We start from the raw sequence: 71,799 nt of genomic DNA, 5'->3' as shown, positions 1-71,799 counted from the left end.
ATAGAGAGATAACAAATTTTGATCTCTTCCTGTTTCCATAGACACAATTAATAATTTTTTTTCTTTTTACACTTATACCTCTGGGCAAAATGAATTGATTATCTTACATATTCTTATGTACATTTCTTATATTATAGTTGGAATATTCCAATTTTGTGGCCAGGGAGTCTGACATTCTAGAAAAAGAGGAAATCAGAAATAATAGAGGAAGGAAGGAGTCTCATCATAGAGGTAAGAATGATTATGGCATCATGAAGGAAGAAGAGACTCTGGCATCCAAGAGGAAGAAGAGAGTCTTTCATCACAGAGGAAGTAGAGATTGTGGCATCACAGAGGTAAGAGGGAATCTGGCATCATAAAGAAAGGAGTGAGTCTGGATTGAGGAAGGAAGCAAGAAAGGAAGGAATCCGTAATAATAGAGGAAAGAGGGAGTCTAGCATCATAGAAAAAGGAGGAAATCTGGAAAAATGGAGGAAGGAGGGAGTCTCATCACAGAGGTAGGATGGAGTCTGGCATCATGAGGGAAGGAGAGAGTCTGGCATGATTGAGGAAAGGAAGGAAGGAGTCTATCATAATACAGGTAAGAGGGAGTCTGACATCAAAGAGGACAAGAGGGAGCATGGCATAGAGGTAAGAGGGAGTCTGGAATCATAGTGGAAAGGAGACTTAGAAAGGTAAGAGGGATTGTGGCATCATGAAGGAAGGAGAGAATCTAGCATGCAAGAGGAAGAAGAGAGTCTGGTATCACTGAGGAAGGAAGGAGGCTATCATCATAGAGATAATAGGTTGTCTGGCATCATAGAGGAAGGAGGGAGTCTGGAATTGTAGAGGAAGGAGGGAGGCTGGAATTACAGAAGTAAGAGGGATTGTGGCATCATGAAGGAAGGAAATGAGTCTGGGATCAGAAAGGAAGAAGATAGTCTGGCATCATCTAAAGAAGGGAGAAGTTGGTCATAGTACAGGTAAGAGAGAGTCTGGCATCATAGAGGCAGGAGGGAGTCTTGTGTCAAAGAGGAAGGAGGGAGTGGCATCAAACAGGAAGGGAGAAGTGTGGGATCATAGAGGTGAGAGGGAGTCTCATCATAGAGATAAGAGGCATTGTGGCATCATGAAGAAGAGAGTCTGGCATCACTGAGGAAGGAGGGAAGGATTATTTATCATAATACACACAGGAGGGAGTCTGGCATCAGAGAGGATGTAGGGAGCCAGCCATCACACAGACAAGGGGTTTCTGGAATCATGAAGGAAAGAGAGATTCTGGCATCATAGAGGAAGGAGGGAATCTCATCACAGAGGTAAGAGGGAGTGAGGCATCACAGAGGATGTGGCATCACCATCCCTGGAGGTTTTTAAGATGAGACTGGATGTGTTACTTAGTGCCGTGGTCTAGTAACCACGGCAGTGTTGGATCAAGGATTGGACTTGATGATCTCGGAGGTCTTTTCCAACCGGTTTGATTCTATGATTCTATGAAAGAGTCTGGCATCATAGAAAAATTAGGAAATCTGGAAAAATAGAGCAAGGAAGGAGTCTCATTTAAGAGGGATTGTGGCATCCTGAAGGAAGGAGAGTCTGGCACCCAAGAGGAAGGAGTGAGAGTCTGGCATCACTGGGGAAGGAGGAAAGGAAGGAAGGAAGGAGTCTGACATGACAGAGAATGAAGGGAGTCTGGCATCGTACAGATAAGAGGTATTCTGGAATCGTGAAGGAAATGGGATCCTGGCATTATGAAGTAAGGTAAGAGTGTGTCATCATAGATGTACAAGGGAGTCTGGTGTCATAGGGGAAAGAGAGTCTGGCATTGTAGAAAAAGAAGGAAATGGGGGGAAAATAGAGGGAGGAAGGAGTCTCATCATAGAGGTAAGAGAGATTGTGGCATCAAGAAGGAAGGAGAGGATCTGGTATCCAAGAGGAATAGAAGAGTCTGGCATCATTAAGGAAGGAAGGAAGGAGTCTATCATCATAGAGGTAATGGGATGTCTGGATCATAGAGGATCAGGAGAGTCCGGTATCATAGAAATAGTAGGAAGTCTGAAATCGTAGAGTAATGAGAAGGAGTCTGGCATCATAGAGGGAGGAGGGAGTCTGATATCTTAGAGGATGGAGGTCATTTAGCATCACACAGGAATGATGGAGTTTGACTTCAATGAGGGTGGAGGTAATTTGGCATCACAGAGGTAACAGGGTGTCTGGCAGCATGAAGGAGGGAATCTGGCATCACTGTGGAAGGAGTCCTGGGGGGAATCTCATCATAAAGGTAAGTGGGAGACTGGTGTGATAGAGGTAAGGGAAAGTCTGGCATCACAGAGGAAGGAGGGAGTCTGGTATCATAGAAGAAGGGTAGAGTTTGACATCATAAATGTCAGAGGGAGTCTCGAAGGAGCACGTTTTCATTCATGCTGCTCTTTCTACCTGGAGTCATGATCCTCATTTAAATTCGCAGTGCTCACCTCATCTGTTTTGCCTATTGCCAGAAAATTCCTCTGACAGTCTTTATATTCATCGTTTCCATCTCCACACCTTCTTTTAACTGAAAGATTGTCATGTACTTTCTTGTTATGTACTTCAAACTACTTGCACTCTTCCCCCCCCCCAAAGCACCACATATACGTCAATTCTGCATGTTTTAATAATTAAAGGTTTTAGTAACACAGTTTTCTAACAGTTCTAATTCAAAAAGCTTGTAGATCTGCCAGTAAAAGAAGATCTTTCACTCTCTAATTTCATGGAAGAATCTTAAGATACTTAGACTAATGGAAAATCCTACAGGAAACAGGAGGACACAGCGGTGTGGGATGAAACTGAATCTTATCTAGAGATCAGACTGGGCAAAACATTAGCAATAATACCATGGCAGGGAAGGAAGGTAACCTTTTACTCTTCAGTACTGGACGATTTGGTGAAGCTAAAAATAGAGCCCTTATTTACCTTAAGGCCTGAAGAACAATTACCTCGATCTCATTTCCTTATCTGTAAGATCTTAGTTCTTTTGGTTCATCTGTGATTTTTTTTTTTCCCTACCCTCACTGTAAAATGCAGATACTGGCATAGGATGAGGAGGTTAACCTCAGTATTGCTAGAAACTCTAGTGGAAAGCAAAACAGAACAATGTGTTATTCATCATTTCTTTTAAGACATTAGGTATGAAACATTGAAGTAAAGCTCAAGATGTGTTTTGGGCTCTGTTTTGCTGGACTGTGTAATTTAGTTGGCTGGATACTGGCTAAGAACTGTTTTAAAAACTTCTTACTGGCATGATATCCTTCCCTTTTTTAACTGTAACATGTAATTTGAGAGAGCACTCTGTCTTGGAGACCTGGCTTTCAGCTGTGTCCACCCTCCAGTTGTATGCCAGGCTTCTGTGGCTTCTTTGCATGGATGCTAAAAACCTCTTCTTGTTGGAATTTGAGGGACATGGAATAGAGTAAACCCTGAATATGATAAATAGGATAAAATCTTTGCATGATCTAACCTTAGTGCATCATTATGGTAGTTTAAACAGTTGTTTCACCCTGACTACATGTTCAGGGTATTCACATGAATTATCGTGACTGAACAGTGGTGATTTAAGAATCCTGTTGTTGCCTTTCTGTCTTAAACAGAAATTATTGCGGATGGAGAGTAGATCTCCTTTCCTCTGAATCATGCACAGTCATTAGGTCACAATAACAGGCATCACACAGATCCCAAGTTGGATTCTGCCAGTTTGCTTTTCTGTAACCCAGAGGCTTTTTTTATACTCTTGGAAGGAAGTGGGTTTGTTGAAGCATAATAGAAGCGAAATAAGGAAAATTGAGATAAACAAGACATGTTTTTAAACAGCATGGAAGAATGTGTTGGGCATGGCTTTGAAAGAGCAAGTAATGTTGCTAAAATAAGTGTTCTTGTAAACTGAGTTTTTTCCTTTTAAAAATGTGGCATGCAGTATTTTAAATTATGATTGTGATATGAGCTTTGACTGGCCAGTGGTTACATAAATATGCTGACTCTGGGTGAGGCAAAGTGGATAACAGTGAACTTAGTCCCATACTACTTTTCTTTCATGCTTAGCTGGGTCTTGGTGCCTGTCAGCTTTCAGTGTAGTACTGGAGAGTTAACAATTGTCACAGGATCATAGGAATATGTTGTCTGAGGTGCTCAACTACTCCCCTGGAATGACGTGCCTCAGGGACTAACTGCCCTAAATAAAACTTCTGGGTGATGCATATGGGAACCTCCGGACCCTAAACTGACCCTGTTGATTGTTCCTGTTGTCCAAGGGACAAAGCAGTGAAGAGCTGGCAGAGAGCAGTGCCTCAGTGCCACAGGTGTGGGGTGTTCCTCAGCAGTGATGGAACTGTACCCCTGACCCTGTCCTGGGAGCAGCATACCCTGCTCCTGGGAGAGGCCTGAGAGACTGTGGTTTCCCCTGCTTTGGGAAGGTGACCTCATTCCTTGCTTGTAGCCTTCTAATTAGGTTGCTGCTGTACTGGCTAATTTCTGATTGTGAACGGTCTCGAAAAAGACTGTAAAATAGAATGATATCATCTCTTCCTGCTGTTTTGGAGATAGCATTGTGTGCCACCTCCCTATGGCAATAAAAAATGTAAATGCTAAATTTCTTATCGAGACGAGGCAGCAACTCTGTTGGATTTGTACTTCCTGTCTTTGATTCACTTCCCAGCGTAGGATGCTTTATTTCATCTGATGCCTACCTCTCCTCCTTTCCTACAGTGTTAATGTATCATTTTATGCTCACCTGGGAGATGTTATCAGTTGTATGCAAAGCAATTTCTGTGTTGCTAAGCTATTTTGAAGCTTGTCATAATGCTCCATAAACTACAGAAATAGTAAGCTTTTCTTATACAAGTGCCTTGACTTGATGATTTTCTCTCTGTTCCTGGTGCTACGTAATGACAAAAACGTGATGCCTGGAGATGGTAGCAGGTAGACTGAGGGTGAAGCTTCGGGGCCTGTGCCATGTGTTAGTCCCTTTCAAGCTGTCAGTGCTAAGGGGCCCTGTTACAGGTGCCATGGACTTTTGAAGTCCTTCAGTGGGTTGTTTTTCCTTCAGGTCTCTTGGGAAGAGTAACCTGCAACTGCTGCTCTTCAGGCAAAGCAATGGGTAAACAAAGATGCTGCAGCAAAGGGTTGCCTTTTCGGTAAAACCTAATGGGGGACTTTATGTAACAGAACAAAAATAAACAGAAACATCACTTCTAAATTGAGCTGTTATTTCTCCTGCAGAGTAATTATTAATCAATAAACCTTGTGTCTGACAGCATCAGAGCATGCCAAGTGCTCTGAGCTACCTTGCAGTCTGCTAGTAAACCAACCCTGGAGAGAAAATGTTACTAACCTCAAGCCGTGATTACCTCTGGCATGTGTCTGAACGCAGCACGGTCTCTCACGTCTTTTGCTTCACCCACACTCCACTCACAGGGTTTGATAGCACCACTTGGAGTTGTGGGTATTGTGCATCATTCAGGCCGTGGTAGCTGGGTTGCAAAATGAGTTTCCAGTGTTAGGTTGAAAGTCTGCACAGTTGCTTATTTCTCCAGTAACACGTTTCAGATGTATTCTAATGCTGCAAGGCAAAGATGGATGGTTACTAGTAGGATGAGATGCAGATTTTACCTTTAAGCTATTTCAGAGGTGACATCTCTAAAGATAAATAGCAGTGTTCTCTGGGGCATCTGCTACTGGGTACTGATGAAGGCAAGGTGTGAGACAGGACGTAGCTTTGATGTAAATAATAATTGCTCTGTTCTGTGGAGCTCTTAGCTCTGCTGTTAATGCACGAACAGAGGACAGTGCAAATCAAAATGCAAAAAAGTGCTGAAAACCAAGAGTGTTTTCAAGAGGGAGCAGTATCTTTAAGAAAGTTTAGGGGTTTTCTTGCAAACGCATTTCTTGAGATGCACTTGGCCTTCAAGAGGAGCTAGTTTTTAGGCTATTTACTGAACCCATCGCATTTCAACATTTTTCTTTTAAAACATGTTTTTAAAGCAGCAAACCAAAAGCATTCTTCCTTGAACTCTTTAGGATAAAAGTACTGTCTAAGGTATTTAAGGGCTGTCTATAAACAATATCCACCCTGGGGTACAGCAAAGTCTCAGAGCCTAAGTACTTGACCATGGAATAAATGGAAATATTTTGTTCTAAGGTTTTGCCTTTGTTGCATAAAAAGAGGAAAAAGCCAAACCAAAACATGAACTCCCTTTGAAGTACTCAGCTATAAAGGCAACATGCCAGTGTGGTTGCATGAAGAGACTTCAGAAAATAAAAACACCAGCACTTTGTTGTTGACATCTCTGAAAACTGTGAATATAGAAAAGTGTTGTTGTACCTGTTTGTCCTTCCACATTTGTGGTTGCTACTGTGTTGCTGCACCTTGGAACAAGTGTAAGGAGCTAATAACTTCCATTTCACAACAGATCTCAGTAATGATTAGCGGAGGAAATTCTGGTGCAGATGCATCACGACTGAGGCTGCTTTATGCCGTTCAAATAACACACAAGAGTTTTAGAGAACCAGCTTGAATAGCAGACTTGGGAAATCACCGAGTGCATTTGCTCTAAGTGGTCTCCTCTCGGCACAGGCTGGAGCTGTTGGTAGGAACATGCTGCGTTCCAGCAACTCATCACCAGCAAAACAATCCCTTTGAGTGTGCTGTGAACTGGTGCAAGTCAAAATACTGCTGACGCACTTTGCCCTTTTCTTCCTGTGCACTCAGAAAAAAATGTAGCGTAGTTGGAGCTCTAGGCCCCTGTGCTTGTTGTAATCAGGAATTTTACAGGCGCTTTCAAGGGAAGCGAGGTTGGATATAGAGGGTCTCTCTGTTAGCAGAAAATAATCCAACCAATATCAGAGGCAGCTTCTTCGAGTCAAAATGACATCTCATGCAAATCAATTTGTCACCAGTCCCAGTTCTCTGCAATAGGAGACAGAATTGTTGTGAGACCTGAAGATGATTTTGGCACTTGTTGCTGGTTTGTAAACAAGCTCATCCTCAAGTCTGTTTGGAATTAATTGCAAAAATGGGTGTCTGTTCGCACAGTGAATTCTTTCCACACAAGGTCCAGGGTGAATGCAAAATAAACATATTTGCATGCAATTCCTCCCATATCTTCTACTGCAAAAATTCTGGTTTCTCAAGTATCCTTGAGAGCAGATGGGGGAAGCAGAAATGTTTTTTGTAGCTCTGGGGACTCCGGTGACTTAGGACATAAGAGTTTCTTGCTAGAGGATGGGCTGAGGTTCTGTTCTTGGGCAGTTCTGCATTAGGTGCTGTGCCTCTGTCACCGTGTTGGCATAAGCCAGGAGAAAGAATCCTCTGTTTTTCTAGGTACCCCAACCATTCTGCCTGAACAACAGGGCTGGCACTGACAGCAGCTCTTTTGTTTGTTGTGGGGCTTTGTAAACGTCTTGAAGCTGGCCAAGAGTCTGAATTTTTCTGTGTGGTGTTTACATAGTTATGCTGTGAACCTTTGTAGTCTAGACATGGCCTGAGTTCTGTTGTGATTTCAGGGAAGTTGCTGTTTTTCTCTATGAAGACTTAGTAGTAGAAATGTCATTAAATACTGTAGTAGGTATCATTTCTATGTGAACTGCTTTGATGTTTCTAGAAGCCCCTCCAGTTGTCCTTTGCAGTAAAATTTAATTGTGCTCAGGATGTTCCTAGACTACACTGGTTTATGTGTTGAGGCAAGCTGAAATTGGATAAACTTTTTAATTCTGGGGTAAGTTACAGCCTGAGTATGGTAGAGGTGGGAAAAGAGTGTTGTCTTGTGCTCCAGAGAACACGGTGAAGAAAAACAAGCAACAGAAATTATGGAAGCACCAGTGAAACAAGTAAACATTAAGTTTTCTCAGTGCCCATCATTTCCAATAGCTCCAGCCTCTGAGGATTCAGGCACTTTTCAAGGGTGAAGCACTTGCATATATAAGCAATAGATTTTTCTGTAGCTTGCTGTCCTATCTGCACAGTTCCTGACTTCTGTACAGATGTTTTAGTGGGTGCTTATTTTTACCATTTATTAATTTATTGTCAGTCATAAGAAAATTAAAGCCAAGAAGTTGACTAAAATGTGTCCTGTCACATAAAGGCACTTACCACACAGGTCTGCTTCATTCCTGCTATAATCCTGTGAACCCCCATTAACTTGTGTTAAAATTTCTGTTTTGATCCAGGAGTAAATTTGGTGCATTCTTGATGACTCTTTGAGCCATTTCAGAGCATCAAATTACTCTGCAGCAGTAAAACCAACAGAACCTTCTGGCTCTAGAGAGAATGAAGACATTCTGGGTCATAAAAAATCCTTGCCCTACAGAAGTTTTGAAATACTTCATGTCTTAGCAATTCCCCAGCAAATGAATGTTTGGAACACAACATTCTTTAAAATTATGCATTAAAACGACGACAGTACTGTTCCCCAAACCACTTTATTTCTTATACTTAAAGGCATGCTTGAAAACATTAATTATTAAAGACTGAATATTTTTTTCTACTTGCAGCATAAACCAGTTCAAATATATTTAAAAAGGATTATTTTTTTTTACTAAGGTGTTCTGTTTGACTGAAGCACAACAACCCTGCAGCTGGCTTATGCAGATGTGCTGTGAAATCAAGTTCTTCTTCACTTTGACAGAATTTTGTCACTTGGGGAAGTGATCATATTCTAGAGCCAGGAGAGCCTGCATGTGGTTTTCTCTTTAAAACAGTTCAGAGGGAGAAAGAAAGGGAAGGTCCTATTACCCTTTGCACTGGTGTTCAAGGGTTATGCAAATATATCCCTGCCCCACTCTCCCAGGGTGACTGGGAGGTACAAGGTGGCTGCCTTCACGCTCTTCACTTTTTATTCTGTATATATATATATATATCTTGTTTTTCTTTCCCTACAGATTTATAGCAGTAGATATATAAGCCTTACTGAAGAGATGCTCTGCATTTGAGTTTGTGGGAAGGTATAGAGCTTCAGAGGAAGAGAAAGCATTAAACCTCCTTTACCCTTGAAGCTTAACTGCAGTTGTGGACCACTGAGAAAGCCAATGTGGCATGTTTCATCAGTGAACTATTTAATTATGACGCCATCTCTTGACTTGCTTTGAGTTCTGTTTTTGTTATATGTGTTTTATTTAAAACAATTCTTCCCCACTTGAGTTGCGTAGGCTAAAACGTTCTATTTCTGAAATTTTACAGGAGTGTTGATACACTGTGAGTGACAGAACTTCATGTAGATGGCATCTTGTCTAAAAAGGGAACAACCTTCTATGGTCTTTACAAAGTGTGTGTGTGTTTATTAACTGATTAGGTTTACCCCAGTTCTGTTCTTCTCTTGCAGGCATTATGCTGCTTGAAGTATTCCTGGTTCTGGGGACAGTCATTATCTACTTCTTATTTTCCAAGAAGAAAGAAGAGACATTGCCCTTCAAAGATGGATGGTGGGGCAAGGGACAAAAGCCTGACACTGAAGAAGATACAACTATTCGGCCATTTAAGGTGGAAACTACAGAAGAAGAGCTGAGTGTAAGCAAATCTCTGGGCTGGGGAGGGAGAAATAAGAAATGGCCAAATAAATGCAGAACTTGCTTGGAAGTAATTTTTAAATTGAACCAATAGTTACACTTGTGAGAATGAGGCAATGATGTCCATGTCTTGGGGGAAGGGACTTCTAGTACTTCAGAAAATTGGTATGGATAGGCAGATTTTATACACTGCTGTACAGTTCTGTTCTCAGCTGGCTGTAGCAAGATTGCTGGTAAATAAACCTACTCTGCAGAGCCTAATAAACATAAAAATCATATTACAGATTACTCAACTCTGTTTTTCTGTTTGTGCACTTTGCTCAGTTTGTGTAGATGAGAATAAGAACAATGTCTTTTTCTTTCTTTCTTTCTTTCCAAAGCAATTACGAATACCTCATTTTCTTGACTGCTTTATGTTTGCAGCTGTGTTGGATGCTGATTCTTCTGTAATTAATAGTCTACTTTGGTCAACACTAAATTACTGTGGTAATTACAGTAAACATACATTGCAGAATTTGTTGGATAGAAAGATTTTGATTGTGTGTGTTTAAGCCAGGGATTGAACAGTTTCACAGATCTGTGTGGAGTCATGGTTTAAACAATACTCACGGGATTGCTCATATTATTCATTTATAATAGCTTCCTAATTTCTCAGAAAGTCCTGGTTTTTTTAACACTTTGCTTGCCCTTCATAGTAGTATCAATGGACATTGATCTCCATTATGTTTTCCCCTTACGCTGCAGACATTAAGCTAGATAATTTCTAACTTAGAAATACTTTTGAAACATGCCATTCTGTATTGTGACAGCTCTTGCAACATAATCCATGGGTAGAAAACTCTGGTTTTAAATATGAACTAGGAGTTACAGTTATGCTAGTGCACGTTACTAAAACATTTTAAAAGGTGTTGAGCATAGAAAAAAAGCATGTATGTAAAGACACGTTAAAAACTCCATTTAGAAATCCATGCTTTCTGTACATGGATTTCAAAACAGAGAGTTCACGTTCTGACATCTTGCCTGGGCTGAGACTGCCTGTTCAGTGAGGCATGAGCCAGTGCTTACATTTAACTCATCTTGCTCAGAGTGGGAGCTGTCTCTGTTGCTCTATTGGAAAATGCTGTTCAGGTTTAAACCCCACGGAGGTTTGAGCAGCATTAGATTTCCAGACCTGCCTTCCACCCTCAGCTGCTCTGTTCACAGTAGGAAGGGGCTCTGGGCTGTCCTTCCCTGCGGAGTGATTTTGGACTGATTTTTGTCAGCATCCTGTGTAACCTTGAAGTGCAGGGGGAAGGTCACTTTCATAGTTATTCCAGACTGGGAAAGTTTAATTTCAGTCTAGTTTCACCAGCTTTGTGTCCATGCAAAATCCTTCAGAGTGTTTCCCAATGAAAACATCCCACCCCTTGATTTGGGAAGGAAAACAAAAGGTTTGGGCCAGATCCTTGCCTTGATTGTGACGTTGGGCTCACAGGTAACCTAGGGAACAAAGTACCCTGGAAAGGCAACAAGACTTAAACTGGGAAGCCGCAGTAGTGTCAGCAGAGCATATTGCCCTCTGTGGTTATCAGCCTGGCAAACAGGTTATCCAGCCCTGCAGAACAAAGACAGTGTTAAGAACAGCTGTAAATGGAAGAGGAAGGAGGCCATCTGGAGGAGGAAAAGAATTGGAACAGCTGATGGAGCATCAGCAAAAGGCACAGGTGTCTAATTAGAGATGTTATTTTCATTGTTCTCATTTCTCTTGGGAATTACTAGAAACCGTGCACAGGAGAGCCCAAGACAGCAGACACAAGTGTTTTAATGTCTCTTTCTTTTTCCCTGTAGGACTTATTTAGGAGACTTGACCAGGCTCGGTTCACTGAGCCACTGGAGAACAGTTGCTTCCATTATGGGATTAACTCAGTGTATCTCAGGAAGGTTGTCTCCTACTGGAAAAACCAGTTCAATTGGAAGAAACAAGTTGAAGTCCTCAACAAGTACCCACATTTCAAAACAAAGATTCAAGGTGTGTAGCTTTTCCCCTTAAAAAGTAAACAGTAATACTTAATCTTATCTGCAAGGGATCTTGGTGGTGAGAATGCTCTGGTTGTGTTGGATGGGCCTTCCCTCCCTGGCTACCCTAGCATGGATCATTGGCATCACTGCTGAAGCAGCAAGAAATTCCTTCATTGTAACTGAAGCCTTTAGGACAAGGAATGACAAATGGAATTCCCTATGCATGAGTGGGTTGTCAGCTGGTGTTAACAGGAGCCAAGCACGGGCATTTGGAAACAGAACTGGATCTTAAGACGTACACATGTTCCCTGACTTGCATGCAGTCATGCAAAAATACCCACAGATGTCTCCTCATGCTCCGCGTAGTTCCCCAGCTGCCGCTGTCACAGTGATGCCTTCAGCCTGGCAGCCTCCTCAGCTGGGTGTGCTGGCCACTCAGGTTTGTCCCTGCTTGGCAGGACAGATGTGCTCTGCTGCACCATTTCAAGGATTCGTGGACTAGGAATGCAGAATGCCTTTCCCTTGGGGTTGATGTGCTGCCAGGTGTGACAGAATGGTTTGTCTTTTTATTCAGAGCACACACACGTGTTGGAAGAGGTTGTTCAGGTAAGGTCTGCTGGTGCTGGAGCTTGGTCAAACTGGGCATTTTAAGATGTTTGATTTAGGGTTGTGCTTGGGTCATTTGGGAGTGCAGCTGTAGATCTAGAGCACAGCAGGCAATTGTCTCACTTGATGGCAAAATTCAAGCTTAAGAGTATGTTGTACACTTTTGCATCCATAATTTTGTATGTTATTTCAAGTGGTGCAGTTTGCCATAATATTTAAAATGGATTTGGGACAATAAGTGGTTATTACATAGTGGTTAGATCATAAAGCTTTTATTTAAATGTATACAACATGGTTACTGCTGAAAAAGATATAACCAAAAAAGTTTTCCCTTAAAAAAGGAAAAAAAAATATCTGAGACAAGAAAGGGAGAAGCAGCTAAGGACGTTGCACTATGTATAGCAATGGGAAGAGCAATTTCAGTGTTAGGAAAGATTACAGAGAGGAGACATGAAAAGACAAGGTCAAACTTGCTGTATATCAGATTCCTACCTTCTGTCATCACTTGAAAGTTTTTCAGAGAATACAGAGATTCACAGAATTGTCAAGGATGGGGAAATCTCAGTCAGTGAAAGAAGGTGGGATCACTTGTGAACTGGAGTTGATGTGAGTAAAACGTGCTTAAATACATCAAGCAAATTACTGTTTCTTGGAAAGCAAAGCCCTGAATGGGGCTTTGGGAAGAGCAATTCACCTGAAGCACATAGTGCAATGCTGTGTGAAGCCTACTGCTTACATAGAGAAAGGATCACAGAGGAAACTGGACTGCAATTCTTACCTTTTTACTTAACCAGGAAGAGACTGCTACTAGAACACAGTCTCCTGTTATGGTTTACACACTTAGAGATACTGAAAGCTTTGGACAAAAGATAGAAAAGAACTACAAAAATTAACTCTCTTTTAGGAAGGCATTTTGTCAAGTCCTTGATTTGGCATGACTGGTTTATCTGGCTTGATTACAGGAGGCCTCCATAGACAGAGAATTCCTTTTGCTGTAACATTTAGGATCAGTGGCTGGAGACAGAAGCCAGACATGTTCAAGTGTAAAGTAAGGCATGCACAAAACGAGGAAAGTGATTAACACCCCCAAACAAACAGCTGCTAGTTGAGATGAATTCCCTATCTCTTGGTGCCTTCAAGTTGCAATTTATGCCTTCAGGAAGAAAAATCTGGGGTTGACTGGAGCCTATCCCATGCCATATAGGGACATTTGGGTAAAATTTAAGGGCACTTGGATGAAATGATGTAATTGTCTCTTCTGCCTTTAAGCTGTGTGAGTCACTGTGTTACCGTTAGTAGATTGGCAAATTAAGACATAGCAGTGAAGCAATTTATTTTAAAACAGAAATACACCAACCTCATTTGGCTGCTGTGATGCTTAATTACCCATCATAAAGTACTTTAAGGTCCTTGGATAAATGTATCCAGAGAAGTGCAGTGTGTTTGCATCCTCACTAAAAAAAAGACTTCAGAAAAGCTTTATTCTTAATCTGTTCTGTGAATAGTTTCAGCGTTGTGGTAAATTTGAGCATGCTAATTAATTATTTTATTTTTGCAGGCATTGATATCCATTTTATTCATGTAAAGCCTCCTCGTTTGTCTGAAGGCCAGTCTGCAAAGCCATTATTAATGGTTCATGGTTGGCCTGGCTCATTTTATGAGTTTTACAAAATTATCCCTCTCCTGACGGATCCTGCAAGCCATGGCCTCAGTGATGAACACGTTTTTGAAGTCATTTGCCCATCTATCCCTGGTTATGGTTTCTCAGAAGCACCCTACAAAAAAGGTATGATGCATGAGAAGAAACTGAGCTACCACAAACCCGGTCTCACAGTGAGATGGCCCCTGCTAGCAGCACAGTAACTCCTCTTACACACTTTTTGTTTTCTCACTGTAGAAACAGAGATCCTGTGTGTCATGTGGGAAGAGGGAGATAAGAGGGTGACTTTAGGTGACATCACTGAGTTGTTTCTGGAGCAACATATAGATAAGTTTAAAAGAACTATAAAAAGCTATGAAGTGACAACTCAGGAATTGTAATTGAGTCCATGAATTGTCTGTGAGTGAGCCAGCAGAGTAAATTTAATTTATTACTGTTCCTTTTGGGTGTTTTGAATTCAGCATTATATTCAACGGCGTTATACAGGTAGGTGAGAAGCATCAGTTGAAACAAATCAGTTCATATTATCTACAAGGCAGATTGCAGCCTGCTCATTCAGCTTGTGCTTTCAGTTATGCAAACACAAGCTGCATCAAACTGAAGCAAGGTAGTATTTAAAGTCATACTGAGTTTCGTATTTAACTATGTGTGCAGGTGAATGATGTGGGGAAGGTTGGTTTTGCTTTTCTCTACTTCCCCGTTTACAATTCATGTCGTCAGTGTCTAATGAAGTGGAGAACTGCATTACTAGTGGAAACTTAGAGTTTCCAGCTGTCATTAAGAGGAGAGTGTGCCCACAGTAGGCAAAATAGAAACACACTCCCTGGGCAATGCTCTGTGCCTCTGATGGGGCTCAGCTGCAGTATGACCACAGTTTAGTTTAAAGGGAGTCTGGCAACCCCTTGGTGGGGCGAGTGCATGGGCAAGTGGTGGGATTAGAAGAACACTAGTCTGCAACAAAGGCTGCACTTGGTCCTTTCTGCTTGCTCTCTAGACCTTGCCTAGATGGTGTGCAAAGGCTTCCATATAGTCTGTTGGACAGGTGAGGAGAAACGGACTTGTAGCTTTTTAGGAACTTGAATGTTGTCTTTATGTGGAGAATAAATGCTGCAGGGTGAGCAGTGTAGGTGGAATTAATACAACAATGTTCTTTTCTTTTAATGCAGACTTTAATTCTGTAAGTGCTGCTTCTGTTTTTTATGAATTGATGCTCAGACTGGGATTCAATGAGTTCTATGCCCAAGGTGGTGACTGGGGCTGGCTCATCTGCACCAACCTGGCCCAAATAGCTCCCAAGTGAGTACCCCTTTGGTGGAGCACTGCAAAGCTGTTTTATTCTGTGAGTGGTTATTTCTTGTGCACTTGAAAGTTCCTCTCCAAGTCCTCACATGAGCACTGCGTAATTTCTTTCATTGCTGTTCAGTGTTCAGCAGTGATCCAAAATTACATACCTTAATTTATATTATATACCTGTTCTTTCAAACTGTTGTGCAGTAGTTTTGTAATGGCCCCGCTGATGTCTGGAGTGGGATAAGTGCTTGTAAGTTAAAAAAAAGGAGGATTTCTGGCTTAATGCCCAGGAGTGTGTGCTGATTACTGACTGCTGTCCCTTTGACTTGTCATTTTTGTGTGAAAAGCCACACTGGAAAGTACAGCTGAGGTCATGGTGTAATTAGCAGGTTGGAATTTAAGGGCATGCATTTTTGTTAATAATATTTTCAATGTCAGTGGTCACAGCACCAAGCCTGCCAGAGTTCAAGAAACATTTGGACAACACTGCCAGGCACATGGTGTGATTTTTTTTTTTTTTTTGGTGTCGTCCTGTGCAAGGCCAGGAGTTGGACTTCAGTGATCTTTGTTGGTCCCTTCCAACTTGGGATATTCTATGATTCTCTGATTCTAAATGTAACAACTTTAAACCCCTTTTGATTTTTGTTAATTTGTGGGGCTTTTTCTGTTTTTACTTTTAGCCATATGAAAGGTCTCCATTTAAATCTAGCCTCGGTTTCGAAGATGGGATTCACTCACCTGCTCTCCGTTCTGCTGGGCCGCTACTTTCCAGGGCTCTTTGGTTTCCAGGAGGAAGATATTAGACGGATGTTTCCCTTCTTGGAAAAGGGGCTCTACAGGATCTTGTCGGAGTCTGGCTATGCTCACATACAGGCTACAAAGCCGGATACTGTTGGTAAAACAAACAAGCAAAACCCCAACCTTTTAATAAAGCTCAGAATACTTAGTCTGTTCATTTTAGCTGTACTTATGTAGAAACAAAATGTCCCATTTAAAATACGCAGAAAATATTTTTTTTTCTTTGAAGTGGGAAGGTTGGAGGTTTTAAAAGGTGGGCTCCTTTTCTCTATCCAAGTCAGAAAGGGTTACATATGTGTATATAGCATTACACTCACTTCTGCATGCAGAAGCATCAAAACTGAGCATGCTCTAAGTGCCACTGACCTCATTTCTAGTTTTCATAAATAAAATAGATTGTTTAATACTTTTCCACTTCTGCTGCCACTGGGGACTGTAATTCCATTTCAAACGCAGCTAGGCTGAGAGCAAAAGAGAGTTTCTTCTCAGAGAATGGATCACATTCAAATGATGTAAACCATGAGAAGCTTTTAGCTGTCTCAACACACAGTGTAACTTATTTACTAGAGAGATAAGTAATACTTGAGAAGTGAAATCACATTTCATTTTCACTCATTGTTCTGAATCACTTGCAGACTTTCAAGGAAAAAAAAAAAAGTGTGGCTATGAATGTTCTTCCTAGATGAGCTAGTCACTCAGATTGCTTAACTACTTTAAGTATCTGGATATTAAGTGTTTCTATTTTAAAAACATCTTTTATGACTGAATTGGACAACTGAGTCAAGAATACTGACTACATTTTAGTTTAGTGCAGGACCAATTCACTCATGGATTTTATTAAAAACATAGCTAAGGAAAATATTTCTTAATGGTCTTCCATAAGCTTACCCACAGAGGCAGGTATGTTCTTAAAATGTGTAGGCAAAATGATAATTTTATGGATTTAAAATAATTTTGCTCCCACTGAGTTTTGATTTCTAAAACTTGCTAGTCTTTTGTACTTTAGGAAAGAGGGGGAAGCTGACAGCCATGCTCCCTCTGCTGTGCTTTTTTGGCTGATTCTTGTCCCTACCAGTAGTGTGTGGTCTGTCAGAGCAGACTGTGCAGACTGGGAACCAGCAGCCACTTCATGCTTTGGGGCTGGAGCATTCCTGCAATTCTGAGGACAAAGGAGAGAGGAGTTGTCTGCAGTGGCAGGTTCCTGTAAGGAGGAAAACACTCTAAAAAAGGAGATGTAAGGTTCCTGGAAGGAGCTCTTTGGGAAACCTGCATGTAGAGTGGTTTCATTTTCAACTGAGGGAAATAGGCAGCACCTGTATTCCAAGTGCTGTTAAGATCAATGTCAGTTTTTCCTATATGTAAACAGATGTGCTCTTCTTTACTCACAGGCTGTTGCTTTTTAGTTCAGCAGATCTGGAACACGTGCTAAATAGAACTTTTTCAAACGCTTGCTATTTCAGTTATCAGTATTGGTTGTTTGATAACTGAAATTTCACTGTCATGTTTAAATAGCAATTACTGATGACATTGTGCCAGCTGCAGTGTTAGGCATCTTTCAGGAAGGTTTGGTTGCATGCATGGAACTTCAAATACATTGCTGTTCCTTGGGAACAGCTTTTTCTCAGGTTTTACTGAGCAACTGGGACAGTTTATGGTCCCTGTATTTCACAGCACTAGACTGTGTGAGCAGAGTTCCAGGTGCAGGTGTGTTTTTCCTGTCCAAGCAAAACAAACTATAGAAACTATATTAATGCTTGTTCTACATGAAGGCAGCTGGTTATTGCTAATTCAGAAGATGGACTTTTAGTCAAGTCTTGCTCTTCCTTAATGACTTTCTAATAATCCTTAAAATGTTTTTGCTGTTAGGTAATGCTGCAAATCCTCCTGGTCATGTGTAGGCATGTGGGGTTTGGCCCTACAATACTGTTTAATATATGACAACTTCCAGATTAATGGAAGCAAACCCTACTTGGCACATAGAGCTTAATCTTATTAGCTTACAGGAAAAAATAAAAAGCCAGCAGAAATCCAGTACTGTTACATCAGTTCAGGATTAAGTGGTTCCAACTCATTGCACTGTTTTATTTATTTATTTAAGAACACAGCTGCTGGAAGACCTTTGTAAAGTTACATCTGCTGTATTGTAACAGGCTGCTTCTATAATAGTCTGAGTTCAGTAGCTGGATATCACAATTTCAGTTAATTTTTCCTCCTCCTTTTCAGGCTGTGGTTTGAATGACTCTCCTGTAGGACTGGCTGCATATATCCTGGAGAAGTTTTCTTCCTGGACTGATATGGAATTCCAGAATTTAGAGGATGGAGGGCTAGAGAGGTAAGCCTTTTCTCTTATGCCATTTTGGATGAGGTGACTCAGCCCCGAGTCATAGCTAAAGAGGTTTGTCTGATTGCCTCACAGGGAGCCTGTGATGACCACAGATGGTGCAGGGCTGTACTACAGCATGCAGAGAAGCAAATAGGCCATGGAGGCTGATGTATTCCCTTCCCACTTTGATCTCCTAGAAAAGAAATACACCCTGCAACTTCGGGATATTAAAAACTGACTTAGGGGGAAGAATCTCATTAGGATAAAAAATCCAAAAGTTTAACTTCCATTAAGATGCTGGGAAACAAAACTCTTGATTTATTTTAATACTAATAATTAACTCTCTATGAATTTGCTTTGGATTCATTGGTTTTGCTTCATGTACCTACCATTTGCTAATACAGGACCATTCTTAGTGTGCAGCAGAAATCCAAGATGAAATCCCATTTGAGAACTACCTGGCAGGAATGAAGTGGCATGTTATGAAAAGGCCCATTTGAATGGAATGTTTGCACTTCATACAGCTAATAATTATATATGAAACATGCACTGTTTACAGCCCATGTTGGTGTGTGATGGCTCTGTTGAAGGCTCACGGTAGCATTTCACATTACCATTAATAAATGGCACAAGCTGTTCCATGTGCTGTTCTGCTCCCACCCTCCCAGTCTATGGACAGGATAGGCAGCTATGCTGGAGCATAAGGTGCTCATTGGAGTCTGCCTTCCGTGTAGGAGTTAAAATGTCACTTCCCAGTTTGTGTCTGAAAGCCTTTAAGATCCTTAATTGGTCACTGACAGAGGGGGAATAGTACACTTCACCTCTCCACTCTCAACCAAGTTAATTGTTTTTTTACCTGTAATGTTTTTTTTCTTGCAACCAAACCAAAGTCAAGCTCCTACTAAAGTAATGCAAATTGATATTCAGTTCTAACTAAGCAACCTCTGGGCTTACCTATTCAGGAAGTTTAACCTGGATGATCTGCTCACCAATATCATGATCTACTGGGTGTCAGGCTGTATAGTCTCCTCAATGCGTTTCTACAAAGAAAACTTGAAGAAGGGGATAGGCACACAGAAACATGAAAAGTAAGTGGGGTTTTTTTTTCTCTTTAAATATTTTGCCCTGATCTTAATTTTATGGTTGCAGACAGACTGTTGCCTTGTAGATGCTGCAGGTTTCTGAATGTATCACAATGTTCCTCTGCAGGACAGGCCTGGTAGTTGATGAACTGTGTTGTGCTTGGAAAATGCAGTAATTAGGTAGGAATCCTGAACCATCAGTAAGAACACCTGACTGGAAGTGCTGCTTGAGGACCTCCCATTCATGGTGTATCCATGTACTTCCAGATTTTATTTCAGCTACTAAATTAGCCTGTGACTGAGTCATGCAGTCAGTTTTGTTTAGTTTGTAGTTTTAGTACTTTTCTGGACACACTTTGCCTATTTCTGCAAAAGTCTTAAGTCCTGCCTTTGGAAGCAACTTCAGCATACTGACAAAAGGGGTAAGTCAGAAGTCAGTAAGACTGATGTGCCTGCTCCACAGACACTAAAGACAGCAGCTTGGTTGCATATACTTGTGTCAGCTTGAGTATTAGTGAAGGCTTAAACCTGCCCTGAGGTACTTGCACCGACAGCTTACTGCTATGGGATTCATTTAGCTGTGAAATGATGCTCTCAGGAAGCTGACTCAGTTCTTGGAGCTGTAGTGGCTACACTGTGAGCGGTATCTTGCTCTGGTTCTGCCTCCATGAGATGATGTATATGAGCTTCTATGTGCCTAGAGGACAGTCTCTCAAAGTCTTGTGTAAAATTAGGCACTCTGATCTCAGGCTTCTAGGGGTTATGTGCCCAACACTTTTTGTATCTACATTTTAAAGTCTGTCACTTCTGACAGTGCAGCTTATGTGTATGAGATATTTAAACCTAGAAAATGTGGCTCTTCTTATAACAAGCACACATCGTTTCCCTTTCTGAGAGACTCTTTCCCTCAAATCCATTTGCTTTCTTACACTTCCTAATGCACTGAATGTTTTGTAGAGTGCATTTGTGCCACTTAAAAGCAAGAGCTACTTTACAGGGTAAAGTCCACATTCAGAAGCATTTCTTCTGACCTAGTCTAGATTTACTCTCTATTTTCTTCTCCTCCCTTCCACTTTGCAGCACTTTGAAGTAATTCTTCCCCTGCCTACCCTCCAGGTTGTCCTGCCAGGCTCAACATGTTTGAGTTGTAATCTTCACTGTAAATCTCTTGAGCACGAGTGCAGCATGAAGAAATTTGCTGCCCACCACCTCCTAGAGCTCTCTTCTCCATTTCTGTGCTTTTAACTCTCATGCCCTCGAAAAATTGCCTTAATGTAAATGTATGCCAAAAAAACCAATATTTTTTTTCTTCAGGAATTACAGTCTTGTCTCCAATTTTAGGATCTGGAAGTCAAATTATAATTGTCTAACAACAGTGTGCCCAGCTGTTCAAAAACACCATTTTCTTGGGACTTTTCACTTCTTGCAGATTTAAGTGTTTGAAAGATTAAAACTATTTTCTCTCCTCTCTCAGGCTCACAGTACAAGTACCTACTGGCATTGCCTCCTTCCCTAATGAAATCATGCACACACCCCAGGCTTGGGCCCAGAAGAAATACACCAATATAGTTTCCTTCCACTTCATGCCTCGAGGGGGCCATTTCGCAGCTTTGGAGGAACCTGAACTTCTCGCTAAGGATATTCTGCAATTTGTTGGGAAAGTAGAGAAAGAGCAACTTTGGAAAAAGAAAAGGGAATAACTTCCCGTACAAACAGCAGGGTAATTACTTTTAGCTTAGCACATGTACAGGGCTTACTAAGTCTACTGTAATCCATGTAATTAGATCTTATTACTGACCAGACATGAGAGAGGACAGCAAGAAAAATGGAGTATATCTCCATGAGATACTGCCATAGGGACCTACTGATTTTGGTTGGTTTTGGTTTTGTGGGGGTTTTTTTGTTTGTTTTTGGTTTTGTTTAGCTAGGCTAAGAAAGCAGCAGGAAGATTACTTGGCTGTCTTCTAAAATGTGTTCTGTAGTATTCCTGACTCTTGCTTTGAGATTAAAATATAGACCTTACAACATAACTAACAACAGTTTAATTGTTATGAAAGGCTTTTTTTTTTTTTTCATGGCAGCAGTAAAACTTGAGTTGCTGTAAGCATGAAGTTCCTCACATAAAGAATGGGGAGCAGCCTAGCAAGACCTAACTTGCATGAGTGCATCAGGCAATCAGCATCAATGATCTACAGTACCTTTAAACGAGGCCCTTGCCTACTGCTGGCTGCCTTTCTCTTCCAGCCTGGGCTGTTAAGCAGCTTCCTGGCTGTGAAGAAGCTCAGCTCCTCTGTGCCAGGCTCCTGGGATAGCACCATGCAGGGAGCAGCTGGAACACACAGGTGGCTGTAGGTCGGACCAAAAGGAGGGGCGGGGTAGGAGTAATTATAGCCCAAGCTACCTCTGCACTGAGTTTGTACTCATAACTTAAATCATAGCCCAGGGTAAGCTCGACACACTGTGGTTTTGCACGGCATTGTAAATACTCTTACTGAAGAATAAAAATTTGGTTAATTTGAAATTAAAAGAAATTTGCATTAAAAATTTGAATAATTCCTGTGTGTTTTTCTTTTAAATTTTTAATAACTGAGATTTTTTGGTACCAGCTAAGAGTAGCATCAGTTCAGAACCAATCAATTCTGTACTGAGTCTGCCACAAAGATCAGAGGGAAGGTAAACTGCTCAAAGTTGAACTTGAAGAGCTGTATTGTTTTGCCAGCAACTGTCCTTAGTGTGCACAGTTGAGCTTCAAAGAGTCTTAAACCATATCCAGATGACTGATTTCAGTTTGGTTTTGTTCTGCAGTCACTTCTGATGTATTTCTCTACTTCTGCAAGCACAGGGAAATACAATTTACTGATAACACTTGCATGGATTAGCATTATTTCACAATATGAATCGAAATGGAAGCTGTTAAATAAGAGCTGCTCCAGCAGAGCCCTGCTCCATCCCACAGGGCTTTCGACTCAAGCATGCCATGTAGTTTGTTTCACAGAAGGCCAGTGGACACTCCTGCTGGGCATGTTCAAATCCTAGTGCTGAAAGCCACCATCAGCTGTGACAGAAAATCGTTAGGGCAGACGGGTTATGTACCAGCCTGGATCAGTTTTCTGAGCAGAGAAGAGACCTCTTTTGCTCCCCTTCCTCTGCCTGCTGCACCTGGGTGCCCACAGAGCAAGGTAGAGGAGCTCTCAGGTCTCCCTCTCAGATTTGACTCTCAAGTTGTACTTGAATTCTTTAAGACTTCACCTGCTTCCAGATTAGTAGTGAGCACTAATTCTATGTTTACTTGTAAATGCTTTCATTAGTCAAAATATGTGTTCTCACTTGCAAAATATTGCGTGATTCAGTCCAGTCTGTTTTGAACAGTCAGGAAAAAAACACAGAATCGTTCACTTTGAAGTAGACTCTTCTCAGAGAAGAGCCATCCCCAGACTTGTTTCAGGTGCTGTATATTCAGAGAAGGTTGCTTATTCGGGAGGAATCAGCTCACCTCTGACTACAACATCTGTTTACAGGCACCACTATGCACCCTCCTGCACAAGTCCTGATCTTTGACCATTTGGTTTTGCCTTTCCTCTGTCCCCTGTGCGGCCTTATATTTCAGAGCTGGAGACCATCCCCTCTCATCTTTAATGCACATGCAGACATCTGCTGTGGTGCGAGGGAGCTCTGCCATATACTGATATAACTGAACACTTCCCCAGGGGCTGCTCAGTCACAGTGCAGATAAAGGAAGTGGGAAGGAAGTTTGCTATGTGATACCTGCCAAACTGATTTTCAGATGTGAGTCGAAGGCTCGAAGCGTTTTCTCTCTCCCTTCTGGAGCAGATCTGCTTGAAGGGGCCCAGCCTCAATGAGAGGAGGCACATCAAGATTCTCTTTTGTGATCTTACATTACAGCAGCTCATCCAGGCTCAGTCAGTCATCAATGAGAGCTGGACAAAAAAACAACTGCCTGTAGAACCTTTCTATTTTTAAATATGCCTCTCAGTGCTCAGCACTCTGTTCATGATAATGAACAGAAGCAGTACATGAGCATGTCCTTGCCCTGCTCTGCACACCAGGTAAGGGCATTTCAGCCAACTACAAACATGAGCTGTCCACACTGGGTACAGGAGATAGGCACCAGGGCACTTAAATCCAGCACAAAAATGGGTTTGATTAGCTACTGTCTGAGAGAGAAAAAATCTGGACCTAAAAGGTGTAGACTTTAGAAGCTTAAAAATTATAATTAAACACCTGATATACAGCAGTTTATTCTGAATTCTTACATCACACTTCTGAAACCTTAAGCCCACAGCTATCAGCAGCTGTAGCTCTTCACTTGCTTACCTAACTTAGATACAAAGATACAGTGAAATACTATGACAGTGTGAAAAAGTGTAAAATTCAGCTGTGTGGCAGCTGTAAAACCTGCCATCAATTCCTCTCCCTTTTTCAAAATAATCCTCTGGTTTTTAGCACAACAGCCAATCCCCACCACCTGTAGTGCAAGGTTTAATACTAATGAAGTGTCTGTGGGCTAGTGAGAGCATCTGCATCTTGTCCTGTAGCGAGCAACTCTCCCAAGAGCCTGAGATTTGGATTTGACAACCACCTTGAGTGAATCCAGATTCACTTCTGATACGCTCTGGTATTGGCTAACAGGCAGTTATTTGGTACAGATAATCAGAAATAGTTTTAACATTTCTGTTAGCAAATAACTGCATATCAGGTTATTGCAATAGCAATAAGCAGTACAAAAGGACTCCCTGCTCTGTTACAATTGTTCTTATTTATGTGAGCCAGCTGAGTACCTGCCATTCAGACAGGGAGTTTTCTCCAACAAGGCCAAATGCGCTGCTCTTGGGCTGGCTCTGAGCAGTTTCTTGGGAATAAGGCTCTGAAAGAGTTGCTACAGCCTCCAAAAGAACCCAGAGACACTTTGACACTCAAAACATTTTGTTTTGCTCCAGAGCCATTTCTTAGTGAAGCTTCCATTTCTGGACCAAAGTTGCCCCAAAGTCCCTGCCCAAAGAAATTGCTGTCCTAAAAGCCATGCCACGTTAAGTTGCTCCAAAACATGCATTTATCCCACACTGAAACCAGAAGTAGCTGACTCATACTCTGATTTTTAATTACCCAGTTACAGTCCATGAAGAGTCTAGATAAGGGGTTTGGAACCACGGAGATGTCACTTAAAATAAACAAACTTGCACTCTGTCTCCCCAGCTGAAGTGCTTTGGAAAGTATCTGCTTCTGGTATGGAAAAACACAAGTAAGGTCATAATGTTCTCACACAGCTCCAGCTAAACTAACTTCCACTACACCCAAATTGGACTTCTGATTTTTAAACATATTTTAATCATAATGTTCTGAAAAATCCAAGCCACTGTATGCAGCCTTTGGACATCTTACACAACTACACAAGATAAGACTTCATGTACATTAAACAAAAAAGTCAGGCATTACTGAAATTATAAATGAAAGAAATACAAATAGAAATCACACTTTCATATGAGAAAGGAAGTTAAACCATCATTTAGTGAAAAATAGAATCTGTTAAGCCTATCATCAGCATTAGCTCTAGATCCATGAGAGGCACTATTCATCACCACTGAGTCAGCTGCAATTGCTTGGGGGCAGGACTGGGGTTCAAGAGAGTCAATCGAATATAAATTCTGGTTTACAGCAGGTGCAATACATAATATGCATTAAATGAAGACACACATTTGTCAGAAAGAGGAATGGAAAAATCCTTCTGGATACTGTGGAAAGAGACAAGGAATAAATCCATATTGATTTCAGGGTAGCTTATTTTAAAACACTGAGAAATGATGCCACTTGTTTTACTTGCTGTAATAGCACTTCAAGGAACATAATTCACACTAAAACCGTCTTGCTAAGGATTAGTTTTCTTTCATGGAAGAAATATCCTGTGCAGCGCCAGACAGCCCTGATGGTGTTATGCCAATGCTGGTAGAAGAATTAGCCCCATTACAATTGTCAGTTGTCTTCTGGAGAACAGTATTTATAAACAGATCTGTGCTGAGTGACAGCTCTTTCCCCTTGCTAGATGTAGTCCAACCATCAGTCTTTGAAATACCTTCCTGAGACTGGATTTAAAGATGCTGAGGATGCTCATGCTCTCCCTGTGTTTAATAACTGAATGTCTGCAGTTTTGAGGATATGATGAACAATAAAAGAGATTTAAATGATGAGTTTCCATCTTCTTAAATGAAAGATAATCCTCCTTTGCAGCAGTAGTTCAAACCACTGCAGATGATCAATGCGGAGGGAGCACAGTAGAGGGAGGAGGTGAACAGAAACACAAAAAGACAAAATGTCCCTCAAGCTCCTAGTACTGAGTCAAAGATACCAACATGACAAACATTAACTGTGTGTGAACAGTGACTCATGACTGTTTGAGCAGCAGAGAGAGGTGCAAGGAGGGAGGCTGACTGCTCCACCTTGCCTGTGCTGCCCCTCCCAGCAGCTGCAAGGGGCCCAGCATCCTGCCTGGCCCCCAAGGCCTCCTGCCCCCAGCCCAGCTGCCCGTCCATCGCAGCACCAGCAGCTGCCACCTGCTCTGGGCCCAGGAAGGGCCCGGCCCTGAGGGCAGGTGAAAAGAGAAGACATACCTTTAGCTCTGAAATTCCTGCTGGATCCTTACTTGCCCCCCTCTGGTATCCACTCCACAGCCAAGGCAAAAACACCTTTTGCCCATCCTGCTGATACTGGCTTCCTGATAATACCCCATCCTTCCTTCTTAACCTGATCCACCTACTGTTCCTTCACTCCTAGTTGTCCACTGCAGAAGGGAACATGAATGTGTCCCACCTGAGGCATTCAGATAAGTGATGGGCGTAAACAACTTCCCTCTGCACAGGGGAAAGGCCTAGCCCAACTAACATTGTTCCCACTGTGTCTGTATGGCATTCCTTGCTCAGGACGATTTCCTGAGCTTGGGTTATAGCTCTGCTCCAGCTGTGCCAAAGTAGTCCCACTCACTTTTGGACTATGGCCATTGCTGCCTTGTAGGATCTCTTCTCTGCTCAGTAACCTTTCAACTTCCCCAAAGGCAGGAAAGTCTGAGAATAGCTTTATTTTCAGCAGTTCTTAAAATTCTTTTGCAGCCAAGCCTGCATTGTTGGGGTGGGTTTGAATGCAAACAGATTTGTACCTCTTGAGTTCTAGGAATTCTTGTACGGACCCAAGGGAACTGAGGTCCACCCCTGCATTTTTGTCTCAATGGAAATTTTCTTGTTTCACTCCAAGTCTTTTGTGGCTGATAAAGCCTTTTGCAGTGATCAGAAGATATTCATAATGTTTTAGAGAAACCAGAGACAAAGAAGGTTTAAGTGAATATCTCACACAAACTAAGCAGAAGAACCCACTGCAGAACACAGATGATGTCATTCTTCCAACTTCACCACTATGTCTTTTCTTTTTTGAGGCTAAATAACAGAAATTATTACTTAAATGATTCCTCTTAAAGGTGCTCAATTGATTTAGTTCTCAATTTTTGCCCTTTTTTTTCCCATCAAATTCTGATTTCTCATCTCAGAAGGGAATGAATTTTTCTTATTTTATGAACATTTTTGAAGTTACAGATGTCAAATATAAAAGAATAAGAAACCCCTACTTCATTTTCTAATGAATCCTGTCATAAAAACATTCAATGCCTGCAACCAAATTATGGTACTTAGCAATTCTTTAAATCACTTCTTTTTCAATTTCTGTCAATGGAGATAGCTGCTGGTTTTATTTCTCTATGTCTATGGATGGAGGGAAAAAATACCAATAATTTGCCTTAGGAAAAAAACCCCTATTTAGAATTAAAAATAAGTTTTGACGTGGAACATTTTCACTTGAAAGAAGCAACTTGGTGCTTTACATTTCAGGAGAGCAGGCTATAAAAAAGCTAATCAGTCTGAAAAGCCAAGTATAAACCACCACCAAATGCATGAAACATCTTCATACAGAAGGAAGGCGAGCTGTGTACAAAAATACATCTCTCTTACGTTCCCTCAGCTCTCAGTCTTCTTCCTGTACTGCAACTTTTTTAAAAAATTGTCAATAAACATCTGAGAAGAACAATAGATAGATACCTTTCAAAACCAGTCACTAACTTCCATCACAAACTTTTGCCCTTTTGTGTCACTACATAAAAACGGGAGGTTCACAACCACACAGCAGTAATGATATGAGACAGCAACAAATTCTGGCTCCTATTTTATTCAGGAGTACCTTATGACATACCATACATTGGACTTTCAGAACTCTATCTTCAACATCACTTTTGAGAAGAGTGCCTTCATTAATTATTAACCAGCACTTAGTGAACCACTGAGTCTAGGAGCAGATACAAAAATTTCCCCCTCTCCTTAGCTATTTACAGTTCCGTTTCCACTTGAATATCACACATAAATCTAGGACAGAACATTCAAGGATATCAGATCTTGAAACCACTGTTCTGTGACTTCTCAGAAAAAGCTATTTTATTTCAAGATCTAAACTTAATCATCAGTCTGGAAGATAAAAAGTGTTTTAATGCCCTAAAACAACACTATCATGTCTGTGTTACATGTATCACATATAATTTCCCCAAGAAGTGATAGATAAGATAGGATGAAGCTCAGGACTGCTGTAGAGCAGAAACTTTGCATCAGTAGACATTTCCAAACCACAACTTTAATGGAAAGAGAACCCCATCCCAAATTGAAGCTGGAAATATATTTAGCTCATTAAGTTTGTGAAATTCTTACTTAACACACAGAACATTACCTTCCACTAGCCATAAAAGTTGCAAGTCATGAGGTGGGACTTTCAATCCATTCAAAAGTGAGAAGATCAGATTCATGTTACACTGGAACACACCTAGGAAGGCAGGAAATAAGTTGCTACAGAAGGGAAGAAATCCCCCTCCAGGAAAGCAATGTATCTTTTCAAACAGGAGTCCAGAGTCAACCTGGAGGCTGCAGGAGTCTGCAGGCTCCTGGTTGGAAGAGATTAGTAATGGAGGCACACTGAGTAGGGAGAAGCAGGTTGTTATACTACACCAGTTAACTTGTGGGGCCACATTCATTGTTTCATCAAAAGAATTAAAAGCTAACTGTGGTACATATTCTAAAAAGACAGCTGATCTTGACATATCTTCTCCCCAAGCTACAAATGGTTAGACTCTTCTGACAAAGAAAGGTGAGGATAACTTAGGAGCTCTGTGTTTGAGCACAGAAAACTTGTGAAGTTGCCCCTGCTGCAGTTGAGATGCTACATTCTAACCAACAGGATGTGTGATATAAAGCAAGAACCAGGAGTTAACCCAAGAGCAAAAAGTAAAGGGAAGAATGTTCCATTATAATGACCCAATTTTCAGTCTCTCCATTTTGGTAATTTCCTTTCTGTTTTTATCCATCAGACAGCTGGCCTCAGAAAGAAAAAAAACCAAATTCTATACCTCTGAAATATCTGAAACAGGCACTTGCAGCTGTTGCAGACAGGTGACAAGCAGAATCATTCAAGAAGTTTGTCTAGATAAGACAGAGAAGGAATTTGCAAGACCACTTTGAGAAAATAAGGCACATGACCTTGGCCATCATTTGGAGTTGAAATTGTGTATTTCCTTATATTGTTGCAGTTTAGAGACAATAAAGTGTCTTTTTTTTGTACTCAATCGACTTGGTTTTATGTTAGTGACTGAAAAAGATCCCTCCTCCCCACATCTTCCCATGCCTCTCACCTCACTTTGGCTAAGACCCAGGAGAAAACTCTGTGGTCCACAGCTTCTAAGACAAGCCCACCTTCTTGAAGACGAGAACAGTAAAAGACTTCCAAACACTCATAAACAAATTACTTGTAGAACAGACACAAGAAAGCTTTCAGTTGTGCTGCCAGCATCTGTGGGTAAGCAGAGCTGGGAACTGGATTTCTGTGAAGAGACAGAAAGAACACGGTCTAGTGCTACACTAGAGCATTTGGAAACTTAGCCAGCACAAAGATCTGTTTTTGGCTCAGGATATGGGAAAAGCCCAAAGGAAAACAAAGCATGAACATGTGCACCTAATGCAAATGAGAAATTGCAATAATTTGGGTGTTGAGGATGTGTTGTAACAGGGCTGGAGGTGAGCCAGGCTGGCCTCGCATACAGAATAAGCTCTAACTGGCACAGAGCTCCGTATATCTAAACAAGCCAAGGTTTTTGAGTCTCAGAATACCATGTAGCATTTCCTTCACTATAGAAGAAATTCATCTTTACTGAAGTCTTTGCAGAAGCGTACTGAATTGTACAATATCAAATGAGCTCCATTTTTCAAACTGTAAGAGGTTGCCCCCTCAGCTGTGTCACAGAGAATCCCATCACAGACCACGCTGTAGGGCTGATTCATGCTTGAGTGTCAGACTTGTCCGGGATTCCTGCTCCCCAGGAGCACTGCTGGTGGTGGCTGCTAAAATGCAGGAAGGACTTAGCAAGGAGCGAGGTGGGGGAGGCGTTGTTCCAACTGAGCAATGCAAGGCAAGCAGCAGGCGCTGGATCTCAACAAATATGGCTTCTGGGAGCTACAATCAGTAACTCCAGCTGGGCCATTTGCTTAGGCTTCCTGCCAAAAGGTTTATAAAAAGAACAGTAAAGAATGTGCCATGGCTTTAAATATGAATTTCAAATACAGTGCAGCCAATATCCACATTTGTTGAGGCTTCCATCCCTCAGCTTTTCTCTAAGGCTCAGTAAGGAATGCAGGGAGTTTCTTGGGCTGATCTAATTTTATCCTCTCAGAGATATCCACCAGCATGGAGGAATGAATTAGAGCCAGTGCAGTTTCCTAATTACTTCCAGCTCTCAGAGAGAGACCCAAAAGGTACTAGGGAAGCAAGCACAACACAGCAAAGAGGATAAACCAGCCTGTAATTTGTGTTGCTATACACTGAGATGTTGATAATTTACTAATAGGTGGCCCCAGCCTTTTCTCCAACTGGTGCATGTCCTAATATCATAGACATTTCTATGAGCTTAACTGCAACAAAGTACAGTGGCAAGCAAGAATGGCTGCTACATGATAAGTGAAATAGGCAGGTGGTTTCCCCATCAGACATGAGAACTGGTTCCTCAAATGCCAACAATGACTATTTAGCAAGATGTAACCTGGTAGGTTTTCCGTATTCTATATCTGAAGTGCCTTAGCATGACTGGAGGTGGGGTTTATTCAAGTTCACGGGAGAGATGGCCCTGCCTGTACTGAACTCGTGCCAGCCACAAGGAGCTTCATTATCACAAAAAGGAAATCAAATCATTCAAGCAGCTTCTGTCCTCAATATGACACATAGAACCTCACAGAGAATATCAAGTCATTTGTTCTAAAAAGTAAGTTATATCACAGGGCATAAAAACCTCACAGTGTCAGCAAAGTAAACAGGTCAAGTGTGGTAGCTGAATCATTTATTTGTTTCCTCAATTAGTACACACACAAGCATCCACTGCTGCTGCAGACAGCTGTATGAGATGGGGTACTGCAGCTAGAAATGAGATGGAACAATCACAGACTTCTGATCTAATTAACACAATGCGCTGCCTCTTCCTTCTGACCTCGCATCTGTATGAGAAAGTCTGAGCCGAGTAAAGAATGTGGAGTCTGTTGGTTTTCTTTTTTCTTGGTTTGAATATCAACCTTGAATTGCAATGTGTACCCAAGGTACACACCATCTCTATTAGCATCATGATTGCTAAAAATCAAAAGGCACACTCATATGCCCAATCCCCCAACTAAAATGCATCACTGAAGTGAGAGTATAAAGTAGTCTGTCACAAATCCATGACCCCCACTAAACAAGGCTCCTCACTTGTCTTTTAATAACCAGGAATTATGTGTACCTTCAAGCAAAAGATGGGCTTGTCATCAGGGGGATTGGAGCTCTGCAGGGTCCTTCTTCCAGTGGGGCAGATCTCATGCTCAGCATTTGTCCAGAGTGCTGGTCACAGGAAGCTGGAGCCAGTTCTGCAAGACACTGAACATCTGCACACTCTTATTTATGGCACAAAGTCTCCTTCAGTCTCATGAAGGAAAGATGTTGCTGCTTCACAAACACGCTAGAAAAGGTCAAGTTCAGGAACTAACAGTTTAACAACGAGCAGGCAAACAGAGGGCTTGGCAGGGTCAAAACCTTCTCTTACAGAAAGGTCACCAAGATTCATCCCCTAGAGAAATTTAAAAGGATTCATATTTCTCATGGGATGAACTGTCATTCTAAGGCTCATGGCAGAGCTGTTATGAACAGTTCACGACCATGCTGTGAGGCAGATAGCAAAGACTGTTTCAACACACAGAGAAAAGAATAAATAAATCAAGACAGCCTGAATTTTTTCTGAACTCAGTGTTTTATTGCTCAGTGAGTATTAGTTACACTTTGACACATTGCACTTTAGAATAAATTGGCACCTATGACATAATTTAAAAACCTAGTATCTTACATATAATTGCCACTATAGAGAAAACCCAGAGATCTGTCATTTCGACCCAAGATTAAAAGAAAGATAAAATGTTTACATCCTTTGCTGTTGGCAGGTGAACTTGCATTGTGGAAGGCCCTTAAAAATAGTGAAGAGAAACTAACAACCTAAATGCCCTCCAAAAAAAATATATAAAAACAGTATCAGATAAATCACTCCCTTCTTTACACCAGTCTTTTTGCTTTAGTACTTTTAGTACCCAAGTGCACAGTAATTCCCTCATCTCTTTCAAGGAAAAAAGTAACATGCTCAAGTCTATGCTGACTACTTTGGGTGACGAGAGACTCCCACACACCATTCTCAGAGCCCATGCAAACAGCATTTTCATCAAAAGTGACATTGTCTCAGGATTTAACACATCCCAAGAGGTTTATAAATAATAAATGTTGGGGATTTTTTTTTTAAAAAAGGAAGAACTACTTTGAATAAATAAATGACAGCCGTAATAGCTGCATTTGCTTTGGTGACCACTTATCTATATGCAGCATAAGTTATTTTCATAAGGCAAGTGATGAGATAGCATAAGTGAAGTCCCTGAGGATTGGCATCTCCCTGTTCAACACATTTGTTTCACAACACGTGTAGACAGTCTGGAAAACAATCAGTCCCAAGGCATCTGCTTTTTAATCTCTGAGCACAGCTGCAGACCACACAATGAATTATTTCTGTACCTCTTCTGCAGGCAGGAATACGTAAATAAAACAGAATACTTAGTAGGTGGTGGCAGGGAATCAGTTCTCCTAAAGCTGGACCAAGTGCTCCACCTTGTGTTAGTCCTCGGCACTCAAAGCGAACCTCTCGACGCCTGCTCGATAATTGAAGGTTCAGCGGAAGAGTTTATGTCTCCTTCTGCCTGGGAACAAGTGTTGTCCATGGTGCCATATGACTGCTGCTCCTTGTGGGCAAGCACCGTCCTTTCTGTAGGGTGAGGACGCAAAACTTGGGGGACGTACATCTGAAATCACAAGCGTTAAGGATTTTAGTCGTCTCTCAAAGTATAATGCTGGGATAATTCACCCAGGGTTATTTTTCCCCTTGACACTCTTCTTTTCATCCTTTTCCCATTCTTCACTTTAACACCTGAGGCCTTTTGCACCCTGATGGAGGCTTCCTGGTGCAACACTCACCCGCATTTGACGACTGTGGCACTAAGGCCTTTCCTTCTACTTGAGTCCTACATCCTTTTCAGTGACATGGCAAGTAAGACCTGTTTCATGTCACAACTTTCAAAATCAAAGCAGCGGCACCTGACTGCATTTGGCAGCTGTCCAGATGTGAGGCTCTGTCTGGTGCAAGGCACAGAACATAGCATACAGAGCTGCTGGAAGGAGCGTGTCTCAACTACTCCTAAAAAGTCAGCTGAAGGTACTTCTGGAACACCACCTGGGAACAGTCAAGGAGCCCAGCTGCAGAACTCTCAGGTCCCACATGCATATGGGAAAACACACAGTCCATTCAGCCTTATATGTCCTACACAAGCTCTTTGGTAAGCAGGGTGAGCAATTAAGAAATATAAGAGAATATTAGTAACTCTTAACTTCTTACAGAAGATGTTGAGACAGTTGATACATCTGGGTCACTTCCTTTATCACTTTGTGTGTCTTCTATCTGTAACCAGCAACAGGTGGAGAAAGGAAGAGAGACAACATCAAATTAGTGAGAGAAAGCAATACAAAGGATAAGTACCTAAAAACCTGCACAGACAGACCAGTGCTGATACTCTCTCCTCCAATCCTCTTAACTGAGAATCACAGAATGGTTTGAGTTGGAAGGGACCCTAAAGACCATCTATTTCCAACCTCTCAACCATGGGCAGGGACACCTTCCACTAGACCAGGTTGCTCAAAGCGCACTCCAACCTGAGCGGGAACAATTCCAGGGATGGGGCATCCACAGCTTCTCTGGGCAACCTGTTCCAGTGTCTCAACACCCTCACAAGAAGAGGATTTCTTCCTAATATCTAATCTAAACCTACTCTCTTTCAGTTTGAACCCAATCCCCCTTGTCCTGTCATTACATGGTCTTGTGAACAGTCTCTCTCCATCTTTCTTGTAGCCTCCCTTCAGGTACTGGAAGGCTGCAATTAAGTAACCCCTAAGCCTTCTTTTTTTCCAGGTTGAACAAACCCAATTCTCTCAGCCTTCCCTCATAGGAGAGGTGCTCCATCCCTCTAATCAGCTTGGTGGCCTCCTCTGGACTCACTCTGACAGGTCCATGTCCTTTCTGTGCTGGGGACCCCAGAGCTGGAGGTGAGGTCTCACCAGAGTGGAATAGAGGGGCAGAATCACCTCCCTTGACCTGCTCGTCACACCACACTTCTTTGGATGCAGCCCAAGATACTTCCATGCTTCTCTTTGCTCTCAAATTCAGTTCCTGCAGACACTGACAGACTTTCCACTGTGCTAAGCAGCCCACCCCTACTACAAGCCCTCTTTAGCCATCTTACCAGATAGACCTTTGTGAACACAGACATTGCCAGAGAGAAGGCATGGACAACCCAGCAGGAACAGCTGGTGCTACATCAAGCACAGAGGTAGGTGCTGAAAGGCATCAGGTATCCATCACTTACCTTATAATTCAGTGGACTCAGGTACTTGAAACAGCCAAAACAAGTGTAACCCAAGCAAATAACAATTGTGATGTTGACAACGAGGAAGGTAAACATGGTCGTAGGTGCTTTAAAGCCTAGAAAAAATATCCAAAGAATACAATATAAAAATATACAGCAGAAAAAAAACAACAAAACCAAAACAAACCTGTATTTATCCTCCCCATTTTCAGAAGACTCATGGATTTTTTTTTTGTCCTTATAGGACTGGGCAGCCCACTTCCAGCCACAAACAGGAGAACCTCACTAGGCATGAAGCTCCTTGACTGGTAAAACTGCCAAGCAAGATGTTCTCCCAGCTTTCTTAGAGGCCAAGAAAGGCTGCTGCAATACCTGAATGATAAACAAGACACAGAGCGATTTTTCTCCTCTCAGTGATCCATTCTGGACCCACTTCTAAAATATTTTCATAAATGATCCGTGAAATGTCATATTAATCACATTTATTAATAATGATGACAGCACCAAACTGGATGGCTTGCAAATAGCTCAAAGGGCAGGGGGAAAGAATCAAAATGATCTTGGTAGATTAGACCACCCCACCTGCTTTCAAGGATCAAAACAAATAACAAACAGCAACATAAAACTATATGTAGAAAACTGCAAATAACTACAATTTGGAAGGAAAAATGAAATGTAGGTATGAGGGATAACAATCCTGTAGTGCTGCAGAATACAACTAATGGTTACAAGCTGGAAAGCAGTCAATAGTGTGATGTTATCACAGAACATGGGAAGAGAAGAAAATGTAAAAAACAACAACAAAAAAAAACCAACCTCCCCCCATGAATCTCTGGTACCTGTAAAAAATAATTTGATGCCACTGAGCCTTCAACTTGAGCAGCCTTGTCTACAATAAAATATGAACAGAACTAGGAAGAATCCAAGGAAAATGAACAAGAGAAGAAACTAAGTAAATACCAACTAAACTGAAAGGTAAGTTTCAGTTCAGAGAGACTGCAAAAAACTATAGGAAAGGGCATGGTTGCAGCCTCTAGTATGGAAAAAGCTATAATGATTACAGTGACTTCTTATTTTCCAGATTCATATGGAAATATTCTGAAAAAATTAATCTCATTTTGCAGCAAAGATTACTTGAATAAGATATTAGGGTAAAATAAACACCACCACAAAACCTAGCTTTTTCCAAGCTTCTTCAGTCAAAAGACGCAACACCAAGCCTCAAACATTTTTGTGGTAATCCCAGCATATGCAGTGACACAGAACAGACAAGTTTTATATTTCAGCAGATTATATAAGCTCTGCACAGGTCTGTTCACGAGGGTAAAAACACCGTGCACATGTGAAAAACATAACAAAAAAAACCCTACAAACATGTCACTCTTCAAGTCAAAGACAGAAGTGAAAAAACCTCCCTACAAGTATTCTGGAATGTCCTTCAGAGGAGGTTGTTTTTATAAGCATAGGTAACACCAGTATTTACCAGCTGGTGAGGTGTGTCTACATCCAAGCCAAAGTATGGTGTGAGCCACAAGGCAAATAGCAGAGATCAGGGAGGAAAAAGTCTCCAAGACCAGTTTTTCCTGCCCTGGGTCCTCAGGGCTCTTCCCTGCCAACAGCTCTAGAGAACATGGGACTCAAGTGACTATCCCAGGAGACGGGGGTTGAACTGCAGATAGTACTGTTGCCTCTTCTGTTGTGAGAGGCCCAGTGGTGCTGCAGGTGTTGGATGGATGGAGGGATGGAGGGATGGATGGATGGATGAAATGAGAGCCAAGGAAGAAAACAGTAACTGAGAAGCAAATAAATGACACCAGAAGAGCCTATCACCTTCTGCATGCAGTCAAGTGGTATTTGATCCTGACTGAGAACTGGGAGAAGGGTCTTTCCAGCTTTATGTTGACATCAGGAGTGAGAAAACAGTATTATCACTGGACTCTGCAGCCAGACTGAAACACCCATATCAGGCAAACTATAAAAGTCAATGACTAAGCAATCAAGCTTTACACCATAAACTGATCTATTTTGCAGATAAGGAAGCAGAGCACTCTTACCCTTCCTTCCTTCTCTTTGGCACAAGAAGCAGCAATGAAATCAATGGCAATGAAATAAAAATATCAAGTTCCTACCTCTCAGACTGCCCTGTACACTGACAAACCACTGAACAACATCCTGTAAACAGGATTTTCTACACTGCCCAAGCCAAAAGTGATAATCCAGACTGTATTTTCCATTATTAAGGTGTGTGACAAATGATGGTTTTACCACAGATGCAGAACTAGAAAAAACATTATTATAAAGATTTACCACACCAGGATTTCCTTCATTATAATTAGAGGTGCATCAGTTGCTGTGTGTTTGGAGTTGATTTTTCTAAAGCATGCTCTAGAAATTCTCCTGTCAGAGGACACAGATTTGTTGGTCTTCCTGGTTTCAAAGGCAGCTTTCAAAACAAGGGAAAAAACAAGCTCTCAAACATACCAGTAATGCAGGAACATCTGCTCAAACCCAAGGACAGCCCAAAGCAATAGTTCTGAATGACTTTCACATCCACAGGGAGCTTTCCCTATAGCTTTAGCTATCCCTAAAGTTAGATGACAGCCTGCCAACAATACCTTTCTGACTACTGGCATGCTAGAAAAACACAATGCATGGTCATTTGTCATCAGGGCACAATATGATTAGATATCAGGAGCTTCCTTCCCAAGAAGGGAAACTCAGTTCCTTCCAGCACCACTGACATCCCCGTTCCATGCCAAATGCTTCCTCCTGTATCATGGATAAAAAGCCATAAGCTGTCTCCTACCTTCTCTGACATTAAAGCTGTTAATACACCACAGCCGATAAAATCAATGCCAAGTATTTGCAAAATACAGAACGTCCCTCCCTATTTTTAAAATAAACTTCACAAAAACCACAAAGTTTAAACTACAATATGGGGAAAAGAGTCAACATCTCACTGCAGTCTTCCATGTAAAGTTTGATGGATGATGCAGAATACTGTATGACTAGCAATAGGAAGAAAAAATGTTAAAATGTTGGCTAAGTGACACAGCTGTACAACCGAGGCAGTAGCCAATTTGCACAGGGCAAATTAAACTTATGCACAGGTATAAGTAGTACAAATGCAGGTAGTGAAGCCAGAGGCCATCCTACTACAAAGAGCTAATTCTGAACAGATTTTTTGGTTTATGTAATGATTTTTACTGTCTGTCACTCCGAAGCCCAGTTGGCCAATTCAAACTCTACAGATTTAAGGAATCTCCTGCAAACTGAAGAAACATGGAGCTCCATGCTAACAGTTTAAGTTAACACATCAGCCATCTCCACTAAAGGATCTTATGTAAACTTGTGTAAGCTGCAAACCTTGTATAGTTCAGTGCCCCAGGTAACACCATGAATTCCCCTTTATGGAAGCAAAAAGGAAAGCCCAGAAAGCTTCTGAAACTGCACATCTAATTTAGGGAGGCTGGCAAGTGAGCTGGGAGCAGCTTCTAGGTGGAAAAAGGTAATACTTACCTAGCCGCAAAAATGAATAAAAATAGAGCCAGAAAAGGCAGAGAATTGGAGCTGCAAGGGCCTGATTCACAGCTGCAAAGTGCATCTTCTTCTCCAGCTTGGCAGGGAGATATGCGTAGTAAAGGTTATGGCGGTCAACCATGTGCTTCAGGAGTATGTATATTAAACCTGGAAGGGAAAATGGGAGAGCCAAGGAAAGGCTGTTGGGAACTGTACAAAAAGCAGCAATTCTGTGAGGAGATCTACATTAAAGAAGTGACTGAAAATCTAGATACCAGTGGTGGATACAGCCCAAATATGAATGGGGTACAGCTGCATGACAGCACATGCTCCTCAGGTTGTTGCATCTCCATCCCTCCCCTCCCCACACACTTCTCTGTGGCACCTCTTGTGCTCCCAGGGAGAACCCAGAGCTCCTTTCTAGTGCTGGCACATGAGGCCAAGCCAGTAGGGAAGACTTGCTAACTCCTCTACCCCTGTAGTGGTAAGGAAGAAAGGTCTGTCAGTGGTTTAACTAGCCACTCAGCCTTCAGCACTTTCAAGTCAGTTATTCCTTATCCCAAAAAACAGCCAGCAACTGCTGTGGCAGCTATGAATTGCAACAGCTCTGCTATGCAGTAGCACATTCAGATATTTACAACTGCACACAAAATGAAATGTAAGTAAATATCAATTACATTTGTTACATAAAAATTGGCCACATTCTCCCCATAATAAGGTTGTTGATTAAACCAGTTCTGAACAATATCTAATTTAGATAATTATCTTGTATCTAGCTCTGTGAAGATTTGAATTAGAAAACAAAAATACCAACTATATAAAATTATTTAGTACTACTTATGTCTGGTAAACAGATTTCAAGTGGAAGTATCTGTAGCTGTTGAAACGATTCTTTATACGTAATTCTTATGACAGTCTATAATCTCTGTGAATGAAAGACGAATGAAAATAAGACATAGCTCATGTCACAGCCACTGAAGATGGACAACTGTACACGAGTTCTAGACAGATGGTTAAGTTTCTTGCATACCCATACAGCATTTAATGGCTGATACAGGAAGACAGAGGTAATCAAAGCCAGATATATAGGCAGCTTGAGGCAGAAATGTTGTTTAACTCATGGGACAGAGATAAACCAACTGAATAACTAGAAAAAGGCCTGTGACTCAGATCTGGAGACCTTCTCAAGGTCCTACAGTACTGTAGCATCATCTACACCACAGGGCAGCTGTGTCCCACCCATGTGCCCTGAAGCCTGAGTTAACTGGTTTTCTAAACCAGGAAATCTACCAGAGTGTCCAGCATTTCCTTTTTGGTCAAAGGGCAGCTATGGGGTTCACCTAGACCATGTCCCAGCAAAGCAGCCAGCAAGTTGTTAGGTCACATCCCTGTGGTCAGCACCACAGATCATAGAGCTGTCCATAGCACAGTGAGGACCACAGCCCCTTTCCTCATTCTCGTTCAGAATGTGGAATTTTAGATAAATGGTTTGCAACACAGAAGAGCTGCAGTAGTGTAAAGTACAGTAGCTTTCTAGTCTGTTGGTGCTGGACCAAAACACTTATTTTTGTGTGTTGGTCCAGCTGTGATGTACATATATCAGACAAACTTTAGGACAAAAGCCTAAAGGATTTGGGGATCAGAATGCCTTGAGTCAAGTTTGGCTGTTTAGAGTGGACTTCCAGGCTGGGTATCCTCTGCAGCTTGCTTCTCCCAGACCTCAAGAACCCAGAGCTAAAAGTAATCCCCTCATCCCCAAACCTACCTAAACCCCTAAACACCACCAGAGCCAATACATTCAAATTTGAGAAATAAAATAAGCATCTAACAGACATTAAATACACTCAACTTCTAAAGAGCTATGTAATTCACCATCTTCTGCAATCTTTTTCCACAAGAAAGAAAGGAAACTTGGATCCAAGTCCTAAGCATTATCAGTATTTGAACTGGAATAAGAATGTAGAGCTGGGCCTTGTAAAACTCCCACATGCACCATCTCGCTCCCACAGTGCCCACAGCTCATCAGAAAACTTACCAAATGGGACAATGATGGGACACGTGATGCTGTAGGCCATGATGACAGTGAACACACACAGCATCCAGGCATACATTGCTCCAAATTCATATTCAAAAGCTTGTTGCTAGGAACAAAAACAAAACACCCAAAACTCTCGAGTCATCCATCAATGTGTCAGGAGTTAAGAATAGATTCACTAACACAACAATTCACCTTCTCTTATTCTCTCTCTGCAAGAGATCAGTTATTTCCCTAAGAGGCATAAATTACATAAGATGAAGTATTATGCATTTTAAGTACCTGCACAAACAGAAAAGATGCTGCTTCTTCAAATGCCTTAAAGTAATTCCTCAGGTAATCTGCTTGCATCTACAAGAAGCAACTCCTTAAAACCACAAGGCAGGAAATAATAGTGCCAAACTCAGAACTTTCATCTCACGGCAGATTTCACTGAAACTGTACTGTTCCTTGTGTTGGCTTTTGCAGTAGGGAAAGCTCAAGATATCAAAGCTTTAGTGTGGTAGTATTCCCACTTTTTCCTCTTGGGATGAGGAAATCAGTGTAAGCCATTTCAACCAGAGTAAGGGATAATATGGAACAGAAGTGAATCTGTTCTAAAATTTCTAAAAGAATCTTTTAGAAATGGAACCCACCAATCCATTAAAAAAAAAAAAAGAAAAAACCAAGGAAATAAGAAAAGGAAGAAGAACAGGGGCAGTTGTATACAGATTTAAGTTCCCATTGTAACACCTGGAATTTCAAGCTGCAAGATGACACATCACCTGGAAGTGAAAGTCCACCACTTAAAATGGAATACAGGCAATAAGTATTTAGTTTGCTAGGTGTATGTTCAGATAAAGGTTGTACACACCCGTGGGCTGAAGAAGAAACTAACTATAGACAGATTTGAAATAAAAAACTCCCTGAAGTTTAGACTATAAGATAAAATCAGAATCATCCTATAAAATCCAAATCATAAACTCTGACTTAGGGCTATGAAGAGAATAATATCTCAAGTTCAGAGCTTGGGGTTTGATTTTTGACCATCTCTGACTTGAACAAAAACCTCCCCATTATCTGTGCTGCAAATGAAGGGAATATGAACCTGCCATGGATAAGCGAAACAAAGGCCAAAAAAAAAACAACCACCAACTGTCAGGAGATGAGAATTAAGGATGAGAAGGATGGGAGCTCCCACTGTTTCTGATAGGGATCAAGCATTTAATTTTCTCTGGCTAAGGAGGGGCTCTCATACCTGTTTAATATTTTTCCTTTCAGCTGTGGACTTGGCCATTATCATGCGTATGGTGTAAAGGATGAGGCCGGGCAGGCGCAGCAGCTCCATCCCATTGCCAACGAAAGCAGAGGCAATGACATAGTTCACAAAGAAGGCTCCCTGGTCAGGCAGAAAGACACATCTGCGAGGAAAGACATCAGGCACTGACTGGAAAGCAGACAAATATAACATGTGCAATGGAGCCCTGAGCACTAGACACTATAGAAAGTGGCTAGAAGACTTCTGATAATCTTGAGATTATCAGGAAGATTGGGAAAGATTACTGCACAGCTACAAATACAGTGAGTGTAGTATGTAAGGGCCTGGCTGAGTTGCAGTTCAGGTGAGGAATAAACTGTTCACAAAAAGACATAGCAGTCTGATGGGTGGCTGATAACAGACAAGAGCATCATTTGATGTCTGCAACAGCAACCTAATACAAAATGAGATAAGACTGCAATAGAATAATTGTCTCTCCTAACTCAGTCTCTCCTAATTGTCTTCCTGTTACTGATTTTGCAACAGCACTTGGAAACCTATGGCCTATTAATCTCATTTTATTCTTTCCCTCCAGCCACAGTCACAAGAGCTTAAAATAACCAGTATCTCCAAATTCTCAATGCTGGTGTAAAAACATACATGTTTGTTAAAATCAAGAGTCACTGGACTTCAGAAAGAGAACTGCTGCAGCTATTCAGTCTCATTGTAATCCTTGGGAAGATCCCCTGTCCATGATATGCAACAATTCTCAGTACAATTTCTGGTCCCCTCTCACTTGCATCATACCATCCCATCCTTTCTTGTCATCTACTAAATTTGTAAAGTTTTGGGAAAATAACTGTCCCTTTATTGAAAGCTTGCATACATTAGGTAGCAGGAAAAAAGTGTGGATTTTTGCATAGCAAAACCACTTGCATTCTCTTCCCCTTATTCAGAAGCTCAGCATCATCCCACAGAGTAGCAACCTTGAGCAAATCTGAACAAACACTAACCAAGGCTAGTCAACAGCAAAAAAATTGAAAGTTCTAAGTATTTCTTTAGTGAAGAATTGCTAATACTTACTCCAGCCTAACTGCAGAATCAGATGATTCTCTGTCAAACAGCCAGCGGAAAAAAAAATCAAGGCTGAAAGAAAAATGATTATTGTAATTCAGTCTCCAACAGATTAACACTGTGTAAAATTGCTTCTCTTTTTAAGTAGTTAAAATCAAGATAGTGCATAGAAAGAATTTAATCAAATCACTACTTTAGCTTTATCACAGTTACTGATTCCTAGAGATAAGAAAAAAGATACAGAATCAAACAGAACAGAAATATCTACTTCATACTAAAGTTTTAATAATTCTTTTTTAGCAATTATTATACAGATAGGACAAAAACATGTCACCCAGTTAGGCAGGGAAACAGTCAAATACTGTAGAGGTGGAAAGAAAAGGACAACTCTAACTCAAAGACACAGTCAGGAAACTGGGTTCTCAGCTGTGATGATGAGTATGGGCAACTTTGAATTTTTCATTGAGCTTACAAGTCTTAAATTTCTTTGTATAAAGTCAGGCTTTGGGAACTTTAGGTGCTCTGATGCAAAATGAACATTGAAATCTAATGCATAATGACAATATAACCACATGCAACTGGAGGGGAGTGGGGGTACATCAACTATACCTCAACTAGAAAACACAAGTAAGATGCCTCATAATAAAAATATTCAACCATTACTTTGTTAAACTACGACTCTTTACCTGGTCAGACCAAGGGAGGGCAGGATCAATACCATGAAGATCAAAAATATGTAGACTTTATGCATCATTATTCTGTTCTCTGCAGATCTACCAACATAAAAAGTCACTGAGTTAGAAACTCACATGAAACACTTCCACATATGAAGGATCTTGCCCAGAGAATGTCAGCACCTGTCAGACTTCCAGCTCCCCTTACCATATCACATTGCTACAACATGCTCACAAAAGAAACATCTTTTGAGATATTCACCAATTTGGACCAAGCAGACTTTTAGTATCTTCTTGAACATTATACTGGACTCTGGATTAGCATCACTACAGGTCCGTACCACAAGCACAGGGATGTGTGACAGCCACAGCTGGTCTCTTGTCCACAGAAACTCAATCCTGCAGCAGCTTGTAAACAAACAGCTCTTCAAGTGTCATGCCAAGAGGGATTAGGCAGTTCGTAGAAGGGCACCAGTGCCAAGAAACCAGACACTTACACAACCTACTTAACTGTCCCTGCCAAGCGGCAAGTCTTCAGGAACAACATGACACTGCTCATGCTATACCCCTACCACAGTAGCAGGAACATCGATCTGGTGACATTGTTGCCAGAAAAGTGGAGCCATCACTATAAACAATTCAGACTGTTGAAGATGGAATCTGATAGGGCTTTAAAGCCACAGAGGTTTTGTTATAGGATCATGTAACCCTTGGGCACAGCGAGACGTGTCAGTGTAATTATACCAATGCTGGAAATCAAATCTGTGATCACAGATGACAAATTTTAATAAAGTCACTAGTGACTTTGGAAAACTATTTTAACTGATTGAGAAGGGCTCAAAGTTCATGTGTGTAGTGTAACTACCCCCCCAAAAAAACCCCCAATTTGATGAAGAGCATACAACTGTGATGAATAAACAGTAGAATCTGGACACTATGTCTCAGAAAGCAATGGTACAAAAAGTTCAAAAGTGAAAAATAATTGACCTTAGAATATAAAAACAAACCAAAGAAATGGCTACAAGTTTTGTGGATAAAGATTGAGTGAAGTTTGAGTGAAGCAGGGATTCAATGTGCAGTACCATGCTTTATCTGACTGCAGGTAAACTGGGCATCAAATCTGGTATTCCAAACCAAGCTGTGCTGAGTATTCCAAGTTAGCAGCACATCAGTGGGCTTAATGTCTCCAGAGTGCTCTGGTTGTATTTGAAAATCTTATATCAACACATCTGCTGGGCACTGGTCTCATAGATCTTCTCAGATCACCACTGACAATACCCAATAGCAATTGAGTTGTGCACCAAGAGTTACATCCAGACCATTTTTGTCATGCCACACAACAAAAAGATGGATGCCCCTTTTATAAGCAGCAGTTAAGAGTTGGAGCACTTTCTGTCAAGTGGGATTCCAGGGTTCTGTGATGTACTCAGTCTGCAGGGTATCCAAACCCACATGGCCTATCTACCCAGAGAGCAAGCTAGTTATGGGATCAGAGGCACTTCCCATGCTGCTGTTGAAGCTACACATCCTGAGCCTGATCACACATTTTTTTCTGATAAAACAGAAAGAGAAGCGGGGTGGGGAGCAAGGGGAAGCATAAGCAAGTCATGTGGTTAGATTACACTTGCTGTATGGGTTAAAAATCACTTAAACCCCAAAGTGTGGTTGTAACACTAGAAAGACAAGAACATGACATTCCCTGCTAAGAGAGGTCTGTGGATTTAAGAGCTCCATGAAAGATAAACAGTCTTCATTTCTTTTAGTTATTCAGCTGGTAAGGCAAAAACAGAAGAAAAGCTTGCTTACTTTGTCCAGTGGGACTCCAGCAAAGTTGAGTAATAGACGATTGTTGGTAGCAAAGCTGAGAAGGACCAGAGCAAGAGCGTTGGGAAAAACTGGCTGACGATGGGATTCTAGTAGGGGAAAAAAGAAAGAGTAAGTACTAAAAGCATTTTAATGCAGTTGTGGTGGAACAGAGGCTGCAATATTTTGCTTTTTGTAAATTATAGCAGGATGAACTAGGGAAATTATACTCAGGTGGTCTTAAACTGAGCCGTGAGTGATTAGCACTGCTGTGCAAGACAAAAAAACAAAGTAGGATTGGGAATTAAATTCCATGAGAGTGCAGTCTCACAGGCAGTCTTTATGTCATTTAGCCCAGCTTGGGGAAGTATTTAAAAAGAACAGTTTGCAGGAGACTTCAGCTGCAGTCAAACTAGGATCCGAGATATATATACGCTATGTCAATTTGAACCCAAAATAAAAACAACATTTTACCTCAGAGTTTAAAATCTGAATTCCTCGTCCCATCTTATTATAAAAAGCAAAATTCAAGTTGGACTCAAAATTCCATTTTTTGCAAAGCTTTTTGATTACAAAATTCAGAATTATGTAAACATGGAATGCAAATTTTTACCGCAAACAAATAAATATTTTAATAACATAGAGTTTCAGGTGAAATTACTTCAGGCTACTATCCAGGAATAAAAGAGGGCTAAAGATCCAGTTCTGGTTGTATGTTTTTCAATAAGCAGCTACTTAAAACAATCCTGGGAATTTCAACTGAATTTGACTTAAAGGTGTATAGTAAGAAAATGAAACTATGTCTACCACAGTTTCCCAATATTTTGGTTTGATACACGGCTATATCCAAATGTATGGTGGTACTCACATTAAGGTAGTGAATAGGTTTAGTGACATTGAACTTGTCCATGGTTGAGATGATTATGGAAGGAGTAGTGAGAAAAAACAGCACAATAAAAAGAAGCAAATTAATGCACACCCATCTAAACCACCATTTCAGTCCATGCACTGAAAGATTTTTCCTGGAGAAAAAAGTAAAAATAAAGAGGACATTAGAACAAGCAGTTAGCATTTGCTGCTAAAAAAGATATATCCTATCTGTCAAGTAGCAGGTGGCACTGCTTTTTGTAAACTGAGCTTTCAAAGTTATATAATAAAGCACTACACAAGTTCCAGTTGCTATTAGAAATAAAGAAAACTGCAACCTCTCTTGAATGATAACATAAATTGTGCTTGCAGAAGGATGTACTCAGTCTTTCACTACAAAAACATAAATGTGTAACGTAATTAAGGTTTGGGATGAAACACTTCTCCTGTTCACTAATGCAGAAGTACTAAACAAAGAACAAGAAGAGACAAAGATAGAAGGTAGAGAGAACTTCTGCAAGAAGAACAGCTATCAGAGGCAGAATCTATCAAGAACTGTGATTTGAAAAAAAAAAAAATTTACAAACATGGCATCTCTTCCTGCTATATTAAAACAGCAACTGCAGAAATGATTCCCAAAAGGACTGGAATGATTTGAACTCCAGCCAAAGCCAAGTATTTAGAACAGACAAAACAGGGATACAGAGGCTTAGTAACTTCCTAATTATGACAAGTCTTTTTGTGAACTTGGAAAATCCCTCTTCTTCCCTTTCCTCTTCTTGGAAATTCCTCTTCTTCAAGGGGAAGGGGAGAGAAGAAAAAGAACAGGAAAAAAACCCAACCCAAAATATCAAAACCCCACCATCTTCCCCTCTTAGAGATGTTTAGAAAACAGTTTTTCAGGGGCTTCAGTCCACTGAGTCTCACAGAACAATTCCTGTGTCCAGTGCTTGAAGAAAGGAAGAGGAAATGAAGCACATACACATGGAAGAACCCTTTCATGAAAAGGCACATTAAACCGACCCTACCTGGAAAGCAGCTTGCAAGAGATTTTTAATTCATATCTCAAAATAAGACTGCTGCAAAAGACACAGCTAAGAATCATAGTTGTTTACTTCTTGGTTAAAGATTCTGTACTTTATTCCCAACTGCAGAATTGTAGTCTTAGAGAAAAATTATTAGAAATTGATGGCATAATTACTTTAAGAGTCATTTTCTGTTAAAATACTTGAGAAAAAAATACACTTTAAAAAAGAAATTACATGCAGGTGAAACACAGCAACTTGTGCCTATCTGTGTCTCACTTGCAGTTTTGGGCTGGGCAATGGAAATGTCACAACAAGTTCACTGTTACACGAAGAAAGGATTATATTGACCCCACCCGAAGTTATTTGCAAAGCAACTGGAAAATGTTTAGATCTTTTTTAGCCTATAAACATGACAGAAGGCAGAACAGGAACAGTTTAATTCAAAAAGCACTTATCTGGGAAATGTACTGGATTAATAAATATGATGTCAGAAGATAGACCAAAGTTCACAGACTAGATCAAGTTATACTTATCACATGTCAGCTCCAAAAACTTGGAGGACACTTAGCACTAACATCAAGTTGCTTTCCTCAGATCTCAACAGCAAATATGCACTAGCCTCCAAAAACGGAAATTCTGAGAGACAAACTAATAAGTTTAGGGTTTTTTTAAAATCTGGGGTGGCAAAACTCTAGTCAGCCTCAGAGAGGCCTCCCCGAGGTCAGTAAGAACACCAGTAATGAAAATAAAGAGGCAGATCAGCCACATTCAAACACTGCATAAAGCCCTAGTTTAGGATTAAAGAAAAATGCCCTCGTCCCTGTTTCTCCTATGCCCATTCTAAACCTACATTATCATCAATAAATAGATGTAAGACAGGATTCTTACCAACAAATATTCTCAGGATAAGGAGCATATCTAACCTCCCAGTTTGACACACACAGGTCCTTGCTGTAGGATGATGGTTGGGGCTCTCCTTTACACTTAATACTCTGACATTTGCAGGCATTGAAGTCTTTGAGGATGCTGTAAGGAAGAAGAGGAGGATTTTTTCCAAATTTTTATACCTGAAAATGCTGAATATGTAATGAGAAAGACTGGGAATAATGAAGAAGGGTTTTTTTAATTTTAATAACTTGTGATCAAGATAGTACTTAAAAAGCAATGTAATACATTTTGCATTAATGACAAGTATATAAACAGTTGCTACTACAGGTCTATGAGATCTGTTTTGCTGGAAACAAAAAGCAGCCTCGGTTTAAACTGTTCACTGCTTCTACCAATGTGAGCAATCGGATTAAAAAAAAAAAGTAAAAAAATAAATCAAAGTCTGAGAGCACTGGAAAAAAAGACAGACAGTTCCCTAAACACATCTTTACATAATTACAACTGTTTTCAAATCAAAGTAGACTAATTAAATGAGAGTGCAGACTAATCCTTTACAATAGTATCAAATCCAGCCAATTCTCAGAAAAATTTTTAGCACGCTGCTATTCCCACAATTCAAAATATCAGCCTCTTTCACCCACTCCAAAAATAATCACAGTACTTAATTCGATCTTCTAATATTATGAGTTGACTGACACTCAGTGTATTTAAAGAAAATTTAAACATGCCCAGAATAAATGCTTTCAAAGATTTCTCAAAGGACAGCACTAGAAGGGCTAGGAATACATTCAGAGACTATTCTATTACACTAGCATGGAAACAGTATATTTTATATTTAAATGGGTAGACGGTAAAATCTATGAACATGCTTGTTTCTCAGTTGTGCTCTTAACATAAAGAAGACAGAGAACCACATACATGAACACCAAACAAACAAACACAACCCCCAAGCCCCAGATCTTTACCTTAGCAGAATTCAAGTAGTGATGTCAAATTGCCAGCATCTTGCAGCAGCAAGTAGTTAAGAAAGTTAATTATCCTTTGACAGTTGATTTTAAAAAAATACATACAGAGCAAGCTTTAGCCATCAAAAAACAAGCTTCTACAGCCACCTGACATGAACCTCAGTTCTGGCTTCCTGTTTTCCCATCCTATTTCAGGATTCTGTGGAGCAGAGAGTACTGAGGGCAACAAGTAACTTTCTAATTTGATGGGAGCCTCAGCTTCACATATAATCTAATCTAATTTGACAGGAAATGGAGTCCACCACATCAATTCCAAGCTAAACAAATTAAAATCTTTTCAGGTCTTGATAATTCAACTCAAGAGATGCCAGCAGTGCAACTCAGAACACATGCCCAAGCAGAGACTATCCCATCAAAATTGTACACAACATATGAGCAGCTAGACAAGGAACTTCAGTGCTTATTTCTTCTTTCAGTTTCACATCTCAAAATGTTATTTCATTACAAAATTAGGAGGCAGATTTCATCACACCATCACTACTCAATTAAAGAGTAGCAAGCAAAACTTTCTCCAACCTATCAAATTCTCGCAAGAAATTCTACACCCTGGACTTCCTTGAAAAGAAGCTGAAAGACTGGCTCTCTAACACGACTTGAAGGCCAAAAGAACGCAGACAATTTAAATCAGAGAATAAAAAAAGCATGATGTGTTACACTGTAATACAAATATTATTCTGCTTCCTTTTACCCACTCTGTGACAGTGAAAGATGCTCCCAGTGTGAACAGAAAATGAGAGGCTACATGCATTTACCTCTACAAATAACTGAATAAAAAAATACTGAACAACTTCTGGCATTAGGTCTACACACATATCTGTAAAAACAGGTAACAGAGATACAGAATGTGTATCTATCACCTATGGCCAGGTCAGTCACTGACCCTACACTGTTAAGATGACTAACTAGCAGTGTAATTTGCAGTCACTGATAGTTTGGTCATTGTAACATTTGCACAGTAGAAAAGAGAGGAATAGAGATAATTTCTTCACTCAAAGCACAGAGGCTAAAATGCACACTTAAGGGAAAACTTACCAGAAAGCAAAGCAGGCCAAATCCATAGAATGGTGAAAGAGAAGAAAGGAAGAAGAGCCAATATAAGCAAACAAGGGACACAAACAAGAGATCAGCTGTACTATTACAGATAAAAGAGAACAAACAAAACAGAAGACAAAACTTACTAGGTTGCCATGGATTTCTCTTGAAATGTTACAAAAGCCATTCCCAGTGGGTTATTATGAACAGTTTGTTCCTCTTTCAAATATTCTTCCATCAGTTCATTTCTAACTTTGGTATAATAATCTACAGCATCCTCCTGTCAGAAAATTGATGACTGTTACATCCAAGCACCAGATGGCTAATATCCTCATTAATTAATATCTTCATACAGCTTACACAAACCATAGTCTCTCTTCCTCAGACTACTTCCACAAATTACAAATGATGTTGCAAAGCGAAGACAAACAAATGTAAGATTTTCCTGTACTTCAATTTTTTCACTTAGATTACATTTCAAAAGTTTTGGGGAATTCCTTTTCCCTCCAGTGTAAGAACATGACAGATGAGCTATTAGGAACGAACAAATAAGGAATTTTCTGAAGCTCAATGAGATGTCACACAAAAACTATTCTCCACCCTTCTAACAATCTACCTGGCCATAACTAAAACAGAACACAGTCTCTTACCCTTTCACATCCTCTCATTTCACAACAGCAGAACTGACCACATGGCTTAGGGTTGATTTGGACCCGCTTGCCATACTTCTCATGCAGGTGTTCATAGTAAGTCAGGCTTTTTTCTGCCTGGTTTCTGGACAGAAAAAATAAATCTATAACAATTTGCAACAAAAAAAGTATAAACATCAAGCTTAGGAAGAACATAGTCCTCAAGAAAAAAAGTTATTATAAGGATTGACAGCGAATGAATCAGTCATCAAAGTTATTTACATTCACTTTAATTTTAGTTACTTATATACATGAGCATGATTTATTTTCAAGTCAGTAATAGCTTTATACAACCTACATTTATAGTAAGGTTCCAGATTAAAAAAAACCAAAACACAATGCTATTCTTGATAGCCCAGAAAATAATACTTGTCTCTCATGAGATCATCAATCTGGCCAAAGAAGCAGGGTTAACAGAGTTATTAATTTAATAATTCAGTTTTTCACTTTGTACTGCCTGACAATAAGTAACTAACTATATACAGACATACAGAAATAAATAATCAGCCAATCAAAACTTACCTTATGCAACACACAACATATCACACCCACAGGAGATGGGCTGAGCCCCACAACTCACTTTAAACCACAACGGAATCTAACTGAAGTCCAGACCAGAACTTTAGGAGCAGAATCATCCTTAGTATGTGCACAGTTAGTACTGCTGGTATGTGTTCATTAAGGACTAGCAAAACATTTGTAGAATTACGCTAAAGTCATGTAGATTACAAAAACAAGTACCTTTTTTTGAATAGATAAATAAGCTTGGCTACGTCATAACACAGCTGGACCTCCAGCACAGTGCAGCTTGGGTAGGCATCCCTGAAAGGAAGCAGCACATGGGAACAATAAGAACAAAAAGTACAACAAAGAAACTGTTTCAAAGAGCACCACTGAAACCTAACTGACATCTCAATCAGTCATTTCATTTCTGCATGATGTATCATAGAGCAGAGACTTCCAGAGAGACACTGTTGAAAGTTACTTTAACATGAGATGCACAGCAATATTCCAAGTAAAGGTCATGTGGGAGCATGAATGGAAAGTGTGGATACACAGCCACCGTCTTATCTTCTGATTTTAAGATCAGCTAACTAACTTCACTGAAATATAGTATTTTCTCAGCACTGGCTAAGGAATAAGATATGCTTTTAGAACACAGACATACTATAACATGAATTTTAAACAGTGCAAAATTCAAAAAACATATCTGCTTGGTCAGGTAAAACTACTAGGACAATTTTAAACCTTCTGTTTTTCATAAAAGATAGAGAGAGGCTTTTTATCAGGGCATGTACTAATAGGACAAGCGAGAAGGCTTTAAACTGAAAGAAAATAGGTTTAGATCAGATATGAGGAGGAAATCCTTTACTGTGAGGCACTGGAGGCACTGGAACAGGTTGCTCAGAGAAGCTGTGGACTTCCAGCCCCATCCTTGGAAGTGTTCAAGGCCACATTGGATGGGGCTCTGAGCAACCTGGTCCAGGGGAAGGTGTCCCTGCACATGGCAGGGGGGTTGGAACTAGATGATCTTTAAGGTCCCTTCCAACTCAAACCATTCTATGACTCTAATTACTCAAGTATGGAACTTACGTGAAATGGCTTTGTATTATCTCTTCCTTGGCACTTTTTGGAATACCAGTTATAAACAGCGTGCGCTTAACCTGTGAGAGAAAATGCAAGTCAAATTTTGAGAAATCACATCACAGAAAACAAGAATATAAGGAAGGCAGTGACACAGCACAAGCAGCTGTGTGGTAGAGGGGAGAAAAAACGTAGGAAATTTTGGTTTTGGTGGGAGCTGCATGTATTTAAGACAGCACCCTCTACACTGATAATAGGTTACAGCAAAATTTCACAAATCCTTCCCCAACCCCCTCCTCTCCTTCCATTTTCACAATTGACTCACTATAGCACTGCTTTCAGTGAATTCCTTCACATTTATGTCACAGTCTAGCACACAGGAGCCTCTTAGCAATTTGCTTTTTTTGCATTATACACTGGCAAATATGCTCCATGTTTTCCTTCAGCCCAGTACAGAAACTTACTATGTTTTCTTCTTTATATGTGACATACTTCATGTGATGTCTCATGAAGACAACAGTCAGAATCAGGTAAACAACAGCAAAAACCGTGTGCAGCCAAAGAAGATTATTGCTGTCAGACAAAATGTTATGAATATGAAAAACAGGAAGAACCAACTGTCCAACTGATAAAAGCAGCTGTCAAAATTCTAATCAGATCAGAACCTTTCACTGAACACAAAATAGGAAAAAAAAGTAGTTACTGGTAGTCAGTCATGCCTATGCAGATGCCTTGGACAGCCAAGAGGGAGAGTTACTTGCTTATCATACTATTTTGTGGGTAGTTAACCTACAGAGAAAATACTTATTCTATGACATGGACATATTTAGGAAGTGTTTGGCTGGCACCTTCCCAGCCAGATGGCCAACAGCACACATGATGCTATTTGCCAAAATGGTTTTAATTTGCCTTATTATTTACTGTGCTGAGTGCATAATTGAACTCTCCTTGAACACAGCTGAAAACAGCCTCAACATAAATTCTTATCCTTGATAGCTCCTTCTTCAAAGCTTAGGGACATTCTGTTCTGTGAACAGTTCTTCAGTTTTGTGAAGAGCATTAATAACTATAATTAACCCAAAATACAGGAACCTATTTCGCACATTAAAAAAACCAAGCACCAAGCAAGCAAAAAAATCCCTACTAGTTATTAAGTTTCATAACATGGTTATAAAAACAAAGTGCATTGGCAGAAACTTTATTGGACATTGTATCATGGATGGATGTGGATTGATCAAGTAATAAAACAGAAGACTTATACAGCTTTGTATTTCAACTATTTTACAGACTGTTTTTAAAGCACACAGAAGCAATTTTAGTTGCAATCTCAGATTAGAGAGATATGAACACAGAAATCTAAGGTAAGGGAATTTATATCATCCAAGTTACACATTCTAGTAAAGCAGTCAGCTTTACTTTCTTTATGAAATATTTCTTTACATTTCATACATTTTTTTATGAAACCATGAAAAATGGTTTCTTTTAATGTGGAAATTTCTGAAAATAATATCACTAGATGTGCAGTCATTAGCCAAAAGAAAAATGTGGTGTAAGAAGTAAGAGCTGAGTGAGTAGAAGCCAAGTCTCAAGATTTCTTATCAGCACTGTAAGTGCACAGCCTGAAGCAGAACATATCCCAGTTTCAGTCAATCAAGTGTGAATAAGTTGTGAATAAGTTACTCTGACCCCAGGAGCCACCCTGCAAGTGTCAATTCTTGTGTTTAGAGACGGTGGCAGCAAACTAACACAAGCATAAAGGTACTCTGCAAGACTTACTTACCCAGTTTGTAAGTTCACTATAGTTGTTCTTCCAAAACTATAGGGATCTTTATCTAAGAACAAAAAAAATTAGCCTAATTTGCTGGTGCAACATTCACAGTAAACTATCAGAAAGTCAGCTTTTATTCTAGTTTTTAAAGATGATAATATATTTCTTTTTAATGCTGAGCAAGTTCATTGATAAAAAGATTCAGAATCATAATCAATGCTGGTTTACTCTGTATTGCATTTTAAAGTAGGAAAAAAAGCCCCAGGATTATACTACGTTCAAACCATGAAGAGAAGTAGTAGATTGTTTTAAAAATCTGAACAGCACATCTTTGCAGCAGTTCCCTTTCTCCCTTCAATCTCCTTTCATGTCCATTAACAACATTGTTTAGGGATTGAACATATTTCCTTCACATTTTTCTTCCACCTTAACTGATTTCTTATCTCAGGCTTTTAAGCTGCATTAATTCAGTGTTGACAGAACAGTGCTGATAACCTTGCTAAGGTCAAAAATGAGAGAGTTTATATGACATTATTTCTCTAAACTGTCAAGTATTTTAAAAAAATGATAAGGCAAGTGAGTGAAAATTGAGTAAATGCCCACAAAGGAAAAAGAGGTAAGTGTATCTGGAAAGGTAAACAATCCTCTAGCATAGATTGTTAAACCACATTTCAAGTTAAGTCATCACAACTGAAAGAACTGCAAATGCACAAAATCAGCTTACAGTGGAAGGGGAGGAAAAAAGGGAGAGACACTAAAACTTTTTTTTTCAGCTGTATTTCCTAGGATCACAAAAGCTAATGGAGAAAAACAGAAGCTGTACTCTCCTGCTTTACAAAACAGAAAGGAACAACAGGAGAGAGTCCAGATAGATTGAAACAAAAATTCAAGTCATGGTTGATGATTTTATGATCAGCCAAATGGAAAACATTTCTCATTAATGACCAAATTAATTGGTCTGGTTTACAAAAAAGAGGAAAAAGCCCAGAATAATTTATAACCCTCAAGCAGCTACAAGGATTTTGCAAAGAAGAAAAGAATAATCTATTATCTCCAGTGACAGGTCAAAAAAGTGATTTTAAAATGCAGCAAAAGAGGTTCAGACTGGATACTAGAAAGAGATTTCTCGGCTGTGACAACGGTTTCCACTGGCAATCATCACCAATAAAAAACACAATGAGTGCCTAGATAAACACCAGGTAAGAGGGCATAGGTAAAATTAATCCTGCCTTGAGCCTTTTGAGTCTAGCCATCTATGTCTGCACGTGTTCTGCAATCTTGTTTCTGGCAACTGCTTAAAGAACACCCTGTATTCATATAAATTTCACATCAGACTGAGGGGATGTGTTAGGTTTGCTTGGCCAGGTTTTGGTAGAGGGCGGGTCACTTCTGTGCAAAGCTTCTAGAAGCTTCCCCCATGTCCATCAGAGCCAATGCCAGCTGGCTCCAGGATGGACCCACCTCTAGCCAAGGCCAAGCCAGGCAGGAATGACAGTAACACCTCTGTGATAACACATTTAGGAAGGAGAAAAAAGTTCTTGTGCAGATGTAACTGCGGCCAGAAAGGAGCGGAGTGGGAATACATGAGAGGAACAACTCTGCAGACACCAAGGTCAGTGGAGAGGGAGGGGGAGGAGGTGCTCCAGGCGACTCCTCTGCAGCCCATGGTGAACACCATGGTGAGGCAGCTGTGCCCTTGCAGCCCATGGAGTTTAATGGGGGTGCAGAGATCCACCTGCAGCCCATGGAGGAGCCTATGCCTGAGAGAGGGTTGTGAACCTGTGGAAAATTATACTGGAGCAGGATCCTGGCAAGAATCTGCAGACCCATGGAGAGGAGCCCCCACTGGATCAGGTTTGCTGGCAGGACCTGTGACCCTGTGGAGCATCCATGCTGGAGCAGGCTGTGCCAGAAGAACTGCACCCCGTGGAAGAGTGACCCATGCTGGAAAAGTTCATGGAGAATTGTCTCCCATGGGAAGGGCCCCACACTGGAGCAGGGGAAGGAATCTTCCCCCTGAGCAGTGGCAGAACGTGTGATGAACTGACAATAACCCCCACTCCCCACCTCCCTGCGCCACTGGGGGGGAGGAGGTAGAGCCCGGGAAGGAGGGAGGGGTGGGGGGAAGGCATTTTTAAGATTTATTTTACTTCTCATTATCCTGCTCTGATTTTGTTATTAATAAATTCAGTTAATATCCCCAAGTTGAGTCTGTTTTGCCCATGACAGTATCCAGTGAGTGATCTCTCCCAGCCCTTATGTCAGCTCAGGAACCTTTCACTGTGTTCTCTCTGCCCTGTCCACTTGTGGAGGGGAGTGACAGAGCAGCTTCAGTGAGTGCCTGGCGTCCAGCCACGGTCAACCCACTACAGGCAGGAAAACACAACACCACCTTATAAAGTTTACCGAAAAAAAAAAAAAGAAAAACTAAAAGCTTTTACAATGATATAAAAACATAAAATTCTTCTCGGAATAACAAAAAAAAAAAAAAAAATTCTTACCAAGGAGATCCCCTGACAGGTTGACAGGTAATATCACACACACAGACAAAATGCTGACAGTAATCAACAAGCAGATGATGTGGCGCTGGAAGGCAAGGTAGTGAATGGCGTCTTCACCACATCTCTCGTGAATCTCGTCATCGCTGCACCACAGACAGAAAAGCACGTGGTCAGTCTGCTTAGTCTCTTTGGGGGTGGTTTATATACCCATACACTAAATTCTCAGTCTACCCAGTGACATCCCCATCAGTCCCTACTGGTTTTCAACATGGTTGTGTCCTTGCATGCATAATTTCAGGTTCCAGAAGCGTCTTTTCTTGTGTATCACCATATAAAAATTAACACGAGGGAATTTAAGACGGAAGGACATGGAATTCTTTTTTTTATCAGACTAAAAGAGGACAAAGTAATTTTCTGTGACCTCTTGTTTTATGATAGTCACAAGTCTAGCTCTCAAAATTTAAGACCATGCTGTGACAGTATTCACTCATCGCCGTAAAGGCTCCCCACAAGGAAAATTACAACAGAATCACCTTACCCTTATGACACTCAGTTAACAGAAGATATAATAGGCTTTGGAATTAACTCTCACCATCTCTCCACTGTCAGCAGAATCAATCATTAAAATAGGAGAGGAAGGAAAAGGAAGGACCTGAACTAGTAAAAATGGAGAAAGACAGGCTGAATCCCCACCTCTTTTTTATTTAAATATACCCAAGCTCTAAATTGATTTTTAAACACCATGATCTACTAAGACCCAAGAGATACAGGGAATGAACATCACATCTCTAACAGCTGGTTTCTGGGAAACAGTGGGATGGACTTTTCCTAGTTAGTCAATCCAGCCCCAAATAAACCACCAGTTCTCCATAGAAACCCCTGCAGGAAAATCCCACTTCCTGCCCGGAGCCTTGGGCCTTCAAACAGGAGAACACCCACAAGGTACTCTTTGAAGAGGAAAAGTCCAGAGCATAATTATTAGCTCTGAATCCATATAAATCCCATAGATTCACTTAGGTTCACACACTGTCCCAAAATCGGGAAGTCCCTGGGCTGCTAGCAGGACAACTATATCCTGGAAAAGTATTCCCATAAGTTGACCTTGTTTTCATTTTCTTTTCTCTCCTGACCATACACACCTATATAAGTGCTTGCATTAAATTCTATCTATCTAAAAAAACCCCCAACATTTTCTAATGAAAACCACCATTTTAATTAAAAAAGATCGAAGCAAACCACAGTTGACCATTTCTGTTTCATATACTTACTGCATTCGAAAAGCAGCTGTTATCCAAGAACAAAACCCCTACAAATAAAGAAAGAAGTTTTTAGGAGCTAATTTAGAAAAAATAGAGTCTCTAATCTGTATAATAAAGAGAAGAGTTTCTATTAAACCAATCCCTTCCCTAAAAAGCTGGTAGTTTGTTGCTCTGAAACCATCATTTAGAAACATATAGAAAAATACCTAATACTCTACATATTTTTCACAAAGTATTTAATGTGTCTGTCTTCAGAGAGTATTTAAGAGTTGGGTTTTTTTAATTACTTTCCCACTTATCGCTTGGGCTTCTTAAATTTATACAAGTCTGCCCAAATCCCAGTGAACACAAGTTAAGATTGAGGCTTCTAAAGAATTTTTTAATGGTTTGTTTTGGAGCAGGAGAGGTGATTATTTTTCCAAAACCATTTCCAGAGACTCTCCAATTTCAAGGATAAGCTCCATGAGTCTAATACAAGTTAATCAGTTAAACAGTAATTAGAAACAAGTCTGTGATTACATTAACAGAAAGGCTTCTTATCTAGGTTTACAAATCCTCCTATGAAACTGGACAGCAGAGAGCACATCTCACTGACTGTTCCAGTATGGTTCAAAAAACCTTCCCTCTCAAAAGCCCTCTTCTTTCAAGTGAACATTATTCAACTAAATAGAGACATTTTATTCAACCGCTAAGGTTGCTTTAGGGTTTTAAAAAGATGAAGAAAACTACACAAATAGCAGAGCAATCCTGATCAGACACTAGTATGCTTTTGATGCTCACACAAATAATTAGTTGCAAGGCTAGATATTAAGCTGATGAATGTATGAAATGCTAAAATGTAGGCTACCACCACTGGACAACTCTTGCGTGGTACATTCTGAAGGTGCAACACAAAATCACAGAGATGTACCAGCTCAAAGACTCCAGAAAGGCCGTGGAGGAAGCAATTAAAAGTTTAGTCAAAAAATTATCTTCCACTCCAAACCAGTTTGATTATTAAGAGTACAGAGCACTATTATCAGCCTCACACTCACATCCAGTTTTCTCAGTTTTGTGAGGAAAACGATGTACTATCAAGAGCAATTAGGTATTATTTGCAATGTGAACACAATGCAACCTTTTAAATTCTTATTTAAGTACAAATTATATACTAGTCTTTTTTCTTTCTCCCCTCTCCCTTTGAAACTCTAACATATAGTCCCTCTCTAAATTAAAACAAAACAAAACAATAAAACTGAAGAACAATAACACAAGATACTGCTAATGATATGGCAATAATTTGTCAGGAAAAAAACACAGTGAACAATGTTTTATTAATTTTTACATATAGATGGTCTTCCAGTTTAATGACTGGCTCACTGGGCTACATGGAATGGCAAATTAGAGCACATTCCATTAAAAAGTATTATCAAAACTCTAGAATACTTACCCTATCATGTTCAAGATCTTCAGGTATTGATGAAGATGTTGACAATCGGCTGTATCTGGATTCACTAAAACACATTAAATGATGCTTTTAAGTATCTTAATCTCAATAACAGTTGATTCTGCAGAATTATTTCCATTTTAAGAACTCTGAAGTAACTAGGGAAGGAGTACAAACCCACTTTTTCACTTATGAAGGCTGTGATTTTCAGCTTGTAGCATATGCCTTAATAATTACAGAAACTTGTGTATGCCTTATGTTAAAAAGGGAGGACACGTGAGCTCCTGACATGAGAGCACATAACCGAACTGGAAAGAAAACATTTTATGAGGATATTAAAACCGCAGTAAAGTAAGAGAGTGCAACACAGGTTTGGGAGCCTAGCACGGATCAAATTTGTAAGCTGGCTTCCTGTTCAGACTTCCCTCATTACAAGACATCGCCTCTTTTTCCTCCACCTTTCTTGCTCCATCGTAGAGCCACTAGTCAGAATTGCTCCTCCCAATTAAATCCCTCACCTGCAAGGCCACCTCCTCACACAAAGAGTTCCGTAGCAAGGCCAGAAACATTTAGAGACTCTGTAGGCCTCAAAAATAGCAGAGTACCTATTTTCAGCTTGTTGCTAAAAAGAAAGAATCAAATGTTGCAATGGTGATGTGCCCATAATTACAGGACAACATGTTAAAATGGAGTGCATTCACAGGTATATTTATAATTTTGACCGGCTGGCTCAGGTCACAGTCCAGCAGGGACAACAACAGGATGTCTGACTGCTCAAGGGCCTCCACAGCCCACATGGAAGTCTATGCCAGAGCACCTTTCATGCTTGCTGCCTGAGCTATCTGGATTAAAGACTTCTCAGTTATTGCCCATCTTATTTTACGTCATCTACATTTCACAACTGTACATGGATTACACCTAAAAACAGGCTTTGAGTTCTCTGCTGTTGCTCAGCTGTGAATTTACCACAACTTGGTTACACCAGTAATACCAGGAAGAGGCTCACTGTTAAAGTTTACCCACTTCATAGATAGCTTAGCTTTTAAACATCACAGCAAATCACCCTGCAGAAAAAAAAAATACTTAAAAAATAATAGTCAAAAGCTCATTTGTAGTATTACTAAAAATCAGTGAAGAATTTCAGAAACCTGCAGTGATATATTTTTATTTTTGAATCCTTCAGAAATTTTATGGCGCAGGCTACACAGGGAGCTCTGGGAAAGATATAAGTCTTGAGCCAAGATAAACAAAACAGCATCCTTCTACCACAGAAACACACTGCAAACATCAATGTGCACCACGTTAGCAGACAAGCAGCCTATTTCCTTACCTCCACTTCCTTAACTCACAAATGCAGAATGAAATTCATGACAATGGCAGACACACAACTTCTGACTGAAACCACAAACTAACTCTGTGAGTGGGATGTGTTTCACACAAAGCAGCGTGAGGACATTTCTAACAAACATGTGCATGTGATTACAAACATATCTAACTGATACAAATGCACTTATTTTAAGCCATTTACTGTACTTACTTCCACATACCCCAAAAGGTTTCAACAAATCAGTCTGATTGCATAGCATGTTTACCTTTCAACTTCTGACACCAGAGCAACACGACCGTAGTCCCAGAATCTCTTTCTTATAATGGAAAACAGTAATATTAAAATCTAGAAAATAAAAAGAAATACTTTTGAATATTTATTTTTCCTATTTCATAATAATTATTATAAGAACTGTCAAAAAATGCTGTCCTAGCTCCTAAATCACATGCCAGCCAACACATCACATGCCAGTCATGCTATAGACCAACCCATCTGGGATCAAAGGGTCAGGACATCTGCCTTCCTGTTCTAATTTAAAAAGGAGGAGAACTGCATGCAAAACTAATTCTGAATTCCAAGTGCATGAAGGTTTATGACAGGAAAAGGAGCAAGTAGCACTAGAAAAGAAGTAAAAACTTTCATGCACACAGTTTTACTATTATTCATCACTTAATGACCAGAACTACGATGGGAGACTTGCAATTTTACTTGATTTTCAAACAGTGATGTAAACAGGTTGACGGGAGCTCAAATATTTTTGCAAGTGTAAGAATTATTTTTATCCAAAGTAATATATTATTATAACTCTCAAACCCCAGTAACTTATATTTGATCTCTGCAATGTATTTTTTAATCTCCTCCCGTATTTTCGCTTTTTGAAAGTGACTAAGAAAACAAGGAGAAAACCCCATCATTATGTATTTCATAGATACATTTCTTTTTTTCTTTTTTTTTTCAAAGAAAGAACTTGCTCTACACAAAGCAACGAAGTTGAAGTAACAAGGCCTGTTTTCTATGCATATGTAGCCTATGCCCTCACCTTCCAGTTCTTCTTACATCCCATACCTGTTTGGCTAGAAAGTGGTGTTACTGATGTAACTTACTGGGATCAAATACCAACCGGGAAGCCAGGACACATGTCAGGATTATCTACATATCAAGATTACACAGCTAATTTCCACATTTCACAATGAATACAACCTTCTTATGAGAGCCTTCCACCAACAGGGAAGATTAATTATCTTCCTCCTTCATCTGACCATTAAACTTGATGCAAGCAGGAAAGTTCTCTAGACTCTGTGACAACTGTAGAATATTTGGCTACAGTATTCTACAGTTATGAGGAGGGACTGCCGGACAAAAACGTGAAGAGAATGCAATATATAAAACTCACTTCCTCTGGAAACCAGCCTACTTCAGAAATCCATCAGCTGACAGTTACTAAAGGGATCTGCATTAAATGTGTCATGAAAATAGAAATACAAGAGTTGCTAAATAAATTGCAGTACTCGGTACTTGGAGAGGAGCCTTCTACACTGCCTATAACTCTCTACCTTATGCTGTTGGAGAGCAGAGTTCAACAGCAAGGAACTCTAAAGCTGAGACTCAGTGTCTTAAAATTCAGTTACAGCTTTAAAAAAAGAAAGTCCCTCCAAACACTTCAACTAAATGTTATTAAATGCTGTGCCATGAGGCACAGAGAGCTGTAAATAACGTACATCCTCAGAAAATGGATTTATGGTAGCATGCTGCATACACTAAATCAATAGCAAAGAATCCCATTATGCAACTTTTAGGAACACTCTCTATATTCCTACAGAACTACCAGCTCCAACCTTACACAGGTACTTTAAGTTTCTTTACAATAGCTTTCTAGAACTCAGGAACTATGTCATCCTTTTAGTCTGATTTTACTACCACAAACACATTTATCAGGCCACTTTGCAGCAGGTCTGCATCCCTGTTTCTGGGGGCTGAAGACCACCTAGGCCAAACTTACAGAAATAACCATAAGTTTTATTGCAGTCTCAGGCCTGTCCTGGAGCTCCAGACAGCAACTCATCCCATTCTGCCTTTTGTCAGAATTGAGCTGATCAGTACACTAGTTCCTCAACAGCTTCATGAAATCCAATTTTAAAAAAGTTGGTGAAATGACAGATTTTCCACACTTTATTACCTTTTGAACAACAATCAAGTTAGCAATGGCGTCCCCTTCCTGGAAGGGTACCCAGTACTTAAACCCAAATGTTCTTGCAGTTAAGATAAAACATAAAAATTTAAGCTACCACCACAAAGCTCACCACGACTCCATATACAGATGTTGCACTCTCCCCACACGTACACGTCCAACATACAGTAACACTGTCATCCCACTTGTATGCAAACATTTATCAACACTTGAAAAGTGCTCTGATGTTCCCAGGATGGCCGTAGCTCATTTCTCATTCTGAAGACCCTCAGAAACAAATCCCAACCTGATAAATAAGAGAATTCTGAAAATTTTAACTTTTGAAATGTTTTCAATACAAGAAACAGAAACTGAGCTTACAAAAAAGAAGGTTACATCAAGCAGCAGGACCGTCGGGATTCCGCCAAAAGTTACTCCTTGGAGCACCGTGCTGCCCTGGGCAGTGCTGTAGCAGTAGGTCTCATTTGTTGAGTTGAAAAGTTCACTTCTATTTCGGAAGTGGACCAGGTGAGAATGTCCAAAACCCAGAAAAAAGAAAGGGTTCATTTTGTCTTTCCCTTAAAAAAAAAAAAAAGAAAAGAAATGAAATGAAAAGGTGAAACAACCTTGTGAAAAGGCTGATTGGTACTCGTGAGATGTACTAATATTACAAGTATAACAAGTGCAGGAAGATCCAAGCACAAAACTACTTCAGAAGAGAAGGTGTCTTTGACAATCTTTCCCCTTCACATGTAAAATATTTTGCAATAACTGACAGGTTCAGCTACCAGCAGTGCCCAGTGAAGAAGTCCAGACATCTAACAAACCACATCCTCTATAGACATCTGAGGAAGACTACAGAAGATTTCCCCCTCAAAAAACCTTCTCTATTATTTAATCTATAACATCAAACTACTTATTCCAGCCTGGATTCTGATTCTGGGAAACACAGAGGGCATTAGATATTACACCAACAGCAGTTTGAAGATTTTGTGCCTAGTTGATGAGCATGTGAATGCACCAGATTGTGAACTTTGTATTCAAATGTCAAAATCTTGCGATTATTGACAAATAGAAAAGAACTACTACACAAATACATATGGTCCTCTCTGTTCTTGAAATCCTGTGTGATTTTCCTTTCTCAAAATAATTTGACTGAAAGAACAGCACAGTAATTACAGCATATCACAAACAAGAAAGAACAAACAGTATTTCTAAGAGAACAGTCATCTACCTCACTTTAGTCAACCGACCTGCTCAGATAACGTAGTAACAAGAACACACAAGATTTGCCTATTGATACAAAAGGCTTTTTGGCACAGTGAGGGCAATTTCTTGTTAATTTTGGGGCTTCTCACTTCAAATATTCCTTTTCATGGATCTCATTAACTTGACGATTCCCATGTAGCGCCTCATGTAGAACGGACTTCTGACTGATAAATTCGTAAGGAAACCATTCCCCCAAAAAACTGAATCCTTCAAAAGCAAATATCGTAGGTCCTCATCACACAGGTCCCGGGACACTACTTTTGGGATACCATGCCTCTGTAAGAGGAATGCACATGTCTTTGATGACAGCACTATTCTGGACACTGAAAACAAAACAAAACAAGAATACAAATAACTACAAATTCTCCTTTCAAACAGCAGGAAAACAGCATGGAATACTCCTCTCAAAAAAGCATTTACTAAATGCTAGACTGTGCGACACGCTAGGGAAGAAATTTTGTCCCAACCGATGTGTTTTATCACAGAAAAAAAAAAACAAGAGAGAGGGGGAAAAAAAAAAAATCCCACACGAAAGTTGTGCCGTTGCTTTCTAAGCGCTGAAATTTAGCGCTGACGGAAGAGAAGACATTTTCGAAGAGACTTTGGAAATGAGCACAACGCCAGAGCTCGTAAGTAACACATGGGCTCTTATCAGAGTTTATCAGACCCGGCTTCCAATTCTCGAAAGCCATTATTTTTAAGCAAGCCAGCTGCCGGGAAGATAAAGGGCAGGGGAAGACCTCCCACGGGCGGGGCTGTGCAGCAGCAAGGGGGGTCCAGGCACGGGAAACCGGCTCCCGCTTTGGGCCGGGACCACGGCAGCGTTCCCGGCTCCCGCAGGGCGTGGAACCGGGGCGGGCAGGGCCGGTTTTCCCGGGCACACACTGGAAAGCCCCGGGCTCGCCACTGGCGCAGGGACCGGTCCCTCAGCTCCAGCGGGAGGGTGGGCTGGCTCAGCCTCCTGCGGGGAGGGGGCGGCCCGGAGCTGCCCCGCCGGCGCTGCCCGCCCCGAGCCCGCCGAGGGCCGGGGTCCCTCTGCGGAGGCCCCGGGCTCGCTTCGCCTACTCCCCTCCTATCCCGAACCGTCCCGTCCCCGCAGCCCCGCACAGCGCCGCTCCCGCCCTCCCTTACCTGCGCCGGGGCGGCCTCTCCTCTGCTTTCCCCTCCCCTTCCCTTCTACCCGTCCCGTCCCGTCACCGCACGGGCGGTCCCGGCCCAAACTTACGATCCCCGGCAACAGGACTCTGGATCCGCGCATGCGTGGCCGGGCCGGGCCCCAGCGGGCCGGCTGTCAGCGGCCGCCGGCCCGCAGCCCTCACTCCCCGCAGCCCTCAGTCCCCGCCGCCCTCGCCTTCTGCTGCCCCCGCTCCCTGCTGCCCTCGCTGCCTTCGCCGCCTGCTGCCCTCACTCCCTGCTGCCCCAGCTCCTTCCTTCCCGGCCCCAAGGGTCTCTGGCTGCTCCCGTCGGAGTATTGCTGCCCCTGCGCCTCTCCAGCCTTCTGCTCCTAGACCCTCAAGTGCCTCCCTCAGGGAAGGGACCCCCAAATAACCCCAAGTAACAGGGAAAGCTGCTGTTCAGCATGGAGAAGGGCAGGCTCCAGGGAGACCTTGTAGCACCTTCGAGTAACTAAAACCAGAACCAAATAGAGCATTTTATAAGCCCCTGCCCCCTGCACCACCCTACTGCACCCTCACCCTCCCAAAAAAAAAAAATATAAAAAGAGGTTTCCAGAGACATTTCACAATTCCAAATCTAATAAAGTGGGCAAGTGTGCAGTTACAAGGGGAACAGGCCATACACTACAGTCATACAATCATGGAATAGTTTAGGTTGGAAGGAACCTTAAAGATCATCTATTTCCATCCCACCTGCCATGAGCAGGGACACCTTCCATGAGACCAGATTGCTCAGAGCCCCATCCAGGCCATCTTTGAACACTTCCAGGGGTGGGGCATCCACAGCTTCTCTGGGAGACCCATTCCAGCACCTCACCACCCTCACAATAAAGAATTTCTTCCTAATATCTAGTCTAAACCTATCCTCTTTCACTTTAAAGCCATTCCCCCTTGTCCTATAACTACCTGCTCATGTAAAAGTCCTTCTCCAGCGTTATTCTTGGCCCCTTTTAGGTACTGGAAGGTGCAATAAGGTCTACCCAGAGCCTTCTCCAGGCTGAACAATCCCAGCTCTCTCAGCCTGTGTTCATAGGACAGGTGCTTCAGCCTTCTTTCCTGGCCCTCCTCTGGCAGGTTCACATCTTTCTGGTGCTGGGGACCCCAGAGCTGGATGCAGCACTCCAGGTGGGGTCTCATAATGGCAGAATACAGGGGGAGAATCACTTTCCGTGACCTGTTGGCCACACCTCTTTTGATGGGTAACTCTGAAATACATTAATTGTAGTAATCTGAATGTTCCATGAAATATGTAAAGCTCCTTGTGTCCACACAGCTTTGAAGACAGAAATTCCATTCAAATGTTATAAATTGCAAAAAAACACATAACCTAGGGAGTTTAAGTTAATAAGTCTATGACAGAACTGGGATGCGACCAATTCCCAGACATCCATAAGGACATCTTATCCTTTACAGGAGTTAATTGCTTCCAGACAACAGGTCAGAAACACTGTACAGCAGGTCTCTGCTGTTCACCTCTCCTCTACTCTTTATTTTGGTGTTCCCTCAACAGTCATTTGATTCCTAGCATTGCAAACCATCCTCATCACCCTCTGTCTTCATCCTTTGTCCCTGACTGGCATGACCTCAATGAGCACTGGTCATATGAGGAAGAAGATTATGATAATGATAAAAATGTAACTGGTCACAGGGAACCAGGGATCACTTGCCTCCAAAGGTTTGCACCCTACCTGCAGTCTTGTGGATGAAGCAGTGTTGATGTCTCAGAACAGCAACCCGTTCTAAAAACAACTGAACATAAATAGGTTAGGTCTGAAAAAAACTCTTAGTTATCTCTTGACTTTTATGTTTGAAAGAAATTAGTGTTCCAGCTGCTAAGAAGCCAATATCTCCTCCAGCTGACCATCCTGATCCTGCCTATTCAACTCCTCGTGTTCCTGTGTATTCACACGATGGGGATTACTTAGGGCCCTGCATGAAAAGCTGCTTTCCTGCTCGTGCCATTTTATTAATACACAATTGTTTTACTCTGTCAAATCATTTTTTCACTTTTCAGGAGCACCTGCTCAGTGGAGAGCAGCATTTGGCTGTGCGTGTGCTGTGTGCCTTCCCTCCTTTTCATTCAAGGAAAAGGGAGAAGTTCTGGTTATCTGTAGCCACCAAGAGACATTTCAAGACAGAACTTCATAATTTATCTAGCAGATGCATTGTGGATAATCTGTGATTTTAAATTGTCTGTAACAGTTATGTTAATTAGAAAATGGCACAAAAGTTCTCAGCTCAAAGCAGAGTGGTTCAGATTCACTGCTGGAATAAAGAAATCCCACTGTTGTTGAAGGGTGTTAATTATTTTAGCTTTAAATCACATTCTCTTCTGCTTAGGGCTATATTGGTAGAAAAGTTGTTTGGCATGAGTGTAGTAGAGTTATTATTCCATCCTGCCTTTTCTGGAAAAACTCCTGTTTGGTTGATTTTCTCACTGATTTCCAAAGCTGTTCGTACTTTTGATTCTTGCCATGTTTTTCAAAATTAGGAAGGGCTTGCTCCGGCTAGACTATCTTACTCTGTAGTGTAAAATAGGTGATATCCAGTAATCTTGACATTGCAATCTTGACATTTTTCATTCTGAAGACTTTTACCTAGCTACAAAATAATTTTCCCCCGTCTTTCTCACAAGAATAACATCAAGCTTCTGTAATTTGTTTTTCTTCTTCCTCTGTCTAGACAGGCTCTTTAGCTAAGTGGTGTGATTTTGTTTATCTGTAATTTCAACAGCAGAGCCACATTTCCCTCCCTACCTCTTGTAAATAGGGTTTTGTTTACCACTGTCTGTTCTTTTGGTGACAAAAGCCACATACTGTCATTAGTTCCCAAACGTTTAATTATGTTGCTAGAGCAGATGGAAAACCACCCTCAGGACCTAGGGAGCAGGTCAATAGAATTTAAAATTCTTCCATCTTTCTTTTATTTCGCATCCTCCATATCCACTTCAACAGCTCTTTAGCACCAAGTTGAACAAGTGTGCGGGGTGTTTACACTTACGTGACTCTTCCCTTACTTTATTAAATGACCTTATGGCTGAGGAACTCCGCTGTCACTTTAGTTTGATTTATCACAGCAGGACATCCCTTGATGGGTGAACTCCTAACAGGACATCAATAGTCTCTGGAGGTGACTAGCAGGTGGCCTGATGCTTTGCCATGCGTGGCAACTCTCACCATGATTCCTTCTCTCTGAAGAAACTCATCAGCCCAGATTGCCCTTCCTTACTTATCTGCCTATTCAAATATAACTTAATGGATTTAATTCAGGCTTCTGGCCTGGCAGCTCTTTGCTATCTTTTAATCTTTGCCTTCATCTAACAATGTGTTTACAAGCCTCAGTATAGCAAAGGGTGCAGTGTGGGCATTATGGAGTCTTCCTTTGAAAGGTCTGAGCATTAATAAGTTTATAATAAGAATAAACAAATTGAAAAATCTAGACAGATAGATTTAAATGAACTCTAATCATAATACAAATCAGCAAGCAGCCAGTATTGATTTAAATTAATGATCTATACTTAGTAATTATTTTTGTAGTGCTGCTTCTTATCATAGATAGTACGTTTATTTTCAAGGTAGAAATAGCTTTGCATTGAAGTTGGGATGTATTTCTATAGATCAATGTAATTGACCATTATGCAAAATATTTAACAAAATATATCTAGCAATATATGATAGTAATTTGTGTTTTGGGGAGTTTTTTACATTTTCTGTCAGGTGGGAAATGGTGAATGGAACATTGGTATTGATGCTTGAGCATGATTCATTTTTCCTCTCATCGTCAGCAAGTTATACTTGGATGAAAACTGGAATTTTATTAAAATGCACAAGAAACTGCAATCTAAAACAGCAATACTGAAAAGTATGGGGGGAATAGTAAGAATATTGCAACATATTTTGCATTTAAACTTGATATATGAAATGGTGAATTATTGTCCCTACTTTGTGCACTGAGGTAATTGCTTTTGATCATCCTCGTTGTGTCCAAAAAGGTTGTGTCACAGAGGTCCCTGTGAGTGCTCCTGGGATTCTGTATGGATATCCCAGCTGGAAACACTGCCACACCCAGCTGCAATAACTGCCAAACCTTGCCATAGGCTGGCTGATGCTTACCAGGGGACAATGCTTACCAAGGGATTCCTCATCACTCACCTCTGTGAAGAGAAAGATTTAAACCTCGTTCTTTAGGGTAGTCGCAGCTGTAGAGAATCTCTTACTGATAGATAGGATTTTTAGGTTTATTATTAGCTGGTTGCAATGCAGCTGCTACTGATGTGCACACTTTGGTACAAAACTAGGGCAAGGTGACCTGCAACGTGGATGACTTCATTGTTTTCTGAATATAGGTATTATCTTAATGCCTATGTGTATAGCAGCTGAAGGGAGTTAATGCATAGGTGGCATAGCACTAACTATAATTAAGGGAGCTCCCCGAGAGAGAGAGAGAGATGGAGGAACTGTCTGTCACAATCTGGTCTCTCCCAGCACCTGGCCACCTGACCCACTGGATTTACGTGCCTCAGGGAGCAGGTGTGTTTGTCACCAGTGTAAAATATCAAACTACTGAGAGCTTGTACAGTCTTCCCATTTTTGGTTACAACATATGTTAGTTTTAGTGAGGAACTCCAGTGTCCTCAAGAGCTTCTGTGCTCCATAGCTGCCCTGACTGACTCTTGGTGCCCCAGTGCTGAGGTGACACCTGGACCAACGTTAGCATCTTTGCATTAGGTTCTGCTTTCCCTGGAGCAGAAAGCTGGATGATTGATTGTGCAGGAACCACAAAACACTCCAGGAGTTCTTGCAGTCTAAACCATTGGAGGGTTTGCTGGAACCTTGGATTGAGAGTAAATTTTTGTTAACAAAGCTCTTAAATCTTGGTTTTGTTCAGAATAGATCAAAGAGGAAAGCTAGTTTTCCTTCCTCTCTTTTTTTTTTTTCTTTCCAAATACTACTCAGTTTGACAACTTTGAGGAAGCTAGTTATTAAACTGGTTGGTCTGCTATATGCACTCTAGCTGCAAAGAGTCCAGTGAGATCCTGAGCTTTTAGATGTAAGAACGGAGTTCCAATGCCTTGGTGATGACCCTTTCTGGTTAACTGGCTTGATTTCTCTTTAAATGTCAGCATCCAACACACTGTTTGATCATTTATAAATGTATTTTACAGTATTTTTGAAGTGTCAAAAACTTAACCATTATAGATGGTTATATTTACAATAAGTATATTTTTGAAAAAAAAATAATATATTTGAATAGCACTCTAGATTAAATAATTTTTAAAGGACTTTAAAAATGAGTAATAGTTTTTTCCCTTGGGTAAGAATTCCCCTTCCTTTCTGGATTTATGGGTGAAAAAAATTCAGAGTGCCAACTATGAGGATTTCAAAGAGCTTTGATTTCATTTTAATCTCAGGTTAAATCTCGAAATAGCAGAACTAAGTTACTTTTTTAGCCTCTGTGTTCTACCTGGGAGTTTGCACCAATACTTATCTCTTGTTGATTTCTGCATCCCAGCCTCTAGAAGTAGATCTGATCTGTTAAATTCAGATTTTGGCTTTGCAAGGAGCTGAGAAGGTCTCTGTTACAATTTCCACTGCAGCAGCGACTTCACTCCTTTGCAGTTACACACCCCAGCGGGCGAGCGCGGGGGGCCACTAATGACAGCAGGATGATCCTGGTGAGCCCAAGCAGGGGGTCAGGTGCCAGGAACGTGAGGGGCAAGTGTCCGGGGCGGATTGGTGTCAGGGTGCAAAGCGGCTTAAGGCAGGAACCTGTGAAGAGCTATCGCAATGGCAAACAGCCACGACCGAGGGCAGCGTGGCCTTTTCCAGCACAGAAGTTCCTGTACCCAGGGCCTGGCTTTAACAGAGCGTGACTGGAAATGGTGGGAAGCAGCAGTATACAGCCAGTTCCAAGTGCATGGCTTCTGCTCTAGGCACACCACAGGCATGTGGGTCATCGCTGTGTGCTTTTTGGCACCTCCACTTTAGGGAAGCAGAAGAGTTGCCTAAATCTGTCCATTCCTTAGTATGGACATATTATCACTATAACTTCCAACTTTCCCATTCTTGTGCCTCCCTATCCACTCTCTCATTCCTCTTTCTGTAGTAGTTTATTTCCTCCTCCTCCTTCATCCTTTCTCATATTTCCTTTTCTGTGATGATTTCATTTTCTCCAGATCACTTTCTTTTTTTCTGCTCCATTTTTCTCCTTTCAGGTGTTTGCAAAGTGTATAAAGGTATTCCCTCATATCTCTTCCAGCTGGACTTGGCATGTTTGACATTGCCTCATGAGTGAAGGTGTGGCCTTATCTGTGTAGAAAGGAAAAGTATGTAGTCACCGTGAGCTGAGCTTGAGCACACAGGTGATCTATGGATCAATGGGCAACTTTCTTCCCTGTAATTAAGTAGTAACAGATGGCAAGAGGAATATTGCTTGTTTTAGTTAGATATTTTACGTACAGTAATTGTTAGAGTCTATTGGTGATTAGAGTTTTGTTGATAGAAGCTGTGGTTGGCTGGTGCCCTTGAAAATCATCTTATTTATTTTCGTGTCTAAATATGGACCTCAAATTTTCGCCAAGGCAATTTACTCAAGATAATAATCTGGAGGGTATAGAACAGGGAAGGCAGCCCCAATTTTTTCAGCTCTCCTTTACTATTGGTATTATGTACAGTTTTAGTAAAACAGATGTTTATGTATTTAGATTCACTAAAGCAGATATTCAGATTATATACCAGATTATAATTAAGTGAGTGGTCAGAATTAATCTGGGAGGAGTTAAAAGTACGTCTTGTAAAGTGGCACAGCCACTTTTTGGAAGTTTCTAGAATGAGTCCAGGAGAGAAGAAAGGTTCAGTGTTACATGGGAACAACTTGGCAAACTATTTCTGCCTTCAAAACATGGTGTACCTTTTCTGGCCCTGCCTGGGTCAGTTGCTGGGACTTGTATGGGCATTTCTCAGAGGACATCCAATTGTGTTAAGGAACCAGTTCCCATCCACTTAGCAAACAAGACAACCGTGTTCTGTTATTGCTGTGGTTTCTAGATCCATTTCAAGGCAAGCCCAAGCAATAGTATATTTACATATCCCATTGGGCACTGAAGTATTTTCTCATTTAGTACAGCATGTGT

At 40.8% G+C, this 71,799-nt stretch overlaps 2 protein-coding genes across 8 annotated transcripts in view; one reads left to right on the top strand and one right to left on the bottom strand.

Moving 5' to 3' along the window:
• EPHX1 (epoxide hydrolase 1) overlaps window positions 1–21,808 on the top strand; it is a 25,223-nt gene extending 3,415 nt beyond the window's left edge. The window contains exons 1-9 of one of the 3 annotated variants that reach the window (XM_017812914.1): window positions 8,759–8,811; window positions 9,324–9,508; window positions 11,335–11,515; window positions 13,670–13,897; window positions 14,938–15,067; window positions 15,742–15,956; window positions 18,083–18,191; window positions 19,145–19,270; window positions 20,739–21,808. In XM_017812914.1, coding sequence (XP_017668403.1) covers window positions 9,329–9,508; window positions 11,335–11,515; window positions 13,670–13,897; window positions 14,938–15,067; window positions 15,742–15,956; window positions 18,083–18,191; window positions 19,145–19,270; window positions 20,739–20,964 — 1,395 coding nt within the window. In that variant the 5' untranslated portion in view covers window positions 8,759–8,811; window positions 9,324–9,328 and the 3' untranslated portion in view covers window positions 20,965–21,808. Of the gene's footprint in view, window positions 1–8,758; window positions 8,845–9,323; window positions 9,509–11,334; window positions 11,516–13,669; window positions 13,898–14,937; window positions 15,068–15,741; window positions 15,957–18,082; window positions 18,192–19,144; window positions 19,271–20,738 lie in introns of those variants that run through there. The other 2 variants (XM_017812915.1, XM_017812913.1) reach the window with 2 other exon arrangements.
• A 9,798-nt stretch (window positions 21,809–31,606) lies between these two features.
• Window positions 31,607–64,799, bottom strand: TMEM63A (transmembrane protein 63A). Of its 5 annotated transcripts, none has more exons than XM_017812918.1 (24): window positions 64,718–64,799; window positions 63,477–63,815; window positions 62,605–62,801; window positions 60,322–60,401; window positions 58,733–58,796; window positions 57,313–57,350; window positions 56,045–56,187; window positions 53,556–53,607; window positions 52,240–52,348; window positions 51,785–51,855; window positions 50,933–51,013; window positions 50,153–50,276; window positions 49,649–49,782; window positions 47,446–47,583; window positions 45,531–45,684; window positions 44,666–44,772; window positions 42,872–42,958; window positions 42,195–42,257; window positions 41,112–41,274; window positions 39,875–39,980; window positions 37,840–38,007; window positions 34,321–34,436; window positions 33,297–33,359; window positions 31,607–32,706 (listed from the first exon to the last, which is right to left on the bottom strand). In XM_017812918.1, exons 3-24 carry the CDS (start codon window positions 62,788–62,790, stop codon window positions 32,536–32,538), a joined length of 2,418 nt encoding a protein of 805 aa, XP_017668407.1. In that variant the 5' UTR covers window positions 62,791–62,801; window positions 63,477–63,815; window positions 64,718–64,799; the 3' UTR covers window positions 31,607–32,535. The 5 variants fall into 5 exon arrangements, with proteins under 5 accessions (XP_017668407.1, XP_017668411.1, XP_017668406.1 ...); XM_017812922.1 differs by having other exon boundaries at window positions 33,290–33,359; window positions 64,624–64,725; XM_017812917.1 differs by having other exon boundaries at window positions 64,624–64,725.
• Between the last annotated feature and the right edge of the window lie 7,000 nt (window positions 64,800–71,799).

Source organism: Lepidothrix coronata, unplaced genomic scaffold (assembly GCF_001604755.1).
Source record: "Lepidothrix coronata isolate B3197 unplaced genomic scaffold, Lepidothrix_coronata-1.0 Scaffold38, whole genome shotgun sequence".
Classification (NCBI taxonomy): Eukaryota; Metazoa; Chordata; class Aves; order Passeriformes; family Pipridae; genus Lepidothrix; species Lepidothrix coronata.
Note: the sequence above shows the minus strand (reverse complement) of the source record. Positions and strands in the feature narration are given on the sequence as shown.

Coding starts and splice junctions, on each gene's coding strand:
- TMEM63A (XM_017812918.1), bottom strand. CDS start 62,790: ATGAACCCTTTCTTTTTTCTGGGTTTTGGACATTCTCACCTGGTCCAC. Junction 45,685..47,445: donor TATCCTGAGAATATTTGTTG/GTAAGAATCCTG, acceptor TTTTTTCTCCAG/GAAAAATCTTTCAGTGCATG. Junction 39,981..41,111: donor AAAGGAAAAATATTAAACAG/GTATGAGAGCCC, acceptor TTTTGTTCCTAG/CAACAAGCTTTTGAATATGA.